The sequence below is a fragment of the Drosophila hydei genome, unplaced genomic scaffold (assembly GCF_003285905.1).
Source record: "Drosophila hydei strain 15085-1641.00,03,60 unplaced genomic scaffold, DhydRS2 tig00008119-arrow-pilon, whole genome shotgun sequence".
In the NCBI taxonomy this organism is placed as follows: Eukaryota; Metazoa; Arthropoda; class Insecta; order Diptera; family Drosophilidae; genus Drosophila; species Drosophila hydei.
The window spans coordinates 1,128,130-1,200,218 of record NW_022045830.1 but is presented as its reverse complement, the minus strand read 5'-3'; the positions used below and the strand labels follow the sequence as shown (position 1 = coordinate 1,200,218).

General features: G+C 38.7%; 3 protein-coding genes across 5 annotated transcripts; all 3 read left to right on the top strand.

Annotated features, from left to right (window-relative positions):
• The first annotated feature begins 8,011 nt into the window (after positions 1-8,011).
• LOC111596609 (calcyphosin-like protein) lies at positions 8,012-15,788 on the top strand. Of its 2 annotated transcripts, none has more exons than XM_023310893.2 (6): positions 8,012-8,086; positions 14,744-14,892; positions 14,972-15,091; positions 15,154-15,211; positions 15,275-15,487; positions 15,544-15,788. In XM_023310893.2, the coding sequence occupies exons 1-6, from the start codon at positions 8,057-8,059 to the stop codon at positions 15,643-15,645; spliced, it is 672 nt and encodes a 223-aa protein (XP_023166661.1). In that variant the 5' UTR covers positions 8,012-8,056; the 3' UTR covers positions 15,646-15,788. The 2 variants fall into 2 exon arrangements, with proteins under 2 accessions (XP_023166661.1, XP_023166670.1); XM_023310902.2 differs by lacking the exon at positions 8,012-8,086 and adding an exon at positions 13,203-13,340.
• A 9,829-nt stretch (positions 15,789-25,617) lies between these two features.
• LOC111596623 lies at positions 25,618-32,575 on the top strand. The gene is made up of 7 exons (XM_023310913.2): positions 25,618-25,952; positions 26,809-26,948; positions 30,572-30,725; positions 30,786-30,994; positions 31,071-31,204; positions 31,271-31,523; positions 32,233-32,575. Exons 2-7 carry the CDS (start codon positions 26,903-26,905, stop codon positions 32,337-32,339), a joined length of 903 nt encoding a protein of 300 aa, XP_023166681.1. The 5' UTR covers positions 25,618-25,952; positions 26,809-26,902; the 3' UTR covers positions 32,340-32,575.
• A 34,659-nt stretch (positions 32,576-67,234) lies between these two features.
• On the top strand, positions 67,235-69,683 carry LOC111596591 (calcyphosin-like protein). Of its 2 annotated transcripts, none has more exons than XM_023310882.2 (5): positions 67,235-67,400; positions 67,463-67,605; positions 68,824-68,943; positions 69,001-69,058; positions 69,121-69,683. In XM_023310882.2, exons 1-5 carry the CDS (start codon positions 67,389-67,391, stop codon positions 69,433-69,435), a joined length of 648 nt encoding a protein of 215 aa, XP_023166650.1. In that variant the 5' UTR covers positions 67,235-67,388; the 3' UTR covers positions 69,436-69,683. The 2 variants fall into 2 exon arrangements, with proteins under 2 accessions (XP_023166650.1, XP_023166642.1); XM_023310874.2 differs by having other exon boundaries at positions 67,238-67,400; positions 67,457-67,605.
• Positions 69,684-72,089: the final 2,406 nt, after the last annotated feature.

Sequence of the window (72,089 nt, the reverse complement as noted above, 5' to 3'; positions counted from 1 at the left end):
AGTTCAGCATGAAAATTAACTCAATGCAAAAGGAAGACAAATAATTTTAACATTCACGCTCAAATTAGTTTTTTGCTAACTTTTCAAATACAGACACTATATATATATATATATATATAAATTTATCTGTATATATATATAAATTTATATGTCCAGCAGCTGCATGGGAATTGCCTTTAAGGAAATGACATTTACAGTTTGTTGGGTGTCTTGGCGCTAAGGCCAAGGCGCATTTATAGCCATTGCCAGTGCCACGCCCACAGCGCACAGCCCGCTTTTATGGGCAAGCATAAGCCGCGCATTTTATTCGCGCCCAATGTTTATTAATGAAACAGTTTGCGATTTGCATATTAATTTATGCAAAAAAACACACACAAAAATACATACACACACACACACACAAATATATATGTATATATAGATATATATTTTATAGCCATGGAAGTACAAGTTCAGGAGCAGCAGAGTCTCCCGCCATTTGAGCAATTGAAATTCAAAAGCAGCAAACAATTTTTTAATGTTTTTTAATCTCGAAGCTGGCATTTTATGAGGACGACAACGATGCCAACGGCAGCAGGCAAACTGAATTGATAATTAACAAGGCAAATGCGCGTGTAATTAGCATTCATTGGAGCAACGATTTGAGAGAGTGTAGAGAGGACTGCACGCAATTCCAGTTGTTCATGCCATTCCCTTCTTTTTGCCAGCTGAACAACGACTCTCAGCTCTGACAGCGACAAATCCCTGACAGCTGAGCGCTAGAGAAATGTAGAAATGGACTCCTGGACGCTGACTACGATCTGGCTCGCAATATGTATCTATCTATTTGCATTTATGCCCTGACTTGCATCAGCTTTTGCCGTTTTGGTCGCATTGGCCGCTTGTCTTGTCCTATTGTCTAGCTGTAAGCCCCCAAACAAAGTCTGCTTGTCAGTCACTCAGTCTGTACGTCCCTCCGTCAGTCAGTCTTAAATTCATTCACCCACTGGGTGCGTCTGAGCGTAAATTTCATGCGCTCGACTGCATTGCACATTGGCTAAACAGACTTTCACAATTTATCCCCTTCTCTCTCGCTCTCTCCGTCCCTCTCTCTCTCTCTCTCTCTGTATCCCTGTCTCCCTAACCATACACAACAGCTGCTTGCCCGTCGCTTCTAACGCATCTAGAATCAAGAGTCAATCCAACAACAACAACAGCTGCTCCAACTCCAACTCCAACTGCAGTTCCATTTGTGATTGCAATTGCAGCTGGCATTCAATGTGCAGCTTATAGCAACTGCATCTACTCTATTGTTATTGTTAATAATTTCGAGCTTTTGTTGAAAAAAAAAAATAATAAAAACAAGCAAACATACAAGTGGAGTTTAACTGACTATCGAATACCCTAGTGATGATGGCAACTTGTTCTTCGTGTCATAAACGTGGAATTCTTAACTTCTATATACACTGCTTATTGATATACAGAGAAGTTTGTGAAGAAGTTTTATTGAGTAAAAACTAATTTAGTTGATAGTAAGATAGATAGAGAGATGGATAGATAGAGAGAGAGAGATAGATGGATGCAGAGATGATAGATAGATAGATAGAGATATTGGTAGATAGAGAGGTAGATGTAAAGATGATAGATAGATGGAGAGATAGGGGGATAGATAGATGGATAGAAAGCTAGTTAGATAGAAAGATAGATAGATACATAGAAAGATAGGTAGGTAGATAGATAGGTCAACGGCTCTCGTATGCTTGTAATTAATATAGACCTCTTATCTATGTATAAAATGTTATACTCTAGAACTTTTCAGTAAGCTCTTTAAGTTTCTATACATATTAAATCTAAGGCTTTTTTTACAATCAACTAATCGAGCTTCGAGCTTCGCTTTCTAGACTCTCGCTAGACTGTCATACTTAGAATTTTATCATTTTCAATTTTTTCATTTTCCAGACACTAAGTTGAAATTTTCTAATAGTCAAAATGAATGCGTTTCAGATTTTATAGCATTAATACAACTTTTTGTGACCACGTCAAAAAACTCTGCTCATTTCTTCATTTGTTTCGTTTTACATCCATAAAACATTTGCAATTATCGCTGAGATATCGTCAATCAAAAAAGACGTGTCAAAATAGTGGCATAAGCAGCAGAGAGAAAGAGAGATGGAGAGAGGTCGTATGACAATTGTTTCAAAAACATTATGTTTAATATAATTATTTGAATAGACCAGAGGTTTAACGTCCCCATCAAAGTAGTCAAAACAACTCTATGTACTGAAGTTTCAGATGCAGCACATCAAAAGCCTTTAGCTTATCAAATTTTCAATATCATGAATTTTTTTCTAATTAAAAAATGTATTTAATTTATCTCCACTAAGACAATTTGTAATAGAATTTGACTTAATGACAAAGTCACGAGCAGCACATGTTGCTGCTGTTAGACAGGGTATCACAATGTGTGCTGCTGTTAAGCTGTCGCTTAAATCTGCCAATCCCTTTGATTTGTATTTTTTTCCACTTAGATGATTGACAGTTGGCAATCAAATCCTCGCAGCATGCTGACAGCTTTTGCAGCTTTTCATCCGCCTGCTGTTCGCAGCGATCGTCTAAAAGTTAATTAAGTCGACGCGTGTGCGTCAGACAAACACGCATTGAGCCTTTTGTGCTTAGCCATGATCTAATAGTCAAACATCGACACTCGCCCAGGCCAAATCACATACAATGTGTGCGCTAAGCTCTGCATTGTTGCCATTTTTAAGCGGCCGTCACTTTTATGGCAGCCTACTGGGGGCGTGGCTGCGTTGCTTCAGCTGCTAGTGCTGCCAAATGCCATTAACAATTTAATGCAAAGCAGATAGCTCGTAATACCTGAAATAGCCACAGGAGCTGTGCCTGTGCGTATTGATGCCTGACTAACTATCTAGCTATAAGTGCACGCCTGAGACTAGCTCGCAGTAGATAAGCCTAATTAAGAGTGGTTATTAAATGCTATATATACATCCCTATCTTTACACACTGCACAACATGAGAGCTAGGTAATATGGGTGAATGTATTGCAGAGTTGCTGTGCTGCTTCAGCACTTATATAATGTGTTGGGTGACCAAGCAAGAGTGATACTTTTTTCTTTAATAATATCTCTGCAAGTTTTAAAGCTATAAATATTATTAAGAAACGTAAATGCTTAATAAGCTATGCCATTTAATTACGAGTTATCTTACGCTTACCCAAAAATTAAACAGCATTGAAATATTTCACCAAACTAATGTCTAATTGTTCAATTACCAAATCCATTTAAGCCTTAAAGTCGGATATCATCAAGGCTTTAGTGTGTGGATAATTTAACTCGCAGTTAAGAAAGTTCAGCATAAATTCATTCTGTTGACTCTAGATAGAAATAGAAATGAATTAGCAAACCAAATATAATAAGCACAGCAAACTAAACTAAATAAAAAAATAACTAATAATTCTACTCTTTCGATTTGTCTCGCTGCTAAGCAAACATCATATTTAAGCCTCACAGTATAGCTTATTATGTACTTAATTGAAGCTTGAAAATAATTTTTGAGACTAATTTGTATTAGACTTTTTCTGGCCATTTATTTGATCAACATTTCAGGTGCTCTATCACAGGTCTTGCAACTCTTTAAGCCTTTCAGATAGAAGACGTTGCCAGTAGTAACCGATATGTGAAGCTTTGTAAATGAGCAAATAAGAACTGAAAATGCATAAGGCAAATGTGCTGAATTTTTGAGTCCTTTTGGTCGGCCAACTAATTGGGAAAAGGGCCAACAATGCAGCGAGACTCCTAAAACCCGAACTGGCAATCGACAGCAGCTGGACGGACGCACTCACTGAAATGAAGGCATAGCAATGACCGCAAGCATTTGCGCAGTTAAATGTGACCAGTGCCTATAGGTTTTTGGGCGTCTATGTATATGTTGACTGATTTCCGAGTGGCAGATAAATGCAGCTGGGTTCGGGGTCGCAACGGCAACTGCAACTGCAACTGCAACCAGATGACAATAGAAATTGGCTTGGGACATCGAATGAGTGAGGCATTGGCAATAGTCAAAGTGCCTTTATCCAGTGCCTCGTGCCGAACCGGGCCGGGCCGGGCGCTTAACAATATGCTCAACATGATGCTACACTAAATGCAAACTACACACACTCACGCACACACATGTGGATCACTGTATGATGCACGCGGGAATTGTTGCTGTGCGAAAAGTTACAAAAATAACGTTAACAACTTTTCTGTGGTGCGCCTTGCGCCAACAGCAACCAGCAGGCGTGGTCCATTGGGCGGCGGAGTGGTGCGCTGATGCGGTGGCTGGTGTTGGCTGCGCTTATTTATGGCAATTAAAGGACTAATGATGTCCCAGCGCTGTTGTCCGGCACATGACGCCAACGACTTTCCAGCGCACTAATATAACCATGCCAACCAATTTATGTGGTCGTCCAACTATTCGAATGCCCTAACCATGGCTCGCTTAGGCTACAAGGCTACAAGGATTTTGTATCACAAAGGTTAGGTATGATTCAGAAATATTCTGAATAAATAATAATAATATTAATAATAATAATAATAACAATAATAATAAAATAATAATAAAAATAAAAATAATAATAATAATAATAATAATAATAAAAATAAAAATAATAAAAAAAAAATAATAATAATAATTAAAAATAATAATATAATAATTAAATAATAATAATAAAATAAAATAATAGTAATAATAAAAACAATAATAATAAAAATAATAATAATAATAAAAATAATAATAATAATAATAATAATAATAATAATAAAAATAATAATAAGAATAATACAATAATAACTGAATAAGTTGTAGAGCTTGAAGTCTTAAAAGTTGATAAAGATAAAAAGCTAAACAGATAACAGACAGAGAGTTATATGGTACATATATATGAGCTTGGATGTATGGATTGATTTATATATGATATATAGTATATAGAGATGGATGACTTTATAGATAAAAATATTCATAGATATAGATTCATATGTGTATAGTATATAGAGACGATTAAGTATACAGATAGAGCTATAGTAAATCTCTTTAATCATCCATAGCCAACAGAAAGTGTATCAGATCTGTGTCATGGCTTCAGTTGGTTATACTTTATGTTATTATAAGAATTCAGCAACTATTTGTGTTGCCCAGGCAAAAGTTGCTTAAAATTCAATTAATTTGTGTGCTGCAACGAAAAATGTTGCAACTTTAGTGCGTGTCGACAGTGTGGGCTGTGCGATAACGTCAACGAGTGAGTGTCGGGGGGAGACACTTCGATATCCAGCAGGAAGTTTGCCTAGCTACCTCAGCTGTGAGCTGCTTTTGAGCTAATTTTGACAGTTTTGTGGCAGCGACAGTTGCATTTCCAGATATCCAGGGCAACCAAAGAAAAGTTGAAAGACAGACGAACACACACACAGAGTTAGAGTGGGAGACAGTTGGGTTGACGTGCAGGCAGAGTGTGGAATGTGCCAGGACATTGTGTGGCCAGTAATTAGATTCACATTTCAGTCAGGCATAGCAGCAGTCGTTGCTCTGGAGAGTTGAAGTTTCAACTGCTAGCCAAATTAGTGGCCAAGATCAATTAAACAAGTCGAAATTAGATTTGGCCCGGGCAATGGCGCTCGATTGTGGCCAAAAGCCGATTAAATTAGCAATGCTCATAAAGCCAACTGGCCAACTGGCCAACTGTTAAATCATGAAGCAGCCCACTACACTGTCATCCATAACAACAATAACGATAACTATCACAATGTGCAGTTATGTTGGAGTGTTGCGGCGCTGGGGGCAGCAAGATGGCTGCTGCAGCATCTCATGACTGCACGCTCGGCTGCTCATTTTAAATTGACTTCAAACGTTGCTGCGTGACGGTCTGCCTGGACATGGACTCGCCAGCCACACACACACACACACACACTATATATATATAGTCAGTCAGTCGGTCGGTGGTTGCAGCCAGGATGCGACCACCAGTTGGGACACTGCAGGCACGCACGCATTTTGATGCCGTGACGAACGTGGACATGCTGCTGGCAGCTGGCTACTGCGCCACAGCGTCACTAGCAGCAGAAGCAGCGGCAAAGGCACCGCCAACAATATGGTTAACACTTTGCTCTCCACATGGACGTGTTGCCAATGGCCTTAATTGTGCCACATCATTTATGAATAAGTATGCTTCACCCACCTTCCCCTCACCACCCTCCTCTCGCTCTATCTCTCTGTGGTTCTTTTAAAAGCCTGTCTCTGCATTCAAATCAGCTGCGACTCATTGCTTTATGATTTGCTCGATCTCAGTTCAATGCACAGCTGGCCAAGCACTTCTAACTAATTAATTTCATATTTGTTTTCACATGTTGAGTGTTCTGAGTTCTCTGAAGCGTAAACGCACTTAAATTTCTGTGCTCTGCCCAAGAGTTTATTATGCGATTTAGCTGCGATATAGATTTGCGGAACTCAATTTATGTTTTCAACTTGAGTTTCCTCAATTTTAAAATTAGTGATATAATTGAATTAGGTCAAGGATATCTGCTCTTGGCAATTTGACAGCGATTTTTAATCGTGTAACATAATTTATAATTTTTCGAGTTTTGTAAAATTCTGATATCCTTTTAAGTAGATAGAGTTGTTCAACGAATATATCTGTAATAATTATAACTATTTTTATTTGAATTTGTCGCCGATTTCTGAGGTGTTTGCAAGTTTAAAGTTGACGTTAGATCATTTACAAATTAACCACAAATTATTAATATTGAACTGGATTAAATTATTGGCGAATGCGCTGCGGTTTTCTTAACCGAAACGCAAACTTTGCTTGCGGCCTTTAGCACGAGCATCAAATGAAAAAAGTTCGGCTAAGACTCGGTTAAAAAAATTGAAGTTGAAGGCAGACGAGGCCAAGTAGCGACAGCAGCATGCAGTTAGGCGGTGGCTGGTGGGCGGCTGGGCGGCTGGGCGGGGCAGCAAAGTGTTCAAGAAATGGCAAAGTTTTTTTGATGCGCCCGAAAAACTCATTAAAACAGATTTGACACGTGAAGTGCGAAAAAGTTTTTATTTTTATATTATTTCCCTTTACATTTTTATGGCAACGTGCGAGTGTGTTAGAGTGGGTGTGCGTTTGATGTGTGTGTTGATTGGCATTTCCAAAAAGCACAACTCACATCAAAATTGAAATCAAAATCAAAATCAAAATCAAGCTCGAGTCTTCGACTACGACTCCGACTGCGAGTTGAGCTCACGAGTGTCGCCTCGTTCGCATTTGTGGATTGAATTTCAATGGCGATTGATGAGTAGTACGCATGTGTGTGTCTAAGTGTGTGTGTGTGTGTGTGTGTGTGCAGGTGTATCAACAGCTGAAAATGCGCCAAGGCCAACAGTTTTCGGCGAAGATGCGGCCGACTAAACGAGGCAGCGAGCGTGGCTGAGGTTGGCTTTTTGGCTCGTTTTATGATAATGCTCAAACCTGGCGTTAATGAGCTCTTAAGCTTAAATAAGAAACGTGATTTAGTTACTAAGTAAACTACGCAATAGAGCAACTAAGCCAAGGTGCCAGCGAGCATGAGCAGGCAAGAGTGGCGGCAGACAGGTAAGCGACTGTAAGTTTTCGGTAAAATCTGCGCTTAATTTGAAAAGTTCGACTACGCTCGAAGTGGCAAACCTTTTGCCAATGCCCAGCAGGTGCAATAATACACACACACACACACAGAGAGTGAGGGAGAGAGACACTGGCATAACTATTCGTATATGTATTTTACCAATACAACTGACGGCAACTTTTTGCATACAACTTTTGGCCACTTAATTGCCAAATCAGTCGAACGGCGAATTAATGAAAAAACTTTGTGATTTATTTGCCGCATTGCCTGGGCAGCCAGCTGGGTGCTGGGCTCGTTGTTGCGGTCAGTTGCTGCCCACACGTAGCCAGCGTTCAGTCAGATGTCAGTTTTAATAATTTTTTGTAGTCGTCAGCCAACGTTATCAAAAGGCCAAACTAATCAGAATCACAATCAGCCAACAGAGACAGCAAACTGTCAGAGAGATGCACAGAGTGACTGAGCGGGTGAGCGAGGTAAACCCTTTTCATGAATAACTCGTCCCAATGATAGGCAGACACATACACATACACAGACACACATACAATTTATGCAAATCTGGCCAAAATTGAAATATGCAGATGTTTCGTTTGAAAATGTATTTCACATTTTACGAAATTTGCAACATAATAAATTCCATTTAAGGATGGAGCTTAGTGCGGCAGGCAGGGGGGCGTAGGTCCTTGTCAGGTTGCGGGGCAACTTAAATTAAGTAATAACTTTTATGCGTCTTGACCTTAGGGTGACACACGCACACGCACACGCACACACACACACACACACACACACACACACACTCAGACTTTGTATTAGCTCGTTGACAATTTCTTGGCTGACTTTTCTGCCTTTGTGGTTGAAAAGTTGTGCGTGTGTGTGGCAAATTTTCTTATTTAACTTACACAAGAGCACTAATGTTGGCTGAGCTGGGTTTGGGTTGAGGCGCTTGGCATTTTAGGGTTAATTTTCGCAGCTCATTCAGAGCGCAGAGCCTAAAGGTTAATGTGATTAATGTTTACTTAATGAAATGAAGTTATCAAGTTGATTCTATCAATTTGCGCCACAGACAAAGGGACCTCTGCTCGCTCCCCCCAAAGACATGACGAAGGTGCCGGATAGCAGCTGCTGAATCATTTGTGCCAAAATAACTTCAAATGCAAATAGCCAAGTGGTTTTGCTCTCGACTTGATTTGGTTTTGTCTGCTGGCTGATGGGCATATTAGTTGAATGAGTTAGACAGGCGTCGGCGAGCGCATATATTTGTTGTCTTTTAAAGTCGAGTGTGTGTGCGTGTGTGTGTGCTTGTGTGCTGTGGTTTCTGCAATCAGACGGCTGAGCTTGGCCAAAGGAATTTAATAAAAAGCGGTTCAATTAAACGCTCTTCAGTTGGCTTTCCTTTGCGTCCTTTCGTTAATAAATGCGTTTAACGTTTTCAATCAGCAACTGCCAAAAGGCTACACAGACAGCAGCAGCAGCAGCAGCAGCAACGAGTCAAGGCAGCAGAGGGCGCGTGAGGGGCTTTGGATTTGGATGCTCTGGTTGCGAGGCAGCTTGAAATTCAGTTAAGCATTTCACTTATTTGCATATAAATTGATTAAAAAGAAAATACATGCAAGGCATTCACATACAAACAAGCACACACACACACACACACACACACACACAGGAGCTTTTGCATGTGTCAACGCAGCAGCAAAGGACGAAAAGGTCCTCTGCACATTGCTCCTGCTCTTGTCTATCTCTGTCTGTTGGTCCTTCGCTTTGGCCCGCTGCCCCGTTGAGTGTCTTTCGCCTGCTCTGCCCCGATTTCGACAATTTCTGCCACTTCAAATGCGTATGATTGTTTCCTTTTGATCAGCGAATTGTGAATTGATTCACTGATTGAGTTCAGGTTCAGTTGATGCGACGACAATGTCAACACGCCCAAAAGGACATGTCACATTTGCCTGCCGGACTAAAAGCTTTGCACACTGACTAAGGGCTTACCCACTCACATGGAGTTAACTCTGGATCCCAGCTCGCATACCTCGCACACGCCTCTCCACTAATCCGCCAGCTTCACGCTTTGTACATGATCCGATTTCTGTCTTATGGCTTAGTCACCCTCTCGAGTATTCAAATCTGGCAAATTGGGATATTTATAAATAAAGCATAAGAGAGTACGAAAGACTTTTTGGCAAGGAATTTCCATCAGATTTTGTAAATATAGTACGAATTGTTTCAAATATGGTTTGGTATATGCATTTGATTTATTAAAGTCTGCATTTAACATTCTATAGAAATATATTTATATTGATTATTGACATGTTTTATGTATCAACTGGAATGGTTGCATTACAATCCAATATATTTTGATAGCCTTGAGACAGAAAGCAATCAATCGGATTTCCATAAAAGGAATTTAAAATTCGAATGCGAATTTGTATATATATCGATATCTATATGTATATCTATATCTATATCTATATCTATATCTATATCTATATCTATATCTATATCTATATCTATATCTATATCTATATCTATATCTATATCTATATCTATATCTATATCTATATCTATATCTATATCTATATCTATATCTATATCTATATCTATATCTATATCTATATCTATATCTATATCTATATCTATATCTATATCTATATCTATATCTATATCTATATCTATATCTATATCTATATCTATATCTATATCTGTATCTATATCTATGTCTATATCTATCTATTTATATATCAAATTATATAGCTATATATATGTACACATATATACATCATTCAACAGAATCAAGAGTCGAGTCAATCTGGTCATGTTCGCTCCCCTCTTTATATCTATATATAAGCTAGGCACGAAGAAGGCATTAACTTCCATATATACAAATATTTTATTAAGATTCCAAATGCCGCCTACAGGGTATCCCACTGTCGGCTCAGCCTGTTAGCCAGTCCAATTAGAGCCACTATACAAACATTTAGTTAAGATTTTCGTAGTTTATTGATTAATGTAATTAAATAGTTGCCGCAATTGGTGGGACAATATTTTGTGGCGGTCATTGGCCGTTTTATTTGTGTTGTGGCCAGTTGCTTGGTTGCTTCAACCACGTGGCCTAAATATGAATCAAGGGCCAATTGCCAAGGTTCGGGGTTCAGTTCGCTTTCGATTTGCGGTCAGTCATGTTCTTTGAGGCCGTGCGCAAGTCGAGCTGGCGGCGCAGACACAAGGTGAAACCAATTACCAAGCTAAATAGTGTGTAACCAATGGACTGTTAAAGAAAGTATGCCATAAGAAAGCTTTTACCGTAAAGCAGGCTGCAAACCATATCAACGGTTTAAGTGCTCGTTAGTGTAGACAGTTGCACGCTGTGGCACCTACTTTCGTCGGGGTCCCTAAACATTAATTATAGTAACAGCATGACATTGTACGCCAATCACCTGCACCACTGACTGCACCACTGCACCGCAGCTCTATTGTCAGCTTAATGACCAACGAACATGCCAAAGTACTCTAATCCTCCTTTCAATTAAGCAACTGCACGCACACACACCCACAGACCCACCCACACATATACATATGCATACTCACAGCAAAAGCAATTGCAATGACATGTAATTTGGCAAATTAGTTTGTCCTCCGATATTTCATTAGATGGCTTAAAATTAATAACTCGAATACCAAGTGCAGCTGTCCTTTAACAAGATTCATGTTTGTAATCTAACATCAAATACTATTGTTTATCAAATAAATAAAATTATTATCAAACATGCAAAGGCTAGTTTCTATGTGATCAACCATAAACTTGGGGCCTTTAGAGTGAAATAAAAAATTGTTGTATTCTAACATTTGCATTTCTTTTGCAAACCTATAAATTAAAAAAAGGAGTTTAGTTTAACTAAAAAAAAGAACAGAGAATGTTGGCTTTGAGTATGTGATATGCTTATAATGCGTAAAGTGCGGGAAAAAATAAAATATATTTAAATGAATCGACATAATCGAAAATAACTTAAAAAAAAATAAGCAAATAAATATATTAAAAAAATGTGTGTACTAAAAACGAATCCAAGAATGTATTTAATAAATAAATTGAATTAAATTATAAGTAAATAAAATTATTCTATAAGTAACTGAAAATAAAATATTCATGTATAATAATTATTTAAAAATCATAAAATTGTACTATAAATACTTTAAAAAATATATAAATAGATTTAAATAAATTAAAAATATATGAAAATTAATTATAAGTTTATTGCAATAAATTATAATTATATATCAAGAGATTAAAAAATACTTTAAAGTCAATTTTATAATGTATTCATGTATACCTAATATAGTAATATATATTAACAGCAATTTCTATTAGAAATTGTTATTAGATATTCGCATAATTTTTTTTAGAATTTAAACGGTTTCGTAATTTTGCATTAAATAGTTTTTTGAGCTAGTAAAATTTTTAATTCAATTTATGGAATCAATATGCTTGAATATGTTTTGCTGATGCCATGGCCAGAAATTTATTTATAAAAATCAAATCATTTCGAGTTTTGATTTCACTCTCATATACATTGTTCTATTATATGTTTGTGTTTCCACTTTCAATAGATATATATAAAAATGTTTCATATAATTACGATAAAAACATGTATATGAAAGTTAAATCAATACTCGAAATGATATAATTTTTATAAATAAATTTCTTGCGATGGCATAAAACATATTTTAGATGTTTATAATGTGACAAAATATCAAAAATAAAAATGTAATTTAGAATTTAATTATATCTCTAAGCCGCACATTAGTTTTCTGAGGAAACACATGTTATAAAACCCTCCAGTTTGACCTGTCCATCAGCAGCTCTGCTTAAATTTATAAACTGTGTCCGATTTTCCTTCGAATTGAGCATTGCATGCCCAACTATTCATACCCTATGCGAGCACAGACACAGAAAAAATTTGTAGCAGATTTTCTGACATCGTGTTTCAGTTGCAGTTCTGATTGCATACGTTTAGGTGTTTAGGTTTGGGTTTGGGTTGTGATTGTGGGTTGTCTGGCGCTGTTATCTGGAACAATTTATCGGGCATGGCAAGCGAGTGATTCTGTCGCTTTAGCCGCGTCACATGTTTGGCCCGGGCAAATAAAAGCCCGGCCAGATCGCAATATTAACTATCTGATGGGTAAAAGGCCGCAGCTTTAATGGAAATAAAATGTTTTACAGTGCAGCGGGCCACAAAGCGCTACAAAACAGGTGGCCACGGCCACTGCGAGATAGAGAGAGTGAGGGAGATAGCGAGAGAGCAATTGGCCAAATGTATGAATCAGTCAGACTGTGGCCCACTGTCTATTGCGGCCCACTGTCTGCTCCATATGACTATAAATGTTTGTAAGTAAGTAACTAGTTTTGAGCTCCACACAGTCCACATTTCATTTGCTATTCATTCCACGCTCTCTCACTCGCTCTCGCTTGGCGAGCTGTGCGGGCTCTGCGGGTTCTGTGGCTCTGTGGCTCTGTCGCTTTCGCTCTCACTCTCGCGCTTATTCATTGCCGCCGTCGTCGCTTTACCTTTTATTTTTTTTAGTGCCTCGCATTCAGTTTGCATTTCAAAGCCGCTAAAGTAACAAGTATCTTGGAGCTATCCATTCGGTTGAGCGCCAAAAGGAAAACTTGCTGCAAAAGGCAAAATTTTTGTAAACACTCGCCTCAAATAAGTGAAAAGCCCTCGACTCGCTGCAATGGATGTAAGTTGTTTGCTTTTTCATTTTATTCCCCCTTTCTCTTCATTTGTGCGGCTAAACCTGGCCGCACGACCTTCACCTTGGGCTTCAATTAAACAAATTGCACTGCGAGCGCTTTCACAGAAATGAAAACAATTTCGTTGAGAGTTAAATCTGACGCACAGATCCAGATCAGCTGAGTTCTCGTTCGATGATTCATGCCGGCCTGCGTTCAAGTTTGTCGCCCTCATTATATATCAAACCACAATTTCCGCAAGAGTTTATTTATACAATCACTTAGTTTATAAGAAAAGCTTCTCATTTCACGTTTCTCATCTACTTCTCAGCTCTGGCCATAATGCGAGCTTTGATTTACGACTTATATATATATATGTAAAATAATTGTTGATGCGGCTGTTAACTATCTAAATTGAGCCCCTTTTAATGGAGCTCTTGAGTGCTAAAAAATAAAACAATAGCGTGTGATTATCTGCACTAGCTCGAACATTGAATGCCCTTCTAGACATAGAAACATTGAAACGCTTTCATATAAGTCTCTTTAATGCAATATGTAATATAAATATATAGACTTCTATGCTAAAACAAAAAATCTTATTGTTAAGTTTAACCAATTTTAACTAAAAAACAAAAAAAAAATGTTAACGTTCCTCTATCAGGTATATGAAATTATAAGTAACTTGATTAAGATTTTTTTATTATTGTAAGAGTTTTATTTGTGGTAAATGTGAGTAAAAATTAACAATTTAGTTAAATATTTAAATAGTAATAGTCATGAATATAATAATATATATCATGAATATAGTAATAGTCATGAATATAATAATTTTATTTCTTCATTTAAATAATATTATTATTTTACTATTATTGTCATTTAACATCATCAGGGTCATTATTTTTTTAAAATTAATATTTTTAAAAAGTTTATATTTTTATTTTCATTGCAACAATTTTTTTTTTATATAAATATTTATTATTTTCACTATCGATTTTTTTTTAAACATGAAAAACTGTTGTTTTTTATAATATATATTTATATTTGAAAATGGAAATATATTTCTGAAATGGTATGCAACAAGTAGAATAAGGCGTGACAGATACCATAAAATATATATATTCTGGACGAACTTGCCTGAAAAAGGCTCGAATGATTGAAAAAGCAGCACTGAGCAGTGGTCAGGGTATATCCTAGTTGGGTTAGAAAACACTTTTAGTCTCCATTTTTTTCCTTATTATAATAATATTATATCATTTCACACTAGCAAATGCCAGCTACATTTGTAGGCACTTTTCAAGTCGTAAATTCCCATTCCCATTTTAAAGTTTGGAGCATAGTCAATCGATATTTTCTCAGCGCGATTGGAATAATGTTAATGCTTTAAATATTGATTGGTCTACTTAACATACAGCCCTCGAATGGAGACCTGTACACGCTGGAAGCCAGCTTGGCGAACAAGTCGCTGAGAGAGCTGACAGATGGCGCCGACAAGGATCCCATTACCAAGTTGCGTTTGCTCTGCCTGAGCCGGGGCGCAACAGGCATTTTGGGTCTGGGCAGGTGAGTTTTTGCTTTGATTTTTTTTGGCAAGCTTGAGAAATTATTCAATTACCTGTTTAATGCCCAATTATTTAATTAGAGCTTTTCGCGCCATGGACGACGACGGCAGCAAGGCGCTGAACGAGGAGGAGTTCATCTCGGGCATTCACGACATCGGCCTGAATGTGACAGACGATGAAATCAAGCAGATGTTTAACACGTGAGTCTCCGGCCAGCCACTCGAACTGAATGCCAAACTAATGTCTTCATTTTGAAAACTAGCTTCGACGAGGATGGCAGCGGCTCGATAAACATGACGGAGTTCCTGCTCAAGCTGCGCGTGAGTTGCCTTGCAGGAAATTAAAAGAAAAACAAACGAAATTTCTTATTGCTTGCTCCGCAGCCGCCCATGTCGCAGTCACGCATATCGATAATCGAACAGGCCTTCAATAAAATGGACAAGAACGGCGATGGCGTCATAACCCTAGTCGATCTGAAGAACGTCTACTCGGTGAAGGAGCATCCCAAGTACCAAAGCGGCGACCTGACCGAGGATGAGATCTTGACAGACTTTCTGCACAACTTCGAGGGCGGACGTGGCAATCTCGACGGCAAGGTGGGCATGTCGTTTACACACAGAGACTCTAACTAATCTATACTTAATGCACACAGATTACACGCGAGGAGTTCATCAATTACTATGCCACAATCAGCGCTTCAATTGACAACGATATGTACTTCGATCTAATGATGCGTCGCGCCTATGTCATGTAAAGAACTTGAACCAGTTTGGATATGTTCCACATAACTCTCAATCTCAAGTGTCTAATTAACGAATCTAACTAGTCTTTAGTCCTGTTCATGTTTAATTTATACACACACGCACACACACACATGCATGTTTCATTCTAATAAAAGCTTTTATTATTTTTTCCTTGCAAGACAAATGTCGGCCCACAACTGATATCAGACGCCAGTTCGCAGTTGCCAGAAAGTCTTTTGTTAGATATGCAAAGTAACAAGCGAAAAGTTTTGTCTAAACATTTGTTGCTAGTCTTACATGCATTTAAGTCGGGCCCCTGGATCCGGGCTTGGGCCTGGCCCATAATCAAGCGGGTGCTGCCAAGACGACAATCATTGCAACAAACATGGATAGTTGCTGCCAGAGTCTGGGAATTGTTTGCGAATAGTCAGCAGCAATGGATGAATGTGAGTGTGTGTGAGTGTGTTTGGTGTGTATGTTTGCTGGTGTGCCAGGCATTTATCACACAGTTGTCACAGCAGGCGCTGAGAACGGTTTGAGCAGTCGAGCGATGGCAGCCTAAATGTATGCCTTAAATTATGCAGACACCAGCTGAGATTGTCGTCTGTGTGTGTGTGTGTGGCAACTTGTGCACTGATTGCAACCAACTCATACGAAATTTTAATTGCCAATGTTGAAATTACGCAGCCAGTGAAGGAGGCCCGCCTCTCGCACAAAAAAACTCCCAACTGAGTTTTTGGCTAACAAGCTCGACTGCAATCGTCTTCACTGTAAATCAGAAAGTTACAAGTTTATAGCATGATTTCATTAAATTTTATTTACAGCCTGCAACATTTGCATACACTGCCACAACTTCGTCTGCTGCTGCTGCTGCTGCTGCTGCAATTTTTTCTTTATTATTTAACTTTAACTTTAACTGCAAGTTAAAAATTTATCAACTTGTTTGCCATGTGAATTATGCTGCTTACGTTTCGCTTGCAAAACGGAGAAAACTGTTGCAATTGCCATTTATTTCCAAAAACTTGTTGTCAATTGCAACTGATTGTTGTTGTCCTTGCCGTTGTCGTTGTTGTTGTTATTGTTGGCCACATAAAACCAATTTCAATTAATTGCCTGCCACATGTGACTCGTCGTCGAGCTGTTTTATGCTCTTAAAACTCTTGAAAATGCCTTTTATTGGCTTTCAGTTTTCACACTTGGCTGCCTGAAGTGCTTGCCAAAAATGTGTGTATTTGCCAAGGCAACAACATTTCGGTTTGTCAGTCAGACACTCACACACACACACACACACACTGAAATATTTGTGTAAATTATGTATCGCAATTGCAGCTGGAAAAATTGAAATTTCAAAGAGCTGTCAGTCAGACATTGTCAATGTTTAAGCTAAGCCTTTCAAATTGATTGCAATTTCATATTCACAAATAAAACAAAAGCAAGTGAAGAACGTAACAAGAAATTCTCTTTCTTAGGCCAAATAATTGCAGTTTGATTATGTCCAGATTTTCACAAATTTCTTTGTTTTAGGTTTAATCCTCTGCACGCCCAGCATTGCATGAAATCTATTTTCTACCTCACCGTGCTTACAAATCTCAGCTCAGCTCTCAGAGCCGAAATGAATTTGGAGTTTAGGCATTTTTTTTTTCAGATTCCAATTGTTGCACGAGTTATGAAGTTAGCGATTTCGGATATGAAAAGAATTTCCTTAGTTACTTTGAGTTTCTTCAATTAAAATATTATTTTTTATGAAATATTTTTGAATAATTTGTAAAATTTTTAAATTAAAATTTGTAATTCATATGTCGCACTCTTCGGTATTATTATATTATATTATTTCCATATAATCAAACTTTAAATTAAATTTTATTTATATATTTTATATATAGCCGCAGGACTTCCAAGCCTCAAAATGTCGCCGATGTCTGCTCTTTATTAATTTTAAGCTTCAATCCATAACAAATATTTAATAAAAATTCTTTATATGTTTTATTCATTATAAAAATATTAATTCCATATGCTAAACACTATTTATTGCTATAAAATGGCAATTAAATATGCTGTGCTATATTTTTTAACCATTTGTTTTCGCAGTTCTCGATTTGTAGCAGGTCCTTTGGCAAAGTATAATTGCTGCAGGTCCTGCCATGGCTGCCATGGCTCAATACCCGTAAAATGCGCCATTTCGTTCGCATTAATTCACAAATTAGTTGCTAATTAATTGTGCATTAAAATATCGTGCAAATGGAATACATAAATTAAATGCAGCTGCTGCTGTTGTCCTCTTTGTGTTATCCGTTGCAGCTGCCAGGAGCTGCTGGAAAAGTTTGTCGCACATATTTGAGTGCTCACTGTGGTGGCTTATGCATTATTGAAATCTAGTTAACACTGGCTATTTGTTGTTGATTGAAAAATGCCAGCAGAAGAAGAAAAGCTAAAGAAAGTTGGAAGTCGAGGCTGGTCGAGCCCAAGTGAAAGACCAACACATAAAAATAATAATAAAAGGCAGACACACTCCACTGACTCGAATGGCCATAGGGCGCATCATTGAAGGAGTATTGAATAAATTTTGAATGCACTACAAAGCGAAAGAGAGAAGGGGAGTGAGAGAGAGAGAGAGAATCAAAAATGGAAAGTATCTGTCCCTGTATAGGCATTGAGGCTTCAAAATATTTCAGTCACGTTTTAAATGTAAAAATCTCAATCACGTGATCGAAATGCGCGCATTCAAAATATGCACAAGCCAGCATCCAAAAAGTCAAGCACACGAGCAGACAGAGACAAAACTAAAGCATGAGAGTGCGAGAGAGAGAGAGAAAGGCGAACGAATGAACTCGAGTGTTCAGCCTGGTTTCTGGGCATTTGGCCAGCTGTAAATCGAAATGAAGCCCAAACTCGAAAATAAAATGTGGCTGTGGCTCTTAACAGGTACTTGCTGAATCGATGATTTAATGTCCTCTCATCTAATGATGATGGCGATGATGATGTTGATGTTGATGTTGCTGTTGCTGTTGCTGTTGCCGTTGCCATTGCTGTTGTATTTGTGGCCAGCTGCTGGCGGGGCATTCGTTCAAATTGCATAAAATATGCAAAAAGCTTAACAAACTGCGCGCATCGTTGATTGAAATATCGAAAAATCAAGCTCCATTTACAGCAGTGCTGAGCGCACCTGCAATATACACCACACACACGCACACTCACACACACAGACACGGAGTGCAACGACAACTGCTGCACAATGCGCTACAATTTCCGTTTCCGCGTATAATTTTCACACCTCAGTCTGATTGAATTGTTCGTCAGGTTCATCATTTGATTTTCCATTTTTATGCCGTGTGCTTTTCTTTTATTTTTGGACACAACAATATGTTAATACGAGTGCACATTAAATGGTTGCCATCTGCCTGATTGCCGTCGCGTTTAATTGTCAGTTATTAATCCGCAGAGCTTAATCGCCTGCAATTCCCCTCGGCTCGCCCAGCCCCATTGCAAAATAATAACATATGCACTTCTGGCAAAGTAATTTCTATTTAATGGCCAGCCAGGGAACGCGCCCTAACTACACAGCACATAACTGCGAGGTATATTAAAAAAGCTTACAGTAAAAGGTTTGTGAACAAATTAATATAATTAATGTAATTTATATATATTTATTTAGTATTTTGAGTGATTTGAATTTAATTTGATTTAATTGAATTTTATATTTTATATTTTATATTTTATATTTTATATTTTATATTTTATATTTTCATATTTTATATTTTATATTTTATATTTTATTTTATCATTTTATATTTTATATTTTATATTTTATCTTTTACTATTTATATTTATATTTACTTTCATATTTTATATTTTCATCTTTTACTATTTTATTTACTCTTTTCTCTTTTCATCTTTCTATTTTCTCTTTTCTCTTTTCTCTTTCTCTTTTCTCTTTTCTCTTTTCTATTTTCTCTTTTCTCTTTTCTCTTTTCTCTTTCATCTTTTCTCTTTCTCTTTCTCTTTTCTCTTTTCTCTTTCTCTTTCTCTTTTCTCTTTTCTCTTTTCTCTTTTCTCTTTTCTCTTTTCTCTTTTCTCTTTCTCTTTTCTCTTTTCTCTTTTCCTTTTCTCTTTTTCTCTTTTCTCTTTTCTCTTTTCTCTTTTCTCTTTTCTCTTTTCTCTTTTCTCTTTTCTCTTTTCTCTTTTCTCTTTTTCTCTTTTCTCTTTTCTCTTTTCTCTTTTCTCTTTTCTCTTTTCTCTTTTCTCTTTTCTGGGAGAGGGGAGAGGGGAGAGGGAGAGGGGAGAGGGAGAGGGGAGAGGGGAGAGGGGAGAGGGGAGAGGGAGAGGGGAGAGGGGAGAGGGGAGAGGGGAGAGGGGAGAGGGGAGAGGGGAGAGGGGAGAGGGGAGAGGGGAGAGGGGAGAGGGGAGAGGGAGAGGGGAGAGGGGAGAGGGGAGAGGGGAGAGGGAGAGGGGAGAGGGGAGAGGGGAGAGGGGAGAGGGGAGAGGGGAGAGGGGAGAGGGGAGAGGGGAGAGGGGAGAGGGGAGAGGGGAGAGGGGAGAGGGGCTTTTCTCTTTTCTCTTTTCTCTTTTCTCTTTTCTCTTTTTCTCTTTTCTCATTTTCTCTTTTCTCTTTTCTCTTTTCTCTTTTCCTCTTTTCTCTTTTCTCTTTTCTCTTTTCTCTTTTCTCTTTTCTCTTTTCTCTTTTCTCTTTTCTCTTTTCTCTTTTCTCTTTTCTCTTTCTCTTTTCTCTTTTCTCTTTTCCTCTTTTCTCTTTCTCTTTTCTCTTTTCTCTTTTCTCTTTTCTCTTTCTCTTTTCTCTTTTCTCTTTTCTCTTTCTCTTTTCTCTTTTCTCTTTTCTCTTTGCTCTTTTCTCTTGTCTCTTTTCTCTGTTCTCTTTTCTCTTTTCTCTTTTCTCTTTTCTCTTTTCTCTTTTCTCTTTTCTCTTTTCTCTTTCTCTTTTCTCTTTTCTCTTTTCTCTTTTCTATTTTCTCTTTTCTCTTTTCTCTTTTCTCTTTTCTCTTTTTCTTGTTCTCTTTTCTCTTTTCTCTTTCTCTTTTCTCTTTTCTATTTTCTCTTTTCTCTTTCTCTTTTCTCTTTTCTCTTTTCTCTTTTCTCTTTCTATTTTTCTCTTTCTCTTTTCTCTTTTCTCTTTTCTCTTTTATATTTATATTTTATATTTTATATTTTATATTTTATATTTTATATTTTATATTTTATAATTACATATCACGTGTGTGTCTTATCGAATTACGCCTGTAGCTGACAACATTATTTATAGAATTGATTTAAAAATTGCAAAATTTAGATGCCCATTTTATGTCACGTCCTCACCCAAGCCCACGCCCACGCCCTCTGGCAGCTGCTGTTGAACCCTATCATTATTTTACCATATATGTTGTGGCATTGCGTATACGATGCGTTGGCAGCGAAATAAAAATTGTCGCTTAAACACAATTTTTGGACGCTGGTCAACTAAGCAACGGGTGTTAAATGTTAAATGTTAAATGTTAAATGTTAAATGTTAATTTCCCCACAGCTCTGACTGCACAGCAACAACAGGAATTTTTAGTTTCAGTTCGTGCTGGGCAAAATGAACATGCAAATGGCCTTTTTATTATGGACATTATTGCGCCCGAAAAATGTGCTTTTGAATGCATTAGTTGTGGGTGTGTGTGTGTGCGAGTGTGTAGGTATGTGTGATTGGCAATCAAGTCCCGCTGCGGTTTTGTTCGCCATTCATATGCAAAAATTTCTATATATATTTTTAGCCAGCAACAAAAAATCAATTTGTAAATGTTTTTAGTGGCATTGCAACTTTGACATTTCGCTCACAGCTGCTGTTGCTGTTGTTCTTGTTGTTGATGTTGCTGTCGCGTTTACGTTTTTTTTTGTTGCATCTGTCTGCAGGCAACTGGCAACTGACCCCATTGGCAGCGCTGTCCGTTTGTAATTAGCGCTTGCCCACTCGCTGCTGCCTCTTTGTGCGCTGCTGTCTGCTGCTGCTGCTGCTGCTGCTGCTGCTGCTATTTGGGGAGTTTTTGACCTCAATTGCTTTGTCACCATTTCAATTTGCAATTTCAGCCATTAACTAGTTACACTCAATGCAATTAAACTTGCACTTTTGCAGCAGAAGCAGCAGCAGCAGCTGCAACTGAGCAACTCATGCGAATGGGGCAAGGTAGTAAGCGCCGTGTTGCAAGTAGTTCACGCGAAACTTGGCCAGTTCGCAATTTGCAGCTCGCTCGATTTGTGCTCGTCTGTCCTCAGTCAACAGCAGCAGTCGTTCCCATTTGGCTGCCACGCCCACCTGCTCTACTCCACGCTACTCAGTCCTTCATTCACGACATCCTATTTCTGTCATGTTGTCAGCGGTCTGTGCAACCGCAATGTGTTGCTGTTGATGTTGCTGTTGCCGTTACTGTTATTATTGTTGTTGTGGCATAGAGTGAAAGTGTGGAGCACTCAACATAGCGACACCAAATGCCGAACATCCCGTTGCCCGGTGCGTTCCATTGGAATAATTTGAAAATGGGAATAATAAAAAAAAGGGAAGAAGAATAAGCAGCAGCAGAGGAGACGCAGATACGAACAGTGTAAAAATTGTATCTTCTCATTGAGTTAATTGCAAATTGGATGAAATTGTAATTTTACACTTCATTTCATTCAATTCATGGCTGATTGACAATTTAGTTTTTCATTAAGGTGGCCCCAGCGATTGGCGACGGGCGACAGCCAACAACGTTAACTGTATTGGCGCTACGTGTGGCAGGCGGCATGTGACAAGTGGCAAGTGGCTGAACGATTGCATCTAGCTGGCAAGTTGGCTCAATGCATATTTCATATTAGATATATTGGCTATTAATTGTCACGTGTTAGCGGAATATGAGCTTAAGGTTTATTTTTTAGAGTTGTGAGGTCTAAGAGATAGCTATATGAGATTAGATTAGTTATTGTTAGAGGAGATTTAGCATACGAGCAAAGAAGAAGCTCTGAATTTGGAAATTTAGATTCTGATTTAAATATTTCCTTATGGAATATCTGAACTTTTTTATATACTAGATTAAAAAAGCTAAGAGAACATGCAAATCAAATGACATTTGAGTTTTATATACATTAAAGACTTTTTTGTTATATATATACTTTGTAGTTAAGAGCCTAACCAGCCTAAGCTACTTGGCTAACGCAGCGTCTTAGCTGTTGCTGAAACAAATATAGAGGCCTCTGTAAGATGGGCTCAAAAATGTCTGCTTCTGCTAGAAGTCCTATATATTATTTTATTTTATTTTTTATTTGCTGAAATATTTATAAATTTATGATATGTTGCCCTTTAGGCAACTTAATTGAAGCATACATTTTTAATAAACTTTCTTAGGACCAAAACAAACACAGAATATGTGGCTCAAAGGAACAAGAAGTTATAGGGCGCAACTGCTGAAAAGCTTAAAGGATATTGATTTTATATATTTTAAGTAATAAATCGGTCAGGTAGGTCTTCAGTGTGTACGCCTAGCCAGGCTAAGACTCTAGCCTCTGTAGATATCTTGTGGCCAGTTCTAGGGCTCTGCCTCCAATTAAATCATTTTACACGTAATATATATAATATAAATATATAAATTATTATATATATTTATATTCTAGAATCAACTGAAAAATATCTGAAATTAAATCAAATAAAATAAAATAAATAAAAGTATATATTTTCTATGTTCTGCATTTTAATTAATGTTTATCTAACTGCTATATATTCTGCATGGCATCTTCCTATTTAGATATTTCATAGTTCCATATCTTTAACAAATAATTGTAAATTCATTACTCTGACCCTTGATTGAGTAATCCCTATTATCACGACGTCCTATTGGCATTCGCGCGGCAATCCTTTAGGATTTTTGCCAGACGAACTGAATTTCACTTAAAATATTACACGGCATAAATGGTTTTTATTAAATCCTCAACTGCATGCAGCTGGGGCAGCGGTGTTTGTTTAGTAAATGCATGGACAGCTTTTACGTTGAAGTGGCTCGCATCCTGACGCAGGCATTAATTATTGACAGGCACGTTGCAACCGCGGAAAGTTTTGTGAATGTGCATGGCAAATGTTGCGCATACGCAGCGTTGTAATACACTTGCTTTACGCCGTATGCACAAACAGGAGTCATGAAGCAAGCTTAAAGTTATGAATTCTTAAAATATGTGATTTATTTGTAGCGAAACTTCCATTCACACACAAACACGACCAGACCAACCGCCCACCCAACCACCCACACATGAACTAACTGAAGCTGAAACATTTTTTTGCTTGTTTTTCGTAGCTGCATCTATTTTTTATGGCGCAAAGTTTGCGTTGTCACGTGACTGGCGTGGAAAATGGGGAGTATTTATATAATAAAAAAGAAGAAGAAGAGAATAGAGCGTAGAGTATAGAGAGGAATAGTGTAAAAAGATGGCATAAGTAGCTGAGCCTGCGACCAGGTAAGGTGCTGCCGTGTCTTCGTGGAGAGACGTGTGTCGAAACGCGCCGGAAATGCCATTTACAGCAGACGTACTTCCGCTCTAAAAAGAAAAGCTCTTGCTGGATGGGAAGATTGAATGAGGGAGGGGGAGGGACGAACTGTAGCATATGCACAGGGACTGGCTGCATGTCGTCGCTTTTGTTTTAATATTCATATTTTAGCATCAGAAATTATTCGTTGAAATTAAGTTGCTTTATGCACGCACAGCAGCGTGTTAGAAGGCGAGCGGCCAGAGTGTCCTGGAAGAGCGGAGGCGAGCAAAGAAGTGAGCTTAAAAGCGACTACGACGAAAATGCTTTGAATTTAAAATCTGCAATTTTCTGTTGATTGCCGCAGCCAACCCAAACGCTGGAGCGAGCTGGGCGGGGCAGGCGGGCCGAGCAAACGTGCAGTTATAGTGTAACAAACAAGCACAGTGTTAGCCTGCGTGCTAGTTGGCGGTTGGCAGCGGGCGTAGCAACAGCATCGGCACCAGTAGCAGCAGCAGCAGCAGCAGCAGCATCAGCATCATCACAACTTTTGCGTAAAATTCCAGTCATGTGTCCCTAACAAATCCCTGCATTATTCATGAAATGATAAGATGACTTTGTGCTGGCTTCGTAGCCGTCAACGCTGCTGCTGCTTTTTTTCATAGTATCTCCTGCTGTTCTCGTTATAATTTCACATGCAGCTGCTGCTGTTGCTGCCGCTGCTTCAAGAGCCGCATTTAAGTGGCAACTATCGTTGCCTTAACAACCCGCGCAGCAAACAAGCGTGCAACTTGCATAAACGCAATTAAATACAACTCAAATATAAATGCCCCAACTCAAAAGGCTGTCAACTTGCTGTCAAAAGTTGTTTGGTCATAAATATGGTAATGCCCAGAAACAGGTAACTCGTGGAAGCAGTTGGCTAATTGCCTATTAGTTAACTATCAACAAAAACTTTAGCAACACCAGCACCCACAACAGCATCACTTGCTGTTAAAGTAAAGCACGGCTGCTGTTTTTAAAGTAACAGCTACAGCTCTGCAACATCTGCTGTTAATGTTAGCTTAACAGCACGGTCAAGCACAGTTAACAGCGCCATCTGCGCTAACATTCTATGCCTGCAGCTTAACAGAAGCGCCGCATGTTGTTAGCAGCTCAGCAGAACAGTGTTAACCACGCTGACAGCTTAACAGCATAGCACTGTTAACAGCGTCAGCTGCTGTTAAGCACGTCAACGAGCTCTTAACAGTCAGCCACAAAGCTACAAATGCGCTCTCGCTTCCTATCTGGCACTGCCCCGCTCTTCTCTGTTAAGCTCCAGTTGTAAAGGGTCGTCGTGTAAACGAGCGTCGCTGATGCTGAGAGAGGCTGCCGCTACAGCATTACAATTACACGAGCAGGATGCGGGCGTCGCTGCCGCAGCATCAACGACAGCCACGAACGGCGCTGACGAAGCTGTAGCCGATGAGCAGACGTGTGTCTCGCGCTGCTGGCGCTGCCGCAGCTTCAGTCAGTTCGTAAACTCGAAGCCGCGCGGAGATGCTTTGGACAACGTTACGCGCTGCCTGAACCAAAAATCGAACGCTAAAAGTGACAACAAAAACAAAAAGAAAAACAAAAACCAGAAACTAAATAAAAGTCTCAAAAAAATCAAACCAAAAAAAGATAACAAAAATTGCACTTGTTTAACGGTTAAACAAAGTTAAAAAGTTCAACAAAATTGAATTAAGCAAAGAAATTTTAGAAACTTAATGAAATGAAGTTAAATACAGCCTGAACCGTTATGAAGTCGCCGGACAAACTGACTAATTGAGCGCGGAACTTCCGCTTCCGTTGGGCGAGCTGCGAGCAACCCAAACTGTAAGAGCGAGCATCTTACACTAGGCTTTGGCAAATGACGGGGCGGGCGGGGGCGTGGCAGAGATTCTCAAATATTAAACACGTGAAATTCGCTTCAATTCGGCATTTAAATTATTTAAGTTGACAAACGCACACACAGAGAAAGAGACAGGCCACGCCCAGCCCAGCGCCCTTGTTTCCTGTTTTGATGTGCTCGTTGTTGGGCATTCCCCTCAGCTTTGCCTCCTTCAATTTGCCATGCCTCGATTGCCAATGCCCCCTTTGCCCCCCTCTGTCCCCCGCGCCCCACAATTACTTATGTTTCTTCTGTTTTTCTTTATTTTTGTTTCTGTTTTTCAAATGTTTGTTATTTATTTATAACGACACAGCCAAATGCCGAGCACATCCTTTGAACTTTTCTGCATGAGTTTGCAATTGTGTTGATGTCACATACATATACGTTTATGTTTGTGTGTGTGTGTGTCTGTGTCTGTGTGTATGGCATAGTTGTGTGTGCGTGTTTTTATTTCTCTTTAGCTACAGCTTCAGCTACAGCTACTGTTTCGCCTTTGACGCTGCATTCAATTAATTTCATTTCCATCGAACGCTCCCTCCCACTCTCTGTCAGTCTGTCTCTCTCTCTCTTTCTCTCTCTCTCTCGCTCTCCATTATCATTTAACTTGGCTTGCAGCTACAGCATTTCCATTTGGCCTTTGTGCGGCATCAATTGCTACTGAAATATTAAACAATTCACTCGACGAGCAGCTACAAAATAATATAATAAATAACTAACGTTGACAAAGTCACTACGATTTCTACACACACACAGACACACACACACATGCATAAATAAATATATATATTTTTGTCTGTGCAGCATAAAATAACTACAATAACTCTCGTGCGCCACCTCCTACGCCATATCAATTAAGTTTTTCAAAAAGTTTTCCGAGGCAAACACACAACAAAAAATGGATTACGCCTCGCTGCTGTTTCTCTTCAGCTGCACATTAATTGGTAAGTGTGTGCCACTTTCACATAGATATCCATTCATATATGTATTATCGCAATTTTTCATTTTGCCATTGCACGGCCAGGCGTGCGTATTAGCGCGCTGCTTAACATTATATGCCGGCCACGTGGCGTATGCGTAATGCGTGCACGCAAAGCGCATTTGCTGCATTTCATTGTGGCACATTTTCGCATCCGCTCGCAATCAGCTTATTATTTATTGTTTTTTGTGCTTTTCGCATTGTTCGCTATTTGTTTTTTATTTGGCCTGCCCTCAGCTGAACCGCAAATCAATATTGACAAAGTTTTACGCTCTCGGCTCTCGGCAGCTGCTTCTGCGTCTGCCGCTGTCGCTTCTGCCGCCTCGGGCACTTCTGGCCGTCAGTCTTTGTGCCTGGCTGCTCTTTTAATGACTTTTGCCATAATTCCAACTGCTGCGAGTGCAATTCCAGTGCACTGCAGTTGCACTGCATTTGCCGTTCATTCAATTTCATTCGCAGTTGCCTTTGCTGCTGACGCTGCCTTTTGGCACTTGGTAATTTGTGCTGCCGCAACTTTTGCTTCGCTGCTGCTGCTACTGCTGCTGCTGCTGCACAGCTTGAGTGCAGTTTAAAGTTAAATTGTATTTCGGAAATGTTCGCAATTAGGCAGCCTGCCAAAGGCATCGCCTCCATCTCCTACTGGCACATAAATTGCCAATGGCAATGGGGCAATTAATTTGCAGCGCATTAAATGAGCTGCCATTTGCCCAGTGGCAAACCAACAACTCGATTTTCCACTCCACTCTGCAGCTACTCCAGCTCCTAGTTAACTGGCAAAAAATCCACTTGTTCTATGGCAAACAGCCAGAGCAAATGCCTGAATACATTTTTAAAAACAGTTTTTTCACTTTCAAGTTTTCAAAGAGATAAATCCATGTCTTAGATAGTTCTTATCGGGTTGTCAGCTAAAAGTGATCTAAGTAATGTTCCTTAGAATCAATATTACTATCGATGCCATGAACATTCCATTAATTTCATTGTGTCACAGTCACAGTCATTGTCATTGTCATTGTCATTGTCATTGTCATTGTCATTGTCATTGTCATTGTCATTGTCATTGTCATTGTCATTGTCATTGTCATTGTCATTGTCATTGTCATTGTCATTGTCATTGTCATTGTCATTGTCATTGTCATTGTCATTGTCATTGTCATTGTCATTGTCATTGTCATTGTCATTGTCATTGTCATTGTCATTGTCATTGTCATTGTCATGTCATTGTCATTGTCATTGTCATTGTCATTGTCATTGTCATTGTCATTGTCATTGTCATTGTCATTGTCATTGTCATTGTCATTGTCATTGTCATTGTCATTGTCATTGTCATTGTCATTGTCATTGTCATTGTCATTGTCATTGTCATTGTCATTGTCATTGTCATTGTCATTGTCATTGTCATTGTCATTGTCATTGTCATTGTCATTGTCATTGTCATTGTCATTGTCATTGTCATTGTCATTGTCATTGTCATTGTCATTGTCATTGTCATTGTCATTGTCATTGTCATTGTCATTGTCATTGTCATTGTCATTGTCATTGTCATTGTCATTGTCATTGTCATTGTCATTGTCATTGTCATTGTCATTGTCATTGTCATTGTCATTGTCATTGTCATTGTCATTGTCATTGTCATTGTCATTGTCATTGTCATTGTCATTGTCATTGTCATTGTCATTGTCATTGTCATTGTCATTGTCATTGTCATTGTCATTGTCATTGTCATTGTCATTGTCATTGTCATTGTCATTGTCATTGTCATTGTCATTGTCATTGTCATTGTCATTGTCATTGTCATTGTCATTGTCATTGTCATTGGCATTGGCATTGGCATTAATCCTGTCAATGTCATCATCATTATCATTGTCATTGTCATTGTCATTGTCATTGGCATTGGCATTGGCATTAATCCTGTCAATGTCATCATCATTATCATTATCGTTATCTTTATCATTACCAATGTAATTTTCTTTAGCTTATTATCTTATTTATCTTATTAACATGACTTCTGATATATATTCGTATTATATATTAAAATTATATTTTTTTGTTAGTACAACGAGATTCTTTTAACTTGCAACATTTCTTTCCGCACATAGACCTTAGCCTCAGCCACAGTTAACTACAGCTTGGCTGTAGCTCGCCCTAAATCTTTATTAAGTAAACTACAAGGTTTTGGCAGAGTAAAAGAAAACTTTTGAGGCTAACCAAGTGCTGGTGACATATTTCACTTGCAACTCTGAACACATTTGGGGCCATTCATTCAAACACTCAACAAAAGAAACACATTGCCAGGGATGTCATTCAGGAATTCATTACACAAACACACACACACACACAGAATTGACACACAAAAAGTTTGTGTTGGCTTCGACGTATTTTTTAATATTTTACGCTTATTTTACAAAGTTTCTGGGAGCTGCAATTGCGCGTGTTTCGGTCAGTTTTAACTTGGCTAATGGAATTAAATATTGTCCCATCTATTTCAATTTGCTGCAGCCGCCTCTCTTGCTGCCTCCATCTCTCTGCTGTTGCCTACATTTTTGCAGAAATATGCTGTATTATCTCTTGATTTTATTATATAGTAAACTATGTATATAGACTATTATTTTTGTTGCATACAAATCAGGAATCTAAGCAGCCCCAACACAACTAAAACGCTCAAATGGAAGCCCATAAAAATAACCACAAAAAAAAAAATATATATATATATATATATATCATGTATATAAAGAGATATATATATAGATATAAATATTTGCATAAACGTCTCGAGCATCTTTAAATGAATTTATTACCGAACTTTTGCCAGCGCGTCCTTTGGCAAATTCATATGTAAATTTATCTAGCCACACACAGAGAATTTTGCTCGCTCTACGTAGGACCCGCCCCGGCCCGTCTCTCTCTATCTCTCTGTCTGTGGTTGTAAGTGTGCTTGCCAGCATCAAATAAAAAGTGTGGCTTAATTAGCAATGTATTTGCATATGCCATGTGAATCTGAACAACTTTTTGTCTTTAGCCAACACTTAAAATGTACATAAATAATTAACAGTGTTGGCAAGCGTAGCAAATATTTGAGAATATCTAGCACTATGAGTTAATGGATTCAGTTTCGTTTATTAAAAGCTATGAGGCAACTCTAATCCCATCAAACTGAACCACTGTGGAACCACATGCAATATATATTTTGCCAGCGCAGCGGGCGGCCGGGCGGTGGGCGGTGGGGCTGTCGTGTGGATCTGGTTGACAGTTTTCGGTTCGCATTTCTTATCAATTTTTGGCTGCCACACAGCAAACGTAATGTTGCACACACTACATACGTATGTTGCAGTTGCGCTTATCGCTTGTTGCCCCTGCCGCAGCTGCTGCACCACAAAACCGAGACCTAAACATATGGCAGTAACACAAGTGCCTCGCCTGGCCAGCAGCAGCAGCAGCAGCAGCAACAACAACTGTTTTGCATATGCATTTCATAAAATTTGAAATTTATTCGATGCGAGTAGCTTACCTGGGCAGCCACCTGGTGGCGTTTAGCAGTGCCTGTCAAACTGCAGTGACTAATATATTCCATTTTGTCTGGCTCACACACAGATATGCAGGGCATCTCGGCGCTGTTTGTGACGGATATCAGCGTGCCGGAGATAGTGGACTTTCGGGACAATGTGACGCTCTCCTGCAGCTACGATATGAGCGGGCACACCTTGAACTCGGTGAAGTGGTACAAGGATCGCCTCGAGTTCTTCAGGTAAACATGCTAAATCGATTGCCTTGAGTCAGTTGAGAGAGCTTTATTAATTTGCCACAGATACACGCCGCTAATGCGTCCCGTCTATATGACATTTCCCGTGGCCGGCATCCAGGTGCTCGATGGCAAGTACTTTTGCAATGAGTCCACGTGCCGCGTGGACCTCAGTCTGCTGGGCGCCAAGTCCACGGGCAACTTTAAGTGCGAGGTGAGCGGCGATGCACCGCACTTCAAGCTGGCTGCCAAGGAGGACAACATGACGGTCGCAGGTGGGCTGGCCAATGAACCATGAACCATAAAGCACTTAATGCATTTGTGGCTAATTTGTCCTCTCATTTGTCGCAGCCCTGCCGCAAAGTGACCCACTTATCGAGGGCTTCAACTCGATGTATCGCTTGGAGGAGTTCCTCAGTGCCACCTGCTCCTCGGACTACTCCAGTGTGCCCACCAAGCTCACCTGGTATATCAACGGCGAGCAGGTAAGACTCTGCGCGCCATTAGCCCGCCATTCGCGCCACTCGCTAACTCTGACCCCCGTTTCGCAGCCCATGCTCGGCGAGCTGCAGCCCTTTATCGATACGACTATACCCGCCCACGACTACATACTGCGCCGGCAGCGCCTGCAGGTGCACTTCTATCTGCAGGGACACCGCTTCTACCTGGTCAGCAAGATACTTGAGCTCAAGTGCGTGGCTGAAATCGAAAACTATCCGGAACTGCGACGCGAGACCACGCTGAGTGCTTCGCTCTCGCATTCCGACAATCTGAACAACCAAATGCTGAGGCATCCAGGAGCATGTAAGTACACACAGATATATATATATATATATATATATATATATTTATATATATTTTTTATATAATGATATTATTGTGTTTATTTTTGCTTTGAGCACCTGGTAAGCTGTCTTGGGCTAGCCCATATTGAGACAGCGCTCTTAGCTGATGTTATCACAATCAATTACATGTTTAATAATAATAAGTTGAAAAGTGTTGGAGACATATGTTATACTCTGTTTGTACAGCAAAAGCGGGTAGATTCCATACACAAAATGCGTTGGTTGGCTAAAGACTTGAGCTTGCGCTAGTCTGATTTGTCATTTTATTGACCGCAATAATTATTATATTAAATACATATTTAATATAATTAAATAATAAATTTAAATATTAAATATATATTTAATATACCCATTTCCACAGTGCAAACAGCGTATACTATGCATGCTAAACACTCTTCTCAAATATATCTAAGCTATTCCAATAAACTGCATAAGCCTATACACCTCTTATCATTTACTAAACAGAGTACATAAAAACATATATTAACTCTGTCTTTGTCCTATATATAAGTCACTATAGCTTCATATATGACGATGTTACATAACTTCCATAAGCCTTCATCTTAAGTCTAAGCTCAAACCGGTTTCATAATATCCATATGAGATTGACTTCATTCTCTATATTGCCTGCTTCAATTTCTATGCCTTTATTTTCCACTCGGACACAGCTTCAGCTGCAGCAGACTGCAGATGCTGCCTCTGGCAAAGGACCTGCCTAATAACCAGTCTGCTTGTGATAATTCTGATTACGCAATGCGCTCAACGTCCATCATGAGCGCCTACATCGGCTACGCAGCTGCCTCAGTCCGGGACGACGGACGCTGGGGCAAATATATCAGCAAATTAGTTAGTTAGTTAGTAGAGCAACCTGCCAGCCAGGACAACGTACCGGACAGGCTGAAGATCTGGCGTCTAGTCAATAGAGAGAGAGTTTAGGTAAAGGGCAAATCATACTGAAAGATCCAGGCTCCGAGTTTGTCGCTTTGTACATAATTAGGGCGGAAAGCAGTGACAGGAGTTATATAATATAAATAAACTAAAAACATATATATAAACAAAAAAAATATATATAAACATATATTAAGTGTAAAATAGAGTAAAACCAAAGGGCAAATGAAGCCATTTAATGAGTTTTTAGTTGAAAAAAGCTACTCAACTGAATGTAATTCAATGTGTGAAATAAATTTCTTAAATTAACTCAAAGCTCATTCAAAGATTTTAAGAAGCATATTAAAGTTTTGTGTTAAGCTTCTCAAAGTGTATAAAAGTTGAAATATTTATTTATTATTATTATAATTTAATATTTTTATATTTGGCTTAGTTAAAGTGTTTTAAAAACACGTTTAAGCTTCTTATTTTGTTAAAGCTTATATATTAATCATATCTATGTTCATATATTTATTTATTAAAAGCTCATGAAAACTTTAAAAACTGTTTCGATTTTCAAATCGCTTATAGGTTAAAATCTTTTTTCATAAATTATATAAACATTTTAATATGATTTAGTTTAAGCCGAGTTAAAGTGCTTTAAAGCCTATTGAAACTTTTTGTTTGACTCAAGCGAACTAAAAATGATTTCAAATCTCTTTTTAAATATTACTTCATAGCCTTATTGAGAGTTTGCTTCAAATCACTTACAATTCACAATTTTAATAAAAATGCTTTAAAAGCTTCCATTTGGATTATATTTTGTTAGATTGAATTTAAACTAATATTTTTATTGAAATTAATTAAAATCTCATTAAACTTTCAAATATAAGCCATATCATTATAAAAATTTATAAAATTCATTTGGTACAAATTCCAGCATTAAAAGTTTATTTGAGCTTTTACTGATTTCTTCAAGAAAATCTATTTATATTTTAAGTATAATCAAATTTTATGTTCTTATTCATCAGAAATTAACTTTCTTTCTGTTAGGAAATATATATATTTATATATATATATATATATATATATATATATATATATATTTATAATATATAAAGTATATATATTGATATTTTAGGCATCGCTTCTCAGGGAAGCCAACTAATATTTCACTGCATGTCTTCGAAATCAATTACAAGAGAATCTAAAACCGAAAAAGTATTTAAAATTTAACTGCACTCGATGGTAACAACGGTATTAGCAAAAGTTGTTCAATTAGCTTGATAAGCTCAGAGTTGAACGAACACGAATTTTTAATGTACATGTAAACATTTTTCAAATCTAATTATAATTAAAGTACACACACCATTTTTATGCACATGAAACACTTTTCAGCCAAAAAACAAACTTATTAAATAATGAATGAAAATCAAAAAAAAAATATGAAGTTAAATGCAAATTAAAATTTAAGAGACAGCAAAAGCCAAACATGAAATGTTTTCTGTGGATTATGCAAATGTTGTAAAAATGATTATGAACATAGCGATAAATGTCTAGGTTAGGCTAACATAAAAAACTGTAAATACAATTTTAAACACAACAAACAGAGGCGAACTAACTATAAATCAAGCTGCCACAGTCCCTAAAAAAATGAAGCCAAAAAGAGTTATTCGAAAATAAAAAATGCTCAAATCACACACAGAGAAAAACGAAGTTTAAAAAATAAAATATGCAGCAAACATTTCACACTAATGAGCTACTAGAAATAGAACAAAAAAACAAACAGCATAAATGTACAAGAAGAAGAACGAACTCGCATTAATGAACATCAAATATTAAAACAAAAAAAAAACTTGTAATAAGAGCAAAACTAATGTTAAGAGCAGTAAAAAAAATAAAATTCAGATCAGATCGAAGTTAAAAAAATTAAATTAAATTAAATTACATAAAAATTAAATAAAAGACATAAAAAAACGCTTTAAATGAAAAAGGGAAAATTGTAACTCGATATATGAAATTGAAAAGTCAAACGGAACACAATGTCGGGCACTTGTTAATCACTTTTTGTTATTCCGCATACAATTTAATATGAAACAAAAAAAAACCGAATGCATCTCAACAAAATGCGAATAAAAAATAATTATATAATATATATATATGTGTGTGTATATATATTATATTCCGTAAATGATATAATATTACGGCCAACGTGTATAAATTGATTCGCCTATTCATTCGCACTTCTTTTGGTTGTGAACTTGTTTTATTTTCCAAATAATGATATAAAAAAAAAAACAAACAACAAACATAAAAAGAAAACTCAATAAAAAATTAAAATGCATTTTACAGTTGTTTTTCTATGAAATGTTTCAACTGAAGTCAATGATGAAGCAAAACAAATTTTTTACAATTTTTTTGCCCATTTTTATTACATTTCATGTAAAACGCAGACAAATAAGTTAAATAATTTATTTGCAAAAACCCGTTTTATGCAACTCTGACAGTTATGTTGCGCTAATCTGTGCAATTACACACAGATCGACCTTAATTGCTGTAGCAGACAATTGCATTGAATGCACTACAAAATGGGCGTGGCTCAAGCCCAAACATTAACCATAAATTGGGTTGAAAAGGTCAGGCACGAGCTTGGGAAAATATCAATACAAATTAGAAAACTAAATAATACAGGTCCAGAACTGAAAACCTGATAAGTCATTTCAAAATAATTTTGACCCAATAAGTAGACTACATTACCTAAAGAAGACATATTCTAGTGAGCCAACAGCTAAGTCAGGTTATTCTTACTCTATATATGTGGTTGATATAGCTTTGCCCATTTTCCAAGTCAGCAGCGTTAACACTTGAGTTAAATTTAACTAAAATCAATTCAATCATCAATTGGGATTGTAAATAGTTAGCTGTGGTCCAAATAGTTTCTAATACTCCAATGGACGTAAGTATAATACTTTGATACTTTAATCTGACTGTTATAAAGCAACATTATATATTTTAATTTTCAAATCTTTAGCTTTAATAGCAATATATAAATATGCATAAAGTAAAGGTAATTCCCGGCTTAGTGGCCAAATCTTAACACACCTAAGACAAAGGTAAGAATGACGCCATTATTTGCACAGGTAAATGGACGAATTGCAAACGGAGTAGTGCATAAAACCAATTGCTTGACTCTCCGCATTTTGATTGAGCAAATGCTAAATAGCTAATGAATGCCAAGAACAAACACCAACAAGGAAAATGCTTAGAAGCTTGTTCTTTAATAAATAATAGTATTTACTGAGGCAAATCAAAAATTTTCAAACAGTATTTCCACATTTATTCCCAAAATCATATAGAAAAATCTCGTCTATCTCTCTATGGCTCGCTCTCTCCCCTTATTTCTCTCTTCCTGCCTTTCAGTGTGCCTATGGGCCCTCTTCCTGTCTCTACGTCTCTGTCTCTTTCTCTTTCTCAGTATCTCTCTCTCACCGTTTCTCGATATCGCTCCCTAACTTTCTTTCTTACTTTGTCTTTCACGTTTGGTCTGTCCTTTTCAGTCTCTCACTTTCTGTACCTCTCTCTCTCCCACACTATCTCTTCTCTCCGACAATCTGTCCCTATCTTTCTCCCTCTCTCACTCTCTGTTGCCCACTATCAACTATTAAGTTCATCTATGTGACTTAGTTTTGCCTAGACAATGCTCCTTCTGTGTTGTTATAAAAGTCGTAATTTGTTGACCTTAAACACTTTGTTTAATGCGTCGATTAGGCAGACTTTCAGCATAATGCATTCGTAAGAATTGAATTAGTTAAATGTCTGTTTAATTTTCCTTTTCTTTGGCCTTCACAGCTAAACTGTATGCATTTGCATACCTGCTCATGTCCTGCTGCGGCTACACAAAAAGGCAATTCAGGGAGAGGGAGTTAGAGACAGATGCTTGCTTGATGAAATGTACTTGCCTAATTTAAAATAATAACTTGTTTAAGTACGTAAATTTGCACAATTAATTATGCTAATAAGGGCTGGGCTCGAGCCTCGGCTGGCCCGCAAGAACGGGGCCAAAAAGGCAATGGGCAAAAGGCTTAAACAATAAAAAGGGTTAAATAATTAATTTCAATGCTGTTGCAATTAGTTTCCACTAAATTTTTCATGAGTTTTGTCCAGCACGCTTACGAGCCAAAGCCGAAGATAGGCCAATCCAAAAAAAAAAAAAAAAGAAAAGAGAAATGAAAGTAACAGAAAAGAAACAGAAACAGTAAAAAACAAAAAGGGAAAAAAAGAAGACAACACAAAAAAATGGCTGGCGAACAAAGGCCACTGCTGATGGCCACTTAATGAGCCTCGGCCTGGACAGCTAATCAAATTAGCTGCCCAAGGACTTTTGATCTACAATATATATACAGAGAGCGAAAGGGAGAGAGTATGTATATATGCGTGAATTGGGTAACTTTTGTCAATGACGCATCATTTTGCCCAAGTGTCATATGGTGCGCGCGTAATTTATGTGATTTTAATTAGCAGAATGTCGGCCTGAAAGCCAAGCCAAGTCAAGCCAAGCCGCCCAACCACTTGTGACGCATAGCTGTCACATTCATGTTGTTCTGCAAGTAATTGAAATTAATTTTGCATTATTATAATTTATTTTCTCTTTTTATTTGTTGTGTGTGCTCGAGTGTGTCTGTGTGTGTGTGTGTGACTCTGTGTGTTTGCCTGCAATTTGTCATGGAATTTTAAACATTTTCAATTAAGTGCCGCCCGGCTGGTGCACATCAGCTAAAGCTGAGCTCAACTCAACTCAACTGACTCGCCTCTAAGTTGGCCAAAAAAATGCGGCCGAAAATAAAGTGAAGTGAATTTTTCGCGCTTTGGCATTTGTCAAAGTTTTCTCCAGCGATGCTCCTCAAGTGTCCTATCTACAAAGTTCTGCTGCTGCTGCTGCTGCTGCTACTGCTGCAGCCATTTTCGCCTGTTTGCGTTTCATTAAAATCCATTAAAATGCTGCAAATCAAATTAAAAGTTTCCACTTTTTTTCTTCCTCTTCTCAATTCTGTCTGCCAAGCAGTTGGCATCATTGTCAGCGTCGCCTTCATCAACTGCCTCGGCTACGGCTTGGGGTTTCCGTTGCTCGCCGTGGCAACAAATTCAAATGACAATTACAAATCTTTGGCTCGCACATTTTTGCACTTATATTAATTTTCGCCCGAAATTACTTTTTAATTTCTTTGCTAATTTGTGGATTTTGCAGTGGGTTCGCTTTAAATAAACTCTCTGACGAGATTCATTGCAGTCACACACATAATTGCTATGGTCATGCATATAGCACTGATTTCCACTGATGACCCATTGACCCATTGACAGCCGTCTCTACGTGCCCCACAATGACTCATTTGTATGTGGCAGCCGCAGCGGCCTCTGTGCCAAACATGTCAAGAATAATAAACAGACACATTCGCTCTCTCTCACTCAGACTTCCCATCCCTCTCTCTCTCTCTCTCAAGTCAGTTTGGTATTGGTATGCAAACAGTAGCAGCGGCACGCACTCGACAGCTGGAGTCTTCTTCTACCTTGCTCTCCTTCTGTCAGCAGAGATTTCAATTTTGAGTCCCTAACTGCTTAACTCTAATGTTTCCCAGGCATTCACAATATTCATTTCGCATTGTACTCTATGCTTTAAGTTCATGTGCTTAGAATTGCAGATTTCAAGCACATTTTCGCTTTTCATTGAAATTTTTATAATTGAGTTGGGTATTGAAATGCATTTGGCTTTTAGCAAATACTCTGCGTAAACTTGTTTTTCTTTCTTATTGACTTCATTTTATTTAGATAATTTTTGGTATTCAAAAGTGTAATTATTCTTTTACACAATTGTATTTTAATAATTATATAATATATTTTATATTGTTTTCCAATAAGTTAAATACATATTAAAATACAAATTTAATATTTATCCCACTAATTTATTTTAATTTAATTCATTTGTTATATTTTGTAACTTTTATTTTATATATTGCATTTTTATATTTTTGCTTATATATTTTTTTTAATAAAATTTGTATTATTATTTATTTTATAATTATGTATCTCTGAAATTATTTGTAATAGTATTTTATATATTTTTCAAGAATAATTTTCGATTAATTTATTCATATCGCAGTTATTGCATCTAAATTTTTAAAATTTTGTTTTATATAAATAGAATTTTGTTTTCCATATAAGTCAGGTATTTTATATTTTTAACATATTAAAAACATATTTTAAAATATTTTTTTTTAATCTAGCTAGTATTAAGGTATTTTCTGTCTTGTTTTCCTGAGGAACGAATTCTTTCAAGTTTTAAAATTAAAATTAAATAAAGTAAATTAAAATTAAAATTCTATTCCAAAATAGATTTGATACCTTAAAAATAAATATTTTTAGATATTCGATATATATTTTTTTAACTTTTTATTGATAGAAGTCGTTCGACTCAACATTGGACTTGTTTCCATCAACTCTCTATATAAAATTTAACAAATTTATTCATACTAAGTTCAATTGGATTTTCGCCTATAACAAAATTTTATATTAAAATAAATTATTTAACTATTAGATAATTATAAACAATTAGAACATAAATTATTTGTACAAATTCTTATCTAAGTCTTATCGAAGTTGTCTGTTCATAAGTCAAGCAAATCGACTCGCAGTTCATCGTAATACCTTCTAGGGTATAAAACAACGAAAATGGCATGTAAAGCAGTTTGCATGGGATCAATTGAAAGGAATTACTTGAAAACCCGCAGACGAAATCGAAATGAGCGACAGGCAGAGGCGCTAACAAACACATGTGCAAAAATGTTGCAGGCGAGCACACGAGGGGGCGACTCCAAATGGAGGCAGTGGGGAAGGGGCGGGGACGGCGCACAGGCGCAGACAGCAAACGTAAACTCTTCAATAATTGAACGTGAAGTCATGAGGAAGCGATAAAATCAAATTGCTTCCTTAATGTGTGAAATTGATACAGGAAACAATTTTCCACATTGTTATGAGGCGCACATGGTCTCAACATCGACAGCGGCAGCGGCTGCGGCAGCGGCATCAACTTTGGCTATCAGCATCGATAGGGGGTGTAGGCCTCAATATCTAGGCTCTCGCTGCCGCCATTTGCTACAAGTATTTCGATTACAAACGTAATCCGGAATGTTTGGCAATCGCGAGTGCTTTCCGCCCGGGGCTCGAGTGCGGTTAGTCGGCGTGAGGTGGGCCCCTTGACGCCCTCCAAACGAACTTCCAGTTAGACTCGATATTATATTTCTGGCGTCTGGGCAACACGATACAGGACTGCTAACCAAAACTTGGCCCCGAAATGCGGCGCACGGTCCATCAGCGCATGCAAATATGCTTTTCAATTGGTTTACGGCCATTGAGGCGTGCACATTGGCGAAGTTGGAGTCGCAGTCGGCGCGGAGTCCAGCTGTAGTTCAGTTGGAGCTGCTCTGGCTGTTCTGGCTGACTGGCATGTGCGTTTGTTGTTTGCTCGGTCTCTTGGCCAGCTTTTGCTAATGGCGTGGCTAACACGATTTGTGGTAGACCGCGAGTCGATACGTTTCTAGCTCAATTTCATCTACGGCTCGTCCCATGATGATGATGATGATGCTGATGCTGATAATGATGAGCAAACGCAATGCCTGATCAAACATTCCGATTGGCTTGCCGCTGAGACTTGAATCAGTGCGCCAAAGTCAAAGCCAAAGCCAACGCCAAAGCTGAACTGATGAAACCCCTCAGCAGCTCTCACCTGGCCAATGTGCTTCAATTTCAACAGAGAATATTAACAATGGGCAACAACTACAACAGCCCGTAGAACAATGTCAACTATACGCCGTATGCAGTTTATGTAGCCAGGAGCCGTAGACGTAGAGCTTGCCAACCAGGGAGCCCGAGCACGGGTAAGCCCAACTGTGAACCTGAGCGACAAGCGCCGCTGCGTCAATGGGAAAGATGACGTTACGCGACAATTTTCCGCTTGAATTACGCTCCCAGTTCATGCTTCGTTTGCACAGCCCAAGAACACACAAGAGCGGGCAGAGGCAGAAACAGAGAGGGAGAGAGAGGGGCTGGTTGAAAGTGAGAGAGAAAGAAAAAGAAATAAACGTTAGCAAATTTCCATTTTACAGCAAAGCCAGCAACAAAGACGCGACTCCAGCATCCGCATCCAAAACGGGGCACGCACCTGTGCGACAGATGCTGCGACAATCGAAGCATGTTGTTGTTGTTTTTGTTGCTGCTGGTAGTGATGCTGCTGCTGGTGCTGCTGCTGCGTCGACTTTTGCCCCCTTGCTGTTAGCTGCCTTTGCCTTTGCCTTTGACTGTGCAAAGTCTCCCAGGAGATATTTAAGCCCTACGCAAATAATGATAAACTATAAAATCGCATGTTGCGACAAGCGAGCGAACGCAGGTGGGCGCACGTGGGCGGGCCACGGCGGACGTCGGAATAGAGCCATGGAAATAATATCGGGGAAATAAAAATGTGCAAAAGGCGGAAAATAATTCAACTAAACAATGTACACGTATTACATAAATGGGATATAGCCCGTGATATTCAATTACCATGCTAATGGACAATGGATCCAATTCGCCAGCTCAATGTGACTCGGTCGAGGGAATTGCAATTGGCGAATAAATGGAGCCGAGTTCCGCTTAATCGTCAAAGCAATTTATGAACACAAATAGCAAACTATTTGCTTTACTTTTCATATTAAATACAGAGTTGAGCCAAGGAAATTGTGAGCTAATAAGCTGAACAGTGCATAGATGATAGCTAGAGGTCTCTGCGAGTCAGTCAACTTAACATTCTGATGTATGAGAGATGGAATGATAAAAGATAAAAGAGAGATAAAAGTTGCTAAGCGACTATGTTTTGCTGAAAGAAGGAAATATTTGTTTATAAGATTGCTTATTGACACAGAGACTGATAGATTTTTTGCCTACATAGTAGACTATTAAGATTGATTGATTGACTGACTAAAGAAGTACAGGACTGATTGAGGAACTGACTAAAGAAGTAAATTTATCAATTCACTATTTTAGTCAGTAAGTACTGACCTATGGGCTGAGTGCAAGAACCTGTCAACGACTCTACTTATATATTTAAAAAAAAATACTTTTCTTGCAGTAAAGTCTTTGTCCGTCAGGGAAAATGAGCAAGCAATGAACACGGAATTTACAAACACTCCACTGGATACTTTGAGCCTTTCTAGGAGACGTCGCTTTTTGAAGAGTTGACTAACTTAACATAATCCTTTGTAGTTCAAACAACCTAATTGACTGACTGATAGATAGCTTAAACAACAAAATTGACTGTGAGATTAAAATTAACTCTCCGATTTGAGAATACTTCAACATTTCAAATTTTAACAACTTTCTCAAAGCTGGCGTGATTTTTTTTAGTAATTTTATTTTCTTAAAGGTTTTTACGTTGTTATTCAATTATTATTAAAATTTTAATGTACAAAATTAATTTTGTCATAGTTTCTTTAGAAAAATATAGAAAAATATGACATGGAAATCTCTTTCCTTGCTGTCAAATTTGGTTGCTGATAAACATACGGAAATGGCTAGATTCTTCCGCCTTTTACATACATTGACACAAAGCCCTGATTAACTGAATTATTATTTTAAATGCTTAGCAAAATAATATTTAATAAAATTTAAATATATTAATATTTTGTAGAAATATAAAAATTATTGTACTGAATTTTCCAAATTGCAATTTTTAACTTTAAAACTTGTGTCGTAAAAATAACTTCAAATTTGCTGCAAATTTTTATTTAACATTTCTAAAATAAATTTTATTCTTTATATTTATATTCTTTAAAGCCAAAGATATGCCAGAATTCGATATAGTTGACATTTAGTTAGGCCAAATCTGCATAGCTAAAGTCATCAGACCGCTCAAAGCCGTGTAATTCAAGCAGCATGATGCTCAGTATTAAATGACAATAATATCCTTATCGAGGCATTTCTTCAGCACAAATAGATTTTCAAATATGTATTCAAAGGCGAGTGCAGCTTGGCTTGTGAACTCTGAATTGCTCACACACACACCCACAGAGGCAATGATTGGAAACATTTACAAATGTATTGGGACTATAAACATTTTACAAGAAACAAAGGCAAGACAGAAAAAAAGAGGAAAACCAAAATCGAAATCTAATAAAAATTTCCATATTTCTATGCGCAGTTAACTTTATGCGACATTTATGCGTGTGCAAAGTGTTAAGTGCGTACACACACACACAGACACACGCACACACATGCAAAAGAGCAACATTTGAGCTGCTGCTGCTGCTTGGCTGCCCCTGGGCAGAGCTTGGGCTACATAAAGGCGGCGCTGGAGGCACGCAGTAAAATACTTATGAGTGTGCTGTAAGTACGTAATATATATGCGTATACACACACACACACACATACATATACATAGAAATTTATGTATATATATATATATCTTTTATCTTTGGCAAACTTTTCAACTTTTTAAAATCGTCTAGGCAAAGCTAAAATGAAAGGAAATTCAGACGAACTTTTCCCTTTTTCTTTTTTTTGCATTGTTTTCGAATAGAACAAAACGTGGTTTGGGGCACGCTTTGCGGCATTTTGGTGCTGCTGTTGCTGTTGAAAGCCATTTTGCCAGCACACGCTGGCGAGCATTATTTGGTAAAGAATATGGCCACATTGCATTTGAGGCGGGATGGCGAAGAGCTGCTGTGCATTGGTCTCCCCCAGCCTCTCCCTCTCTGTGTGTGTGTGTGAAAAAGTATGCGCAAACTTTCGTAATTTATGTCATACGAAGTGTTAACCGCATGATGGCTGCACGCCGGATTGGATTTACATTGCTAAAAACTCTCCGGCAAGCGAAACTTCACCGGGGACCGGTTGCCGTGGCCATTGCCGTTGCCATTGCCTGGACCCAACTTTTGCCGCCTTTGCAACTACTTTTTATTGGTGTTAAGTTGGGGTTCCAGGGCTTCTTAATTGTTTTTCGCTTTATGGCCAGTCCAAATATCAAATTAAATTTGCCTTTTATAGGTTCTGGTCAGCCAACCCCCATTCCGCCCACCCCTCCCACTTTTACAGTTGGCTAACTAATGAAAGTTATTTAAATAAGTAAACGCTCATTTGCAGCGCCTTTTCGATGTTCACTTCGATATGTTTTCAACTTTCTTTTACTGTCCGTCTTCTGTTTCTCTGCTGAAAGTCATTTGCAGCCATGGGCCATGGGCGGCGCGCTTACAAATTTGTATCTCATTTGTGATTAATTGCCCTTCAATTTTTGAAATTATTTCCATACTAAAGGAGGCGAGAGAAAAAAGGTTTTCTAACTGTATCTGTTACATTTGTCTGGGCCAAGTTTTTACATGTAGCGGGCATGTTGTAATTTTCTTTTGCCTCGCTTCTCGGTTTTTTGTTGGCTGGCGCATTAAAAAAACAGAAAAAGGGACTTTATGCCAAATTTAATTAGGCGCAAAGAGCACCGAGTCGGAGTTCGGTTGAGCACAAGACAAACGAGCGGTCGACTTTGACTTGAAATGCTGCCAAGAGCGGGAAAATGATTTTGGTCCCACACTTTGAAAAGGGTTTTGCCTGTCGACTTCTGCTGGCCCCAAAACAAAGGAGAAAAAGAACTACGAATAAAATAAAAAGCAAATAAAAATTGCATAAGGCGAACATTAATCAAACGATCAGCTAATTTCAAGTAGCTGGCGAGCAATTATTGCGCATTACTCATACGTCACGTGGACTCGTAAACGCTCGTAAAAGCGCAGCTGATGAATTGTGGCACATGAAGTGCGAGGCTTGCCTTTGACGTATGCAACGTGCTCGAAAGGCTTCCGCCATATATTCATGGGATATACTCAACTCGTCCCGTACCCGTCCACGTCACGCTGCGTCTATTGTGTTGCGGCGCCCCTTGCCGACTGTAACAACTTTAACAACTGTATTAAATTGCCAGCAATTACGTTTTTATTGTGCTAAAATGCACCTGTGCATATTCCTGATGGCGCAATTTCGAACAAAAATAAACGACATCAGAAAGAACAACATTGCAGGCAGGCGAGTGTGCCCCTCTGCGGGCATCGAGTCCTTGCGCTGTCCTCGCCCACTCTATCTATCCCTTGGCATGCAAGAAAACCAACAACTGCGGTAACTGTAGAATAACATTTGTAGACTGACCAAGCTCGGCTCCCGCCTGCCCATCCTAAAGAATTAACAGCTTATGTGTTTCAGCTTGCGTGTGTGTGTGTGCGGGCAATATTAGCACAGGTAAATGTTGAACATTAACATTGAACTTTGTCCATATGGATGCAGCAGACAATTGAGTCAGCTGCATGCCCATTACAGCAGTGGCATCAGCAGTAGCATCAGCGTCGACGTGTCACAATGTTATTGCAATTTTCCGGGGCTCTGCATCAGCCCGGCTAAACCAAATGCCAAGGCAGACAGACATATGAGGCACAGATAACACAGTGCGGAATCCAACCACAACATCCATGGAGCTGGCACAATGTCAGTCAGGGCCCTATTCTAACACAGCCACGAGCACGGCACGAAGCACATAGAACCACCCGCGCACCCGCCCGCATCCATCACAGTAGCCCAGACTGACCCCGGCATGCATCGTTGGCTGAGCCAACATTGGCCGGAATGAACACCTCTCGCCATGTCACACAGCGCTAGGCAATGCCAATAACCTGCGAGGCCTACGTACTGTGGGCGGCGTTCGTTAATCAAGGGAAAAAATATATAAAAAATATTGGTTAACATTTAAAAAATTATCAAAAGCTAACGCTGTTTGGTTCAAATGGTTGAAGAATCTTTAAAACAGAAGATACTTATCGATAACAGTGTACATCGATTTAAATTTTATTATGTTTCATAATGTAGTGCATTTACGGAAGTTTTTCTTAGCTTTAAGATGATTCAGACATAAATAAAAGCTTATAAATGTATCGATAAATATCGGTAGCAGTATTAATGTGATCGATAGCAATTTAAATATTTGATTAAACATATTTAAATTATATAAATTGTTCCTAATTGCCAGTTGCATCGAATATATCGATTTTTGTATGATCGATATATATCGATTGCAGTACTCATTAATGTTGAAATGCCATTAATAACATTTATCTGTAATTCTTAAGTTAAGAGCGTTTTCTTAATCGATATAATCGATAACAATAGTAAGTGCTAGCTGATTAATTTATCGATAAAAAATTTAATTATCGATCGTGTTACTGCTTACATAATAAATAACTTAACATTTTTGTCGGTAAGCTCTATACAATATTGCTGCCTACCTGCTTTTCCTGCTGTTATCATATTATCAACCACATTGAATTTTGCTCCTATCAATTGCAATGACATCCACTGTTGTTTGCTTAGTCAGCGATTGACTTGCTGCTGTTTGTGACAGCAGCTGTTGCTGCTGTTGTTGCTGTTGGCAATGATGCAGCAGTTGCAGCAGCGGCAGCTCAGCTGGGCCAACAACAAAATGCAAATACTCTTTGAACTTCATTAAGCAACGGCAGCTGACAACTGGGCAACTGGGCAACTGAAGAGCTGAACAACAGGAAAGCTGGGCAACTAAACGGGGCACAAATTGCAGCAGACAATGGGCAACTAATGCCTGCTGTCAGCTGTTGAATTTAATTTGCGGTGACAAATCAAACGCTGCCACAAAACAGCGCATTATTATATCATACTGACCAAACACGTACGCACACACACACACACACGCACACACACACGCATACTTATAGACTTATAGCAGAGGTTAACGCTTCCGGCCAATGGCCACAGTCAACTGTTGCAGGCATAACCACAGAATTAGTTGGCATCTGCGGCGGATGGGCGTGGGCGTTAAGTAAACAACTAATGGTTAAGGCTAACGTTAACGTTAACGTTGACATTAACATTACAACCTTTTGCGGTTTGTCACTTGCAGCAAGCGTGCGAGAGATCTGTGTGTGTGTGTGTGTGTGTGTGTTCGTTCGTGCGGTTTTGGGCCCCTCATGAAATCTGAGAAACAATCCATTTACTCCGCTCAACGTGAGTTGATCCAAGTCAAGTGAAGTTCTGTGCAGTCTGCAATTATGACATATGGTTACAGTCCATAAGAGGATTGGTTACACTCCTAATTAATGCTGTTGATGTCAGGTGTTTGTCACTCTTAGCATAAGTCATTCAGCTATGAATGGCATTCATTTGAAAACACATTCCAGCTCTGTCAGCAATACCATTCCACACAGCTGTGTGCTTCGTACTCAAAGTCTTGATTTTATATCAACGATAGGTGCTTGATTGTAATTAAGTTTGCATTGCTCAACTTTAACAGTTGACTTTGATTGCTTGTCTGCTCAATGAATCAGCTAATTGCCATGCCACAAATGAAAAAAAAGGGAAAGTGAAGAAAGTGTAAACACATATGTGTAGAAATATTGGATTGGGATTTTACTTAAAGAAAAGTGTAGCTAAGCGTCAGCGCTTGTTGAGGCATTCTATTCCATTTAAAGCTTATATAATAATTTTCTTAAGTCATTTTAATATTGTATAGCAATTAGTAACAAAGCGCTGAGCATAAGTGCAGACGTGAGCCTTAGGCAGAAGCGATGCAGAACCCAAAAGCAGACAGTAAAGATTGAAGACATTTGAACCAAGAAGTATCTCAGATTGACAGCAGATCACGGCGGAACATTATTAACAACAATCAATCATTCAGCAATGCATAAAAACTGAATTAAACAGAAATTAAGGTTGGACCTTATGTTACTTATGTTACTTATCGTTGCAGGCTGCGGAAGCTATGGGACTCTATAAATCTCTCTCTCTCTCTCTCACTTGCTCTCACTGCATTATAAGCACTTGGGAACAAAGTATTTCGTTTATCCCAATTCATCATTCCTCCCAGTAGTATTAGTGCAAGGCTGTGAGAATATTATCCGATTGAGTTTGCTTCAAATACAGGAGAGAAAGCGAGAGAGCGAGACAAAGATAGCTGCTGCTGAGTGCGAGTGGGATGGTGATCAAGATAGCTGTTGCTGCGTGCAGATGAGTGAGAATGAGATGGCTATATACCATTCGGACAGCGTTCCTTATGATTATCAGCAGACGCAGTGAAGTGACTAAAAAGTTAAAGGCAAGTAGGAAATTTGTTGTTGGGCGCAGTTGTATAACATTTAAATAAAGTTGATCTAATTGACACAAACCTGGCATACATATATAATATGTAGAAAATAAATCAGCTAAGATTAAATATCAAACAGCTTAACTGCAAGCATTGCCTATTAAAAGTAATATATTGTAGAATATAACTTCAATAATATTTTTAATTTAAAAATTTAATTATTTTCATATCAAGAAATCATCAAAACTCACATTCAACCTCTACTCAGTTCATATGTGACAGCTAACAGAAAACTTTTGAAATCTACCCCAAGTCCCTCTTAAAGTCCATTTCGGTTGGAGCCTGTTTTAATGCTTGTGATTGCTTGCAGTGACACAATATTATTTGCTATTAAGACATGCTCGTTATGGCCAGATGGCAAAGATGTCGGAACAGGTAACAGGCGAGTTAACGACAACCGAGTGCAGTTTAATTAGCTTCAAAATAAAATCAAATTAGAGAGGAGTGCGGAGTGGGTGTGTGGGCAGGAGGGGTGGTGGATGGGAGATGGGAGTTACGTTTGAGCCATTAAAGCGGGCCAATGGTCAGAGCACAGATGGACAGTGCTGCTAACCTTACATTTTATATTTATTAACCTTTACGCTGGTCAAGCAACGAGCTCCTTCTCCGTTCGTTGTGCTGCCTGCGCACCACAACAATAACTGTAATTTCACTTTATGACTGCAAATCACAGCAGCAACATAAAGGCAGTCGAAGGACAATAACAGGACGCACACTGTGGCTAGCCACGCACTGAGTTGTATATATATATTGTGCACTGAATGGGCATGGACATTATGAGCCGATCTCATCCTAACTCGCTTTTCAGGCCCTCTCCTCTAGCCAGCGTACAATGCTGCGTATACGCAACCTTTTCTTATGGACAATTGATGTCTCTGTTGACTGAAGCAAAAGCTGTTCCTGCTGCTGCTGCTGCTGCTGCTTTTGCTACTGCTTCAGTTAGCAGTTAGTCGTTACCGACTGTCCATGGCCATGGATGATGGCCGTTGTTTGCCCGCCGGTCGCTGGGTCGTTTGAAATGTTGTTGTTAAGTCCGGAACATGACATTAGCCATTAACTCGCTGCATGCACTCGCCTTTGGTTTACATTCGCAAATAAAACACACGCCGGACCAGAGAGGGCACACAGCAGAATCACTGTTGAAATAAAAATGTATAAAAAAGGACATTTGAATTGGACTTATGGGACCACAACAAGCGCCAAGCATCGCCTCTCACACACACACGCACAGTTACAGTTACAGTTACATTCTATACGTATTATTACAAGCAGCAGCGGGGGTGTTGGGAACTGCTTGGGGTTTAGCTGCAGATACGCCTGGTAACAGCAACAGCAACAACAACAACAACAACAATATGCCCCATTGTTGTCTACATTCAGTTGGCAGTGGCTTTGCAGGAAAGGGGTTCGCACGACCATTGGAGCTGTCAGTCCCTCATCTGCTAAACAATGTTGTGCATGCCAAGCCAAGCGGCTTCGCTGTGATACGCTGAGAAGTCGAATGCTGTCAGTTAGAAGCTTAGACCATGATATTCGCTAAGATAACTAGAATGTTGCGATGTCAACTACAATGAAAAAAAATCTTATTTATATTAGACAATATAATGTAGAAATAATTTTCTAAGTGAAGCAAGAGATAAAACTTAAAACTTATTGAATTTAGTATATATAGAAATTGTTGAAAATATTTTTCTCTTATTTATTTTAAGCATTAAAATATTAAAATTATTTTCTTTGTGAAGTATATGATTAACCTAAAATTGATCAAATTTAATAACTATAATTTTTATTGAATAATAAAATACATAAATATTTTTCTATTACATGAAAATTATAAATCATAAAATTTATTGAATTTAAGATTATTTAGCATTTATTAAAAATTTTAAAATAGTTGTTAGTTAATTTTTAGATTAGGTTATATGTATATGTGATTTCTATACTCTTCTTAATCTTATATAAATTTTATGAAAAGTCAAGGCAAAAGGCATCTGCAAGCTGGGCTGGACTTGAGGTAGTTTTGAGTGCAAATTATTATAGAATGAAAAATTACAAACAATTTTAGTTTGTTAATTTATTATATTAAACCAAAATATATAAATCAAATAAGTAATGAAACCAAAAAAAAAAAAATTAATACAAAATATTTATAAATATTAATAAAAATTCTTCAGAAAAAATATATATTAAAATAATTTTTAAATAAAATGCTTAATAATATTTTCATTTGGAGATATGTGAATATATATTATAGTTTATATATCTATCTAAAAAATGTGGTTTTATAACAAAATATGATTAAAGCGCTTTCTACTTCAGAAAAGCTTATCGAATTTCTTATTAACTGCAATTAGCTATCACATTTAGCTCGTATTTTGTATATATACCAAAATCTAATGATATTCTGTAACTAGTTGGGATCGCATCACTGTCAAATCACAGTCAACAGTTAAGAGTTGAGCAATCGCAGTCTCAGCACAGTTGAAAGTCGCTTCGCGTTGTTTGTTGCAGACCAAAAACAAAGGACGTGTGTCCTAAATATAATAACGACTTTACAAATAAAAAACACAAAGCAAAACAAAGCAGTGGAAAAAGAAGAAGCAGCAGCAGCAGTAAGAGCAAAATGCCCGAGACCAAAATGCGTGGGCTGGGCCGCAATAGCTATTTTTGGTGGAAGGTGTTGGGTGGGCTGAAAGTGGATGAGCCTGGACAAACAGTCACACACACACACACTCACACACAGGCTGTGTATGTGTGTTAGTTAAGCAGAGCAAGACTGAAGCTGGAGTTGATTTCTTTTGCGTTTAGCTGCAGCCCCGCACGGGATGGCAAAGATGTCGAAGTCGATGTCGAATTCCAAGTCCAAGTCCAAGTCCAAGTCGATGTCGATGCTCGGCCCCAGCGCTGGCTGCCACCCCACGCCCCCTGCCAGGCAAGGCGCTGGCTGGCTTGCTTGCTTGTGTTTTATAACCTTTTCACATTATTTCCCTGGGGGCAGATAAAAAATGAAGAAATCCTTATCACAGCGTGTCAAGGATTTGCTTTTGTCCATGCCATAGCACAAGCGGTTCCCATAATACGCTTATTTGTAACGCGCTGTGGGCGTGGCAGCCGACGCCCGCGGGGCAATAATGTGACTAGCAAAAAAAAGGAGCCCAAGTGGAGGCAGGGCAAGAAAGAGCAACAAATAAAAAGTTAACGATGAGTTTGTTATGTTTATATAGCCAGGCGAGCAACCAAATGAAACACATGTGCAGTCATACGAGTGCGAGAGGGACAGAGGGAGTGGGAGAGGGAGAGGGAGAGGGAGAGACCAACGAACTGGCCAACAACAATCAACGCACATTTCATGACAAAACGTAAAACTGCGTAAATACATTTGACGTAACTGTTTGGCCGAAGAGTTGCCCTTTATGGCCCGCAGGCTCTTATACATATATGTAATATGGGTTATGCAGGAAGCTGGAATATTTATTGTTGTTGTTGTTGTTGCTGTAGCTGGTGGAGCATTTAAATAAATAATGCAGCAAGTTGAGCAAGTCAACTGAAAGGATCTCTAGCCTGGCAATCAAATGCATGCGAGCCACATTAAAGGATGCCCAATAACAATTGAATTTAATTTAGTTGCGCTGAACAATACACACGCAGAGAGACACACAGACACACTATCGCCTTCACTTTCACTTGCACTTTCACCTTTCGCATTCAGCTGACTGCACAGCTGGCTAATTAAGCGCGAAATTTGCATAGCTGACGGCACACACGACTAGCTCCAGCTCCAAGTTGTGGCTGCCGGCTAATCAGTGTGAGGACAATGGACTAACTAAACATCATCAGGCAACGGCAGCAACGTGACCGGCACTGAAACAATTTACAGACGGGGGCAGGCGCCAAGAAAAGTTTCAGCTTCAAGGTGTGACAATTTCAAGCTGCGCGTATGCGAGTCCAGCAAACTTTGCCCTGCCCGCAAAGTATGCTAAGTTATGCGGCGGAGAATGCATGCCAAACGGTTGTTCAGATTGTGCTGGAGAGTCGCCCCCGCCCCTCCCGCTCCCCCTCCCACTGTGTGCGTGTGTGTGTGACATATTTCTAGCTATGTTGACAGCTGACGCTGCTGCTGACGCTTCCCTTGCTGGCTTTGATTATGCGGCGACTGCGAACAATGAAGCCAATGACGCAGCCCAGCTGATAAAGATGTCCTTCCGCTTTTGTGGCAAGGCGCCTAAAAGTATGCAGAGCGTGTCGTCCTTGGTTACTTTCGCTAACCGGCAAACTTTCACCCTCGACCAGGCACACACACACGCATTCGTTAGACCTGTAGCGGCACATCACGTAGGCATCATTACGCCATCAGCCATCAGCCATCAGCAGCCGCTGAAAATTGTTGTGGCCCAGACATTCGTTTGGGTTAGCTGCTGCCCAACTGGCCAAATGTTGCGAAATAAAAACGCACCCACACACACTGTTACACACACTCGCCTTTGATGTCTACCGTAGCTGATGACTTCATTAGCGCGCACTATCAGTGCAAATGGGCAGCATTATCAACAGGACACAGGACACAGGACACCAGCCTGGCCAGCGAGCATAAGTACGTCCGGCCCAGGGGTGTTGCAGTGCATTAGACACTGCTGCCAGTTCATTAGCTGTGGCTCATTAGAGCAGCAGATATAACATTTAAATGAACTCCTGGCTCAGTATTAAAATGCATGTATGTGCGACGCCTGGCAATCGTAATTCACTTAGCCGCAAAGCAAAGCGAGTGGCCCGAAATTGATTGACTCGCTTCATTGGCTACGAATGCAGCTGGCAAACAGGTCGAGCCAGGGTCTCCTACGGTTGCCATTCACATGCGTCTAACATGCTTACGCCCATAAGCCGTCAGCCAGCTGCTGCTCCTGCTGCTCTTGTTGTATACAAGACTATTTTGCCGAAATCTTAGTGCCAGGCCTTGACTACGAACGAGACAGCAAGCCGACAGCCAGACGCCCGGACAGCTGGACAGAGAGTTGCAGCTGGGAGCGTGAAGTGGCTGCCGGAACCTGCAACGTGCAACATTGAAAGCAATTCCATTGATGCGGATGCGGATGCGAATGCGGCCTCTGGCAACGAGCGCTGGCTGCGGCGGATCGTCGTGCACCACTTTTCGATAACTTCTTTATGCTCAACTTTTTTGGACTTTTTTCCTATTCCTTTTTTTTATCTATTTTCACAGGTACGCAGAGTGCAGCCGGCTTTCATTGTACCCAGTCAGCGACAAGACCGAACGAGGCATATTGAGCTGAATAGAAAATATATAATTTGCCGTGTTTGAATGCTGTTATCAACTAACTGCGAGATCTGATCTGAAGTCTGTGATATTGGAATTGAGGGTATTTTTGATATCATTTAACTGCATGAATTCCTATTGTTGAATATATCTTTTATAAATAAAAGAAATTAATAGAAAAACAAAATGGATTCTTTTTGGAGTGATATTAATTTGAATCATAATAAATTAATGAAATTTTTATTTTATTACAATGAAATAAGTTTTATTGAATATAAAATTATATGACATTTATTTGTGAATTAAACCATCTGGAATACCACGTTTCATAGCCATGAACATTATTATTTTTAAAGAAATATCGACTTATGCTCCCAATAGTAATTTTGTGAGGATGTAGCAATATATAAACTGGTCGGCATAAATATATTGACATAGCGTAAGTTTATTTTCTTAATATTTCTTATTTCAAAATCAATAAATTCTTAATTTTATTTTTTATGGTTACAGTGTAATGTAGAAAATTATAAATTAAAATTTTTTCAATTTTAACATTTTTTTGGCACATATATTTTGACATTGTTATGTTTATCAACAAAATGTAATATTATGGTAAAAAAAAGTATATATGATCTATTATTTTGACGTTTTTATCCTCTTGAGAAAATCCCTTCTTTAGCGATCACTTGAGTCAACAATATGTTCATGCTTGAACTTAACTTTTGAAGACACATAAATTACTTCGCCAAGCCATAAAGTGCCTCAAAAAGTAGTTTTCTGTGAATCTTATGCAGCTTTAACAAACTATTGTAGATTGTTCTCACTTCTAATGCGCTGGGCTTCAGATGAACCAAGTGCATGGTGAGCTTGACGAACAGAACAATTACTACTAAGATATTTCAACAATTTTCAAGCATTGTTCCGATGCATATCTTTCCATAATAAAATGGCAAAACAAACTCAACAAGAAACTGCTATCAGCTGTTAAATTGTTTGTCAATTAAAGGAGTATTGCAAACTCAAAATTATAAGTCTCTAAGAAAAACAACATTTTTAAATAAATTTAAAAAAATTTAAAAAGCATCGCAACAATCAAGAGAATGTCAAACATTGATTTATCTTTATCAAAATAAAACAAAAAAAAAAAAAAACTATAACAGACTTTAATATCTTTTTCAACTTTTTAATTTTAAATTCTATATTTATAATATTTAATATAAATACAATTACACCTATATATTCTACATTAACAAATTTAATAGAAGTGATCTTTGCTCAGATCTTTTTGTCGAAAGGCAACACATTTCACTGAACATAAAAAATTCTACTAATATTTTGGCTTTCGAAAAGCCGAACTTAGCTTCCTCAGATTCATTCTTCTGACACTTTTCTAGCACTTGCAGGCAAGTTGAATAAAAAATTGTGATATAAAAATAAGTTGATTATACAGTGCAATTTCAGTGACAAAGCAGAGCAGCTGACAGTCAGGCATACTCTATGCTTTTAGTTTTTTACAATTTTACCGTCTTCTTTTCGATTCGAACGATTTTTGTGTACGTCCAGCTCTCTTTTATATATTTGTGTGCTGTCTCCCTTTTATTTTGCGAAACCTGCAGAATTTAGCCGAGGAATCAAACGCATTACGTACAAAGCGTTGAGGCTCTTTCAATGATTTTATTTCTTCTTTGCTTTCTTCTTTTTTGCGCATCTGCCAGCTTGGGGTAATGAAGGATATTGAAAGAGCTTTGTCCATGCGGCATGCCGGGCAGGGCTTTGCAGTGGATTTCTGATAGCACATTAAGAGCAGAGCGAAAGAACTTATGTGTGTGAGAGCGGGTATCATTACTATCGGCAGATCTTGGGGCGAACTTTGTGAAAGTTATGCCGCAGACGCTCGATTGGACAATCGAAGCGGACTTAGCAGCAGCTACATAACTCTGAGCCGCAGAGTTAAAGTCTTCAACTGACTTTAGCTGCATGTTAATGCATATTTGAAATATAGTTCTTGAAATGCTCAAGTCCCAGTCATGAAATATTCAACTTAGCGTGGCTTCACTGTGCCGCCCTCACGTTTGCTTCGGCTTTAGTTCATTTTGCGGTTGTTGACGTAATGCAATCTGCAAATGTTTCAATTTCGTTGCGGCAGACAGGGGCAATGCCGTAACGGATATGAGCGTGTGGGGCGTGCAGCATGTGGCATGCGGCATGCATCATGTATTTTTACTTAGCCAAAGGAATTGATGAAATGCTTCAACAATTATGCTGCTGCAGCAACTTACCGGAGCAACGATCGCTGTAACTTTTAGCCTTTTTCAAGCTCAAATTTCATTTCATCAAATGCATTTCGTTAGTGACTTGTGGCAACTAGTTATATGTATATATAAAGGGGATGGTGGTGATATTGATGCATGATATGCCTACTGATATCAGACTCCATTTAACTTTCTTTGAACGAGTAATAATCATGTGTTGTTTCTTCTCTCTGCCAACTGAGTCTCCTGCCTTGCGCAACGCCTCTCTGTTAGGGCCACTTTCGTCTCCTCAACTTGGTCGAAGCGACTCTCTCGCTGTCATTGAGTCTCTGCTTCATTTCATTTTTAGTCTTCTTAACCTAATGCTCCTTAACAGTTAACCGTTATCAGTTAACAGTTAACAGTAAGCAGTTAACAGTAAACAGTAAATAGTAAACAGTAAAAAGTTAACAGTTAACAGTTGACAGTTAACAGTTATCAGTTAACATTTAACATTGAACAGTTAACATTTAACAGTGAACAGTTAACAGTTAACAGTTAACAGTTATCAGTTAACATTTAACATTTAACAGTAACCAATTAACAGCTAATAGCTAACAGCTAACATTTACCAGTTAACACCCATCAGATAACAGCTAACATTTCACATTTAACATTTAAAAGCTAACAGCTTAAAATAACCTTTAGGGCAAATCAAAAAAATCTCTGACATCTATATCTAACATATCCCTTATTTCCAGTTTTATGTTATCCTTTAACACAGCTTTTTGCAGGGTATCTTTTGAGCACTTGGCTCTCTGGCTAAAAATTCATTTATTTGATTCATTTCTTTGGCTGCAGCGATGAATTGAAGCGCATAATTAAAATTTAATTCGACGTCTGTGGACTTTGGCTTTGGCATGCTCTTACATACTGAGTGCATACTGTACTTTAAAAACTATGAAACACACAGCAAGAATTGAACTCCTCTATTTCCTCTCTTTAAGAATTCTCTTATCTATTTAATATTTTTGCAAAACGTACTAATTATTTAGCATTGTTTTTATGACAATTGACTAATTGTTAATAATTTGTGAGCGCACATTTTAGAGCGATGCGTTAATGCAAATAGCCCACTAATTAATTGACAATGGGCAAATTTAAAGGCCGCCGCAACACAATGGGGCAGCTCGCGTGGGCGGCTTAATTAATTCAATGAAAGCCAAACATTGTTAATTATTCATAATCAAATATGCAATTGCGGCATTTATAACGGCCCGATGACAGTCCGAAAACAGCGGGAAACCCACAGGGTCGCTCACCTGGCAGCAGCCAAATGCATGGTGCAATTGTAATTTTGAGCGAACTTGGCCACAAGCGATCTAAGCCAACAGCCGATCTGACCAGAGTCGAGCTGCCGCTGCTGCAATTTATGCAAATTGCTTTCAGCTCACATGGATTGCGCATACGCCGTGTGGTGCAGCTGGCAACAATTGCTGGTTCCACCTGATTAATAGACAGTTGCCCAGCTTTGCTTGGCTACAATTTTAAGCACGAGCCAATGCAGAGCTAGTAGCTGGGGCTGTTGATTAAAGTTGATTCTTAGACATTTTTGCGTTTGTTATTATTTGTGGCATATGCTGTCGAGTTGCATTGCGAGTGCAAATGCATTTTGAAATGCTACTCTTGCTGGGCCAAAGGAAATTTGATTTTTCCGACTACGACAAGAGAAAAATGCCTACAAATGCAAAATTATGCCGGTGTCACTCAGTCAATGGCCAAACCAAAAATTGTCCAAGTAAGTTTGGCCAACAATGTGCCTGGCTCTACGTGTGTGTGCGTTTTCACATTGGTTACAAGTCGAATTTCCTGCACACGCCCGAGGAGCCCCTCCCGCCCAACACCCCTTGCCAGCTGCCCAACTGCCCAGCTGTGTTGAATTTGTAAAGAATTTGTTCGCTTTCATATATCGGCTCTTTTGAGTTCAGTTTCGTTTCTGTTCTGTGCGGGACATATGCAGTAATATACTAATACCTGTGCAGCATTTCACCTGAGCTGAATGCGGCTGCTTTAATAAAGCCTGCCTTCAACTGCAGACAAGACGCAAGCTAACCAGCTGCCAGATAGCCCAACCTCTGTTTGCCATGTGATTACAACAATACTGTGTTGAGCCACACTAAGTGCCAAAAGTATGCACAGCTTGTCACAGGCACAGTGGGCACGAGGCGGAAAATTAATTATGAATAAGAATATAATAAGAAATTGATATTTAAATTGAAAATGTTCTTTAACTGTTTTAAACTTAATCGAGTCTATATACCTGTACTAACTATGGCTAGAACTAACTGTACTGCAATTTAGCTATATCTTTTATTACTTTGTCATGATCAATGATTCCTACAACTCCTCCTTCCATCTACTGCAAAATTCCCATTCAAGTTTCTCTTTTCTTTAGTATCCAAGAACTGACACTCAGCCTGCTTAAAGCAATCGATCTCAACTTTAGGCAACTGCTGAATCCTTCAAGAGTATTCAATATATTTTTACCAATTGATATCTTCTTCTGGTAGCTTATACACGCTCATGAAGTGAAAGAGTATATTGAATTTTTCTTACAAATTTACATTTAGAAAGAGCTAGCTACTCTTAGAGATACATGCCTCTCAAGAGCTTTGGCACTTGTGATGAGCTTTTGTTTCTAAGTTTTAAGGCTGGCAGCGTCTAGACCATGAAGAAATATTTTGCAGTCAGTAGCATCCGACTGCAACATTCCTACTTCATACCATGCCTTAATCCCAGGGCATTTCTCACTTGCTGCTCTGCTACATGACTTCTTTGCTTTTAAGTCTGACAAAACTTTAACTTATAAAACTTTAACTGAAACTATTAATGCACAAATTTATTATAACAAAAACCATTGACCCACTCCAGTCACTAACAAGTACCTCGCCCAGGTTTCATTGCTGTGAATATAACAAAAAACGTGTCTTCGACTACATAAAATGCGTCGCAAAAACTTTGCTCTTTTAATTACAAAACAATACAATTAGCATAACTGGCCGCAGGCGAGATGATATTTGGTATTGATAACAAACAGCATACCTGGCCCAGCAGCAACAGCATCTAAGCTCAACTGAAGAACAGGTAAATGAAGCATTCAAGCCACGGTGGCAGCCGCAGCAGCAGCAGCAGCAGCAACAACTGTGTAAGTATTTTGTAACTGAGCGAGTGTTGGCCTTTGACGAGCTCTGTCTTTAATATCCCAATGGTTGGCTAGCAGCAGCAGCAGTAGCAGCCAGCAGGCAAAACAAGCCAAAAGATGCGCTACTCATTCCCGGCAGGCGCTGCTTTTGCTGCTTGCACACAGCGGGGCTAACACATGGCAGTTGCCTTTGTCAGACCCCATAGAGATTTAGCAGTGGCAGCCCTTGGCATATTAACGAACTAACACATCGCATGACAGCACAGGCACAGCCACGGCTACAATGTCGATGCAGACACAGATACAAATACAGCTGCAGATATGGCTTAATGGACGCGTCGTGGCTTGCCTCAGCGCTATGATTAATAAAACCTCAAACAAGCATCTGCATAGACAGCCAGACACCAGTGTATGGCTCTGAATGCCACTGTGTGTGTGTGTGTGTGTGTGCAGTTTTGTATCTAGTGCTTGGAGCTCGGCTGCCACTGTGCGGATGTGCACGCGAGTGCCATTCAATTTGCCGACTCGCCCCATAATTTATTGTTGTACCCGCTCGTAGGAGTGGCGCATGTCTCACTTGTTAGCAGGACGTACCAATTTCTTTGCAGCATGATGTTCTATTGAAATATTTGCAAATTACAAAAAGTACCCATATCCCCAGGACTGGAGTGGCTGCAACTTTGATGATCCTGCACCAGCAGCAGCATAAAGGACATCAGGTATTTAAAATGTACTGTAGATGGCGCTGTGCCAAGCTGGGATACACTGTATTGTTTAGCCAGCACAGTAGCTGCTGTCCGCTGCACATAATTTATTACACTCGGTAGTTATTTTAAGGCGTTACAGGATGTACACACACACACATGCAGGCATGACAACCAATTTTTCTCCATTCTGCAATCTGTGGCATTCATTAAATAAAATAACTCTGGCCTGTCGTAATTGTCAAAGACAGTTTTGAAGCTTCTGTGAAATATTGCTAGTAAATTGTTTCGTTGGCCATTGTCGTAGCCGGGGCTCGCATGCAGATTTTGTATTACAAATTATTGGCTGTTGTATCTTTATTGACAGTGCTGCAATTTCATGCATATCAGATGCTTACAGTGGTGCCGTGATGTATGATCCGTGCCATGATTAATGATGGACGAGCTGATGCTTTAAGTTCGATGGATGTGGCGATGGTTGGCGATGGCAACTGCCCAAATTGCTTACGTGGCAAGGTCAAAAATCGTAGCAAACTCAATTAATATAAGCGCCAGGCAAACAATCAACACAGAGCTGGGCCGCCTCGCCCCAACTGCCACCTGCCACCTTCCAATCGCTCGGTTGAATGTCCTTGGCCGGCCCGCTCTGTTTGCATGCGGCAACAATGACGAGGCGCACGACCGTCGCGACGTTTGCGGTCCGTCATTTCACTAATTAAGCAAATATTTACTAGGTGCTTCGCTGGCCGCTGCTGGCGCAAGTTATCTGAAAATTTGCACACTAGACGCCGCAGCAGAAAGTCCCATCTAAGTCCCTTTCTTTCGCAGCGTTGCCATAATAAAGACTAAGAATAATTCCATGCCAACACACTCATAAATAATGAACTGGCTGAAATGCTGGACGGCAATGCTGCCGTTGTCCTTGCCATCGTTACGCATACATTTAGGGACTTCAGGTACAGAAGAAAGCAAAGCCAGCCAAGTATTTATCATTTACAATAACAAATTTTGGGCAAGGCTTGAGAAAGTCGAGCATTTAATGCTCTTTTCGTGAACTGCCAAGTGTTTATTTTAATTTTAATACTTATTTTATAGGAATTTATTTTTAGTTTGAATTAAAAATTAAAAATTGCACCAATTGAATTCAAAATGATTTTAAGAAAAGTTATTTAAGATTTACAAATATTTTATTTATTTTTCAAAGCTTAATTTATATTTCATTTTAAATAAATAACTTATTTTTATTTTATTTATTTATATATATATTAATTTAATAAATAAATTATAAAATATTTTTGAAATCTTAATTTATAATTCTTTTTAAGGAAATAACTTATTTTTATTATATTTATTTGTATATATTTTAATTTGATAAATAAATATTTTTTTCAATTTCTTTACAATAAAAAAAATTTAATTTATCAATCAATTCGTTTATATATAAATAAATTTTAATAATTTTACAATAATAATTTTAAAAATAATTAATTTAGTTTTGATCAAAATATTAATTTCTTAAATATTTTAAACATTATTTAAATAACTATTATTTAAAAAGATATGTATTTTATCTTAAAAAAATACCATTAATTTATTCGACTTGCGATAAATTTGTATTAAGAATTTAGTATTAAATTTTAATGATATTTTTACTGATTGAAATATGAAGAAGTAAAAAAGGTGTCATCAAGGCTAAATGCTTAGAGCCAAGTGGAAAATCAATCATAAAATAAAAACTCTTCCCTGACATTGATCGACACTCAATTAAAGTATTCGTTCTTTATGTGTTTTTTAGGGTATTCGTAATTTGTGAAGCATTTTTATGGTCGGCAAATTTATCAGTGCCACAAAATGAGTTTCCCGCGGTGTAGCTGCTGCTGGCCAACCCCCCCTCTGCGCTACCTGTCGACGATTTGTCATATTTTAAATAGAACAGCAACAATGATAACAGCGGCAAAGAGTGGGGGAGACCGAGAGATTCGCCAGCAACAAAAGACAAGGCAATAATGCGTCGCAGCATAAATTTTATTTATTTTATAAGCGCTGCGAGCACTTGACGTGGCCTTTGCAAAGAGGTATTCAGATTGCGAGCAGCGACCAGGTCGGTGTGACGACACACAGAGTCAGACTTTGATGGCGGGGGCAACATTGTTGTCCGTTGGCCCAGCAATAGCCGGGAATAGCCAGGATGACGGCTTGACGGGTTGACGGCCTGGCGGGTTGGCGGGTTGGCGAGCTGGCCAGGCGACACTCTTTCGGGCTGGCACTCAAATAGGTTTTTAGTAGACCTGCGTGACAGCGCCCGTTATGAATGGAGCAACCGGCTCTGACTGTGTGTGATATCATCCTGGCTGCCACTTCATGTCGGGCTTTGAGCGTAATTTTTCTCAAAAAAAAAAGAACCAGAGAAATATGAAAACTTGCAGCAGCAGCAGCAGTGGCAGTGGGCACTAAACGAGATTTTCTCGTGGCAAGGACGCGCTTGTAAAAGTTGAAAGATTTGCATAAGTAATTTGACAAAATGTAGTTGACAGTAAAGGACGCTCAAGTGCTGCCGAATCGCAGACACACACAGCAACACACACACACCAACACACTCACACCTACACACATGAAAATAAAAGTGAGAAAATTATATGTGGACAAAGACAGTCGCACACATAAAGCAAATGCACGAAGCTAGAAAAATGTTTGATGATGTCGCAATTTCTCTTACTTAGGCCCAAAACACACAGACAATGAGCGCGGCTCGCTTGTGTGCATATGTGTGATTACTACTACTACTTCAACAACACAGCACATAATGCTAAATGGCAAAAATGCATTCGTCTTCTTTAAAAAAAACGACAACTTTTCATAACAATTGCAAGCTGAGTTACTTTGATGTTTATTCGCAAGAAATATTTTTATATTTCAAGTCCTTTAAGGTGTTTTCAGACCAAGGTATAGTAGCCAAGAGAGCTTTGAAGTGAAAAGAAAATTATACAAAAAGAGAACTATAAGGTGAACTATAAGAAAACCAGAAAAACAGCAATATAAATATATTTATTTCCAAGCCCATAAAATACGAAAAATAAATAGAAAACAAATTCAAGTTTTAAGAGTTTTCTAACAATATTTAATCAAATATTTAACAAAGCAAATGCTATAAATATTTAGTAAATTATTTAAAAAGAAAAAAACATTTTTGTAGCTTTTTCGACATCAACTTCTGCTTAATCTGACTGCTTATATTTCTGTAAGTATTTTAATTACATATACTCAAAAGTTAATATCAATTAAACTTACATATTTTAAAAGCTCATTCCAAAAATATTTATGGAAAAAAGACAACAAAGTTTCGACTTCAACTCGACCTTAAAGCCGTGCCCGAAAAGCTCTTCAATTGGACAGTCTATGCTTCAAAGAAAAAACACAACTTAAAGAGCTAATTAGGCTAAAAGCTCTATTGTAAATGTAAATAGGCCAAAAATAATTTTAAATATTCGCCTGGCCGTAGGCAAGCTGCAATAAAAATAATTATTTTTCAGCAACTGTTTTGAGTGGCTTTTGACTCTATTGACGAAAATTCCAATTTATTATTTTAAAAAAATATATCAATTTATAGATAACTTGCAGCAGTGCCTGTTTTTTTTTTATAGTGAAACAGCTGAACTGCGCACAATGTGAGCAATCAAATTATCTGGCACAAAATAATGTCAACGAACACAACTCATAAAGCGAACATCAATTTGCCAGAGCGGGCCACGATATGGGCGCATAAATTTTATGCACTTCGACACCACAAAACGGTAATGATAATGCCGTGTCGCGCCATAAAAGTCAAATCCTACATAACAGCACAAAACATCGCCCCTTCTCGGGCAGGTGGTGAAAAGGTGCGCAGCAAATGTAGCTAAACAAAAATTGCGAGAAAGGCTCAAAAGCTTCGGCTTGAGAATGTAGCTATGCATTTTGACAATTGCCAGCGAAATGGTTCAACTAAGCTTTTTTTAAAATACCCAGTACTGAGCGTGGCTAGGGGTATGATATGTTGAAAGGAAAATTCGAATTTGAGTTTAAATCAAATTTTTTTATAAATATTAATATTATTTACGACATCAAATAGGTTTTAATATATGGATGGGAAAAGATTGATTTCTATATTTAAATATTTTGAAAAATTTTTTTTTTTTAATTTTTTCATTATTTTTCTGAAATATATTTATATGATATATCAAATAATATGATTTGTAGAAATCATTGTTTAATTTTTTTTATTTTTTTTTTATTTTTTATTTGATATACTAATATGCGATTTTATCTCATTTATTTTTTAATTAAACTAAAAAAGAATAATAATATTATTTCATGAAAAAAAAAATATAAATCAAATTAAATAAAAAAATTATATATTTATTTTTAACTATTATATTAAGTAACAAAATATGTATTTCAACTTTGTTTAATATCATAATATATAATATCCCGGAAATTTATTATTGATTTTTTTATTATTATTTATTTATATATTTATTATTTAATGTTTAAGCTATTGATTATAAAATATATATACAAATCTCTACACATATTTATATCTAAGAAGGGTAGTTATATCCCTTCAACTTTCAACTCTAGGGTATCTTCTAGTCCATCACCTTGCCCGAAAGCTCTCTTTATAGTTGCCCAGCTGTTGTTGTCGCTGTTATTGTAGCTTTGGCTGGCATTAGTTTCATAAGGACGCCGCTTATGGTGCTGACTGTGGCGACAACACCAGCAACAACAACAAGAACAAAAAGAAGAAGAAGAAGAAGAAGATAGCATTATTGAGTGTAGTTGTCGCTGCAACGGCTGACTGCCTGACTGGCTGTGTGGCTGTCGCTTGATGTGTTTGGCTCAGTTGTTGCCAACGTTCGGCACACGCGACACGTGCGAGGTGCGTGCAAAGTTGAATTGTCAGCGGCAAAAGTTGAAACATTTTGGGAACAATAAAATAACAAAAAAGAAAAGTAACCAGCTGCCAAATACACTCACCCACACACGCACACACTCCTGACAAACAAAGGTAAAATGTGTGCCAAGAAATAATCGACATGTCTGTTAATTATTGTGAAAGTTTTTCTGACACACACGCGGATACAAATTGTCAGCCCTTGGCGTTTCTATGTCAGATGACAGCTGCTGCTGCTGCTGCTGCTGTTGGTGTTGTTGTTGGTGACAGGCACCGCCCTATCGAATGCTTGAGCTGCTGCAACCGCTGTCGCATGCTGTCTCCGCGTGTATCTATATCTATATCTGTGTAACTGTATCTCCAGCTCCAGCTCCATCTCCATCGCCATCGCCATCTATAACTGTAACTGTGTGTGTGGCACACATAAAGTTATTCGCCCGTATGGGGAATGTGTTTCATGTCATAAAGACACGCACAAATCATGCTTAAACTCGACCAAGCTACGCTGTGCCTCGCGCCTTGTGCCTTGTCTGGCGTATCCTGTGTGTCCTGGTGCTCGTTGCTTTTTGCTTAACTCGCAATTTATGGTTAATCGATGTTGTCTTTGAACGTGACCTATTTGCTTTATTTCGTCGCGCAGTATCCTTTGTCGTCATGTCCACGTCCACGTTCACGTCCATGTCACCATTATATCCGTGGCTCGTCTCACATTCTCTCTTAACCAGCCGCCTCCTCCCCCACTCCAGTCGCACTCAGCGTCCTGCTGACGTGTTAAATTGTCTTTTTGTTTACCCTCAATAAAGCAATAATTTATTTTTCATGCTCTGCTGTGCGTTTTCCTTCGTCACACTTATTGCATGGACCCAACATATATACAGATATTTATATATATATATATCTAGCAGATTTGCCAAAATCGATATGTGAATAACCTTGACTTTCAGGCCAGAGCTTTGCCGGCGACTCAGTGACTCACAGATGCTGCAGCTGCACTTTGTTGCCAGCCACATTTGCTGTCTGCAACCCCAAAAAGCTTTACAGTTTTGCAGTCACTGCTAAGCATGACGCATCAGCATAAACTGAAGTGCCACCTGGGTGTTTTAATTAGTGGCATTGTGCCATGCTTATCGCAGCAGCAGTCGTGACAGCGTTTGACTATCTAACTGGGTCATCAAACCCGTTGCGGACAACCATTTGCCAGGAGGTGACGCGGCCAATGAGCTCATTAGTCTATCGATTTAATATTTGGCATCAATAACTCGCTTAGCTCTTCCTTTTTTACATCAATGCTGATGACTTGCAATCAAAAGTTCAAATTGTTCAATGAAGCTTAAGCAATATTTCAAATGTGTATTTAACATGCATGTTAAGTGCATTGTACGTGCTGCTTGTTAATTGTTATTAATACTTATTAGTTTACTGATTTAATATTCTGCTTGGCGTTACGCTTAGCTTGAGGCTTGATTAAATTCTATAAATAACTTCATAGCTAATTTAACATGCATGTTAAGCTGACAAGAAGTTTTGCTTTATTAAGCATAACGGTAATACAACTGTTATAATATGCTCGACTGTTACAGGAGAGATAGACGGCTCTAAGTATAAACAGCATTGTTTGAATGGGCAATTATCGACTAGGAAATACCCAGACTTTTTTATTTATATAAGCAAAAAATATTTATTGTAGAGTTATGGATGACTTGAAACCGGCTCGATATGCTTTAAATTATTCATAGTAGGTATAAAGTTAGAGAGGCACTGAGAGGCACTGAGGTCTACATCAGCTCGACTGTATAGGGCCACTCACGCCTCCCTCTAGCTAACCACAGGCACTTTGATATAAGTAAGCCAATTTTCAATGTGTACAGAGTGTAGATATGCCTGTGTCTTGCCCTTCGCACAGTCCCCCTTTATTTGGTACTTAATAATATGGCTTGCACAGGTAATTCCCATAAACAGACAAAGTTGCGTGTCTATATTTTTTATTTGATTGCAGCCCAATCAATGAGAAAGGCAAGCAAAGCTCAGTCCTGTCATAGAAATTACAATGAGTTGTCCTACCTAACGCCTCCTGCTGATTTCCGTCTTCTGAGTGCGGCGCTTCAGCTTAAGTCTTAGAGAGTAGCTCAGTCAAGCCTGGTCATTTATTTGAGCTGGGAAATATTTTGTATATTTTTCTTAAATTAATTTTCTGACTTCATCAATTCACTAAAGAGTTGCCAGCTAATTGCTACGTTGGGGGCAGTAACACTTCCAGTTGTAGCATATGCGTGTGCCGATGTCTCGCAATTGTCATTGTGATGTCATGCATGAAATATTGAGGTGAATGGGGACACACACACAGGCACAGCCACACACGTGAGCAACGACTGCAACACTAATCAACCAGTTAAGGTTCAAGCAGTTCCGGTTCAATGAGCAAAGTGGCTATCCTATTGATAGGTGTGTGCCTGCAGCAAATATTATAGCAAATAGTATAAAGCTGAAAGAACAGCTGCGAGTGTTGCCCGGCGTTGCGCGTGCCTAGCTGCAAATGGAAGACAGTTGCAGTTGCAAATGAGCTCTGGCTATATAAATAGACTTAATCTCTCCGTCAATCAGCTTATTAGACAATCAGTCAGTCAACAATTGAGTCAAGTTAAGTAATGAATTATTTTGCTGTCTGCAATGACATCGTCTCTTGCCTATCGGGATGACCTTAAGCAGCAACCCGTTCGACCTATGCGTACTTGAATGTGGGCACAATTAAGATAATGGCACACCTTACGTTACCTTATAAGTCGGATCCGAATAAGTCAACTGTGCGCAATGAAGCGTTAAGGGCATCGCCATTCAAACACACGGAGATTCGTGTTTGGGCATCTTTGCTGCTGAATGTAAACAGCCGTCGCCCCCAACTCTTGCTCTAATTAAGCTGAATTCTTAACCATAATAGCTGCCGGCTATGGTTGTCATAATAGAAATAATTATGCGAGGTAAATTACCCAAAGTATTAAGTGTAGCTCGGATGTCCGCGGGCCAAATATCGACTTAATTTACACAGAAATAAAAACAGAAAGAAAGAAAAAACATTTTAATTATGTTGAAAGTAGATGAAAAACAATTCCTGTTTGCAGATTCGTCTAATAAAATAAATATATACATAGTACATTATGAAAATTATGCGAAATTTCAATTTCGAATTTATGAAATAAAAAAATCTTTTTTGTTGTAATCAAGTTGGCATCGGAGCTGAACTCGTGCGCGGAGCTTTACGCTTAGTCAGTTGAAAATATTCGTTTGTGTTGCTTGTTATTTTATAAAAAAACCTCAAATAATTTAAATAATCCAAATTCACAAATATATCGAATTACACTATATTTTGTATATATCCCGAATACCGATAAAACTCTGCAATGGTTAAAGAGGTAATGCTGCGCTTAATAACTCTATTATTTTAAATTTATTTGCGTTCGCGTGGCAGATGCAGCGAGAGGACCTATTCTCCAAGGAGGCGGCGCTGAAGAACCAGGCAAAGCGGGAGCTGGCCAATGGGCTCGAGAAGCCGTCGTTAGACAAATTGCGACTGCAGTGCTTCAGCCGCGGCGCCACGGGCATCTTGGGACTTGCCAGGTGAGTGCCTAAGCAGACGCCCCGAAATCCGGCATGTGTGCATAGCCAGGGCCAAAACAACGACCGGGTCGAAGGGCCTGAGCCAGGACCAGCACCAGGTTGCCCAAGATAACGCTCTTTACTTCATTTTTTCGTTACGGGCATATTTATTAACAAATGTGAGGCAGCTTGCGAACGGGGCTGGGCGTATTAAAAATGATGAAATTGTTGAGTGCCCGACAAGTGAAACATGTAGAATAGGGAGCTGCTGCCCAAATGTGAAGCATGTTTTTTATGCCCCAAGCAAGATGATGCCGATGATGATGATGATGATGATGATGATGATGATGATGAGCAGCATTGAGTTTGTGATGTGTTGTTGGTGGGCCGCAGTTGAGGTTAGGGGATTCGAGCTAGGCACTAGCAAATATGTCGAGTGCATGTTGAACTAACATTTCGAAAGCTTCTCCAAGTGTGTGCCAAGCGGCAAAAACTATGGATGAAGCAGCCGCAGCCGCAGCCTCTGCCGCAGCCTCTGCCGCAGCATCTGCCGCTGCCGCTGCCGCTGCCGCTGCCGCTGATGCTGATGCTGATGTTGGGGCTGAGCGATGGCAAAAATCGCTGACTGAATGCAAACAAACATAATTGGATTTCTCTGCTTTCAGTACCATTCAACACTCTTTCACACACACACAGACAGTCATGTGAGCCACCCGAACGCACTCACGCCCATAACCTGGCCGGGCAAACAGAAGAGTTTGCTCCTCGACTCTCGGTTTTTATTTCAATTTCCGACTGGCAGCAGGTCCGTTAACAATTTTCCGTATTGAACATATAGACATTTTTAACAAAATCGCAACTTCAATATGAGTGAGAGTGCGTCTCCCTCTGTGTGTGTGTGTGTGTGTGTGTGTGTATTAGCTGAATCATTGTATATCTGCCTATTGACCATCTCTGTGTGTGTGTGTGTGTGTGAATGCATGAGATTTTTTATTTGTATTTATGCAACTTGTTTGTCAGCTGGAAAATTCAATGCATTCAATGCATTTTCTAAAAAATTCTACGCATTCGACTCCGCATTCTTGCCCTCTGCTTTTGTTTGTCACTATTTTCATTTTGCGATTTAAATTTATTTAAAATAACAATTTTGTTTGGACTAGGCATCGGCTTTTTAACTGCAGTTGGAACAAAATTCTTTGTATATATTCAGATTTATTCCCTCTTCTTCTTCCGTCTCAGAGCTTTTCGTGTTATGGATGACGACGGCAGCAAGACCCTCAATCTGGAGGAATTCAAGAAGGGCATCAACGGTTTGGGGCTCGATTTCAATGAATCCGACACTGAGGATTTGTTCAAAAGGCAAGTTCACCTCCATATCAATACTCTTCTGCCTACTCACAATTAATTCTTAAGCAGTTTTGACACCGATGAAAGTGGCACCATTAACATGACCGAATTTCTCATGAAATTGCGCGTAAGTCTTGCATAATTATCGAAAGTTTTATTAACTAAAACTGGTGATCTCTTTTCACACAGCCTCCAATGGGCACATGCCGCCTGAATATCATCGAAAAGGCCTTCAATAAGCTGGACACCAATGCCGATGGCCAAGTCACCATTGACGATCTGAAGCACATTTATTCGGTGCAAGACCATCCCAAGTATTTGAGCGGCGAACTGACCGAAGCTGACATCTTGACTGGTTTCCTGAAAAACTTCGAAGCTGGTGCACCCAACCCAGACGGCATCATAACCAAGGAGGAGTTCATCAACTACTACGCCACCATCAGCGCCTCGATCGACAATGATGCCTACTTCGATTTGGTAGTGCGACGCGCCTACAAACTCTAATCTTCTTTCATTGATCGTAGCACTCGTACGTATGGACACGCAGTCAGAGTCCATATGATTCCGACCGTAAGCTAGTTAGCACTTACTATATTCCATATATAAGCTCTAGTTATGCACGCTAAAAGTAAATGCAAAAAAATTTCAGTTGACTAGTTATCGGCTCTGCGCACGTCTCGTAAATCCTCTTATTCGTACCTAACGTTTTCTTTTAATTAACTGGCAAAATTATAAAAATCAAATAAAACAAAATAAATCTAAATAAAATCTATTTTGGTGGCTTGAAATATTTTTCATGCACTTTCCGAATGGCCAGGTGATCTTGAATGGGAATTGTTAATTGTAAATGTATCTGTGCTCAAAATATAAATTTTCTCAGTCTGCCCTTTTCTATTGTTTTTTTTACCGAAGTCATAACGACACGAACAGCCATCTCGCTCGTACTCTGTTTTCACCCAAGACTACGTTCAGCATCAGCTATCTTTATCTCGCTCTCACTGAGTAGAGAATATAAACAAGTAGAGGTTATAAGTGTGCAGCTAAGGCGCAAACTCACTCGGATAATTATTTGACACTATAAGCTCTCAGCCTCACACTAAACTGCAATATCCGAGTCTACAGCTATCTCTGAAGTAAGATCTGGAGGAGAAACTAAAGGGAATAAGTAATGAACAACGTACAGCCAAGACGCAAACCCACTCGGATAATGCAATCACGCAGACTCTCACTAATACTAATGCAACATGTATATTTGTTTCTCTCATTTTCACAAAGTGAGAATAAGAAGATACAAGCAAGAATGGAGAAACGTGCAGGCGTAAACTCACTCGGATAATACTAATACAGCGAGTATGCAATCACGCAACCTCTTACTAATACTACTGCAACAGTAGACAGCAATCACAATACGACTTTAACATTCAGTTTACAACATCACAACATAATATACCTAAATTACATAAGACAAATTTCCTCTTTTACATCAACTATTTCATTATCTACTCTCCACTCAGATTCCCTAGACAATTGACTTAGCTTTGACATATCCGATATATAAACCCTTTCCATTTGACCTAAAACTAACACAAAAGCGGTTCAAATTGGCTAAAGTTCGTGTTCGTATGCGAGTTGCGTAGTTGATTTCCTAGTTTCACGTACTTTTGTCCAATATAATGTGCTATAATAATTTATTAAATTAAAACCGCGTGCTAATTAGCATAAAACTAATTAGATTACTTGTACATGTGCAGCCACAAAGAGAGAGAGAGAAAATATTAGGTATGAATAGAGACATGAATGTGGAGCTAAATATTTGTGGCGTATGCGCAATCGTTGCCTTTCGTAAAATTCATGTTTGCCAAAAAGTCAAACGACCCACATTCACGCGCACACACACTAGACCAATACCACACACGTGGAAACAAATAAGCCTGATTAGCTGATGTTTTGTATACCCATGATGCCGTTTAACGTTGAGTTTGATGGCGAGCTTTGCTTTGAGCCTATATTTATGTGGATGCCCTCAACGGACACGTGATACAGGGTATCTAGCAGCCTGCTACATTGTAAAATTTCATGTATATTTTTCTAGAGCGGGTGATTGCGCTAGCAGCATATAATGATATCATCGACACCTTTGCCCTTTGGCATACGACGGCTGTGGCGCGTCTTTAGACACCGCTAATTAGAAGCTTATTAGAAGAGGGGCAATTGGCAAAAGTCTAATTACATTCATTTCGCACCAATGATAACAATGCGGCTTGCCCAGCATTTAATGTGCAGTACAATGCCAAGCTGTGTGGCATACGCTTGTTAGCTAGACAAACATCGAGGCCAACAGCAAATGCTGGCATATATAGCCTAGCCGGGAGTCGAGCGATATCCGGATGATGCTCACTCGCGCCTGGGGCCATTGATTATGCAGCAAAGTTTTAGTATGCCAAGTAGACAATGTTAAAAGTTTGCTCAAGTAATTAAATCACTTCGATCTTGGCTAATTACAAGCGGCGAACATACAGCTAACAACATGTAGGCTAAAGGCTCTCCCTCTGTCTGGCTGTGTGTGTGTTGCTCGTTAGATATAGCCTGGCAGCGGCAACATCCTCATCAGAACAACAAGAGCGCAACAACAAGACCGTTGACAAGTTACCTGCCAAATTAATGCAAACATGAAACGTGCGGCAACCGGGAATATTAATTAACTAACAAACACACACACGGGCACACATACACACATAACATACATTTGGCGTGGTGAGTGCAACTCGTTCGTGTCCCTTTCCCTGCTCAGTTGGCACTTGTCTTTGTCAGCACTTTGTCAGAGCGACAGAAGCGGATGGAGAGTAGAATACGAGTCGAGATCTAGCATAACTTTTCCAAAGAAATGCCCGCTAGTCGCCACGCAAACACGTTGACTTTAAGACGTACAACGCGGCGTATGAGCAATTTGTTGCGCATACGGCGACATAGCAGCCGCCTGTTGTTGTTGTAGTTGTTGTAATTGCTGCTGTCAAGTGGCATATGATTAATGAACGTTTCATTAGCGCAACTCACATTACAAATTTGTCTGTGTGTGTGTGAGACTGCAACTCAACTTGGGGCATGTTCTATTTGCATTTCAGCAGGTTGCCGAACGTGATCACAATATTATCTCTTCA

Bases quoted from the DNA above. Each gene is read 5' to 3' on its own strand.
- LOC111596609 (XM_023310893.2), top strand. From the start codon at position 8,057: ATGCACAGAGTGACTGAGCGGGTGAGCGAG. The intron at 8,087-14,743 runs GTAAACCCTTTT...CTTAACATACAG, and splicing joins TGACTGAGCGGGTGAGCGAG to CCCTCGAATGGAGACCTGTA. The intron at 15,212-15,274 runs GTGAGTTGCCTT...CTTGCTCCGCAG, and splicing joins AGTTCCTGCTCAAGCTGCGC to CCGCCCATGTCGCAGTCACG.
- LOC111596623 (XM_023310913.2), top strand. From the start codon at position 26,903: ATGGATTACGCCTCGCTGCTGTTTCTCTTCAGCTGCACATTAATTG. The intron at 26,949-30,571 runs GTAAGTGTGTGC...GCTCACACACAG, and splicing joins CTTCAGCTGCACATTAATTG to ATATGCAGGGCATCTCGGCG. The intron at 30,726-30,785 runs GTAAACATGCTA...AATTTGCCACAG, and splicing joins GATCGCCTCGAGTTCTTCAG to ATACACGCCGCTAATGCGTC.
- LOC111596591 (XM_023310874.2), top strand. The intron at 67,606-68,823 runs GTGAGTGCCTAA...CTTCCGTCTCAG, and splicing joins GGCATCTTGGGACTTGCCAG to AGCTTTTCGTGTTATGGATG. The intron at 69,059-69,120 runs GTAAGTCTTGCA...CTTTTCACACAG, and splicing joins AATTTCTCATGAAATTGCGC to CCTCCAATGGGCACATGCCG.